Here is a 72,089-nt window from a genome sequence, read left to right as displayed (position 1 = left end):
GAAAGGGAAGTGCTGTGGCTTTGGAACAGTGAGATTAAAACAAAGCCCAAACCCAGCAGGGCTCTGTGCCCAGCCTCTGGGGCTTGTGATGTAATCCTCTGGGCTCCAAAGGTCTTGGACCCCTGCAGCTCTGTCACTTGTAGCACACAGACCTCCCTCAGGCTTTGGTGGCTCCTTTCTTCCTTGGTGGACATTTTTTGGTCTTGGCATCTCCAGAATCCTGGAGTCTCCACTGCCGCTGAGGCCTCACTGTCACAGGTGCATACAGTAGCCTCTCAGGGCACAGGGACTCCACCTCTGCCACACAGTGCCCAGTCCCAGCTGTCCTGCATCGCTCACCCCAGTCTTGTGTCTTTGCCTTCAAACCAGCACCCTGCAGACAGTCCTTAGCACACTGCCAAGTTCTGCTACCACGTGGTGCTGCAGCCTGGCCCCCTTGGACCACAACTTCTGTGTGCTGACCCCATGCAAACGCTTTCCCAGGCAGTTGCTTCTGAGGAACAAGGAACCCCTTCAGCCTAGGCTTTCCTTAAATGGATTCAGATCCCATCGAGGTAGAGCTTCTTATAGGTGGGATCTTACCCCCAGGACAGACTTACTGTTGCCCCAGGACAGTACAGGAGTTTTTTACTTCAGAGGTGCTGGTATCACAGTTACTTTCTCAGCCTGAATGCTCTCTCCTCCTGAAGTTTCCTCAAATAAACCAGTCCATTATCTTCAAACTTAATCCCACAGAAGGTCTCAGGACACAGGCAGAAGGAAGCCAGATTCTTTGGCCAAAATATCACACCAATGGACCTTATCTCAGTTCATGATAAAGTCAAAATATTTATCCTTTGTCCCTCTGAAACCTCATGATCCCAGCCCTTTTCTACTCTTAGGAAATTCAGAACTCAAATCTAGGGAATGCTGCCACCCATAGTGGTCTAAGTTGTGGTGGTATTGTGTTCCCCAAAATATTGTGTACCTTAATAAACTAACCTGGGGTCAGAGAACAGAAAAGCCACAAGATACTTAGGCTAGAAAATGTTAGCACACGCCTTTAATCCTAGCATTCCAGAGACAGAAATCCCTCTGGATCTCTGTGGGTTCAAGGCTGCATTGGAAACAGCCAGGCATGGTGACTCATGCCTTTAATCCCAGGGAGTGGTGGTAGAAAGCAGAAAGGTTTATAAGGCGTGAGGACCAGAAACTAGAAGCATTTGGCTGGTTAAGCGTTCAGGATTTCGAGCAGCAGTTCAGCTGAGAGCCATTGGGATGAGGACACAGAAGCTTCCAGTCTGAGGAAACAAGACCAGCTGAGAAGTTGGCCAGGTGAGGTTAGCTGTGGCTTGTTCTGTCTCTCTGATCTTCCAGTGTTTAACCCAATACCTGGCTCAGGTTTGATTTTATTAATAAGAACTGTTAAGATTCCTGCTACACTAAGTTGCTGCAAGCCACAAAAATATACAAAGTAGGATTTCAGGTGATTCTGACAAAGCTAATACCTAGAAGTAGCCAAGGGCCTTCCAGAGGTCAAGCTGAGGCTCAAGGAGCCTTGGTGATATTTGGCTTTTGATGATCAGCCATTTCCTGCTATGAGTTTCTTGTGTGCTATTGTAGCTTTTCCATCATTTATTGGGCACCATTTCCCCTCTACTAAAGGAATATTTAGATAACCTTGTGCGTTGACAGCTATGCACAGCCAGAACTCTAGTTCAAGCCTCCCTGTAATTATCATCATTAGCAGCATCCGGCCAGGTCCATCCCCAGGCGGAGGAAAGTACCTTATCAGAGATACCTCTGTACTCTCTAGAACAGACTTGAGTCCAGACTACCTGTTTGAGAAGGCCTGGCAGATGTGCCAATTAAGCCTTACTTCCTTCCTCCTTTCCCAAACTTTACCTCCAGTTCCAGATCTCCCTTTAACTATCACCAGAGGCATCTAGCTGTACACAGGTTGCCTAGCAACCGAGCACACTTTCCCCCACCCTGCAGAAAAAACGGCAGATAGTTTGGACAGATAGGAGCCACAGGAAAAAAGAAGGCAGTTTTATTTTCTCCCATTGACCTAGCAACTTATAGATCCTTAACATTTTCTACCAATCACGTTTGAGGTTATAGTTGAGCATATAAGAGCATATAAGCATATAAGATCCCTCTTCTTAGATATTACCAGAACTTAGCCTTTAGTTAATTCATTTCCCCATTGGTCACTTCCCTTTGGGATTGCAAATGATAACTAACAGTTATTGCCTCTATGTGATTCTTATCACCCCTCCATTTGACCCTGGAAGCCTGGCTTTGCACTGCCAAGGGAATACTGATTGTAAGTGTATATATACCGGGACTCCCAGGGCACAAGGGGACGGAGAAGAGAAAAGAGAATGGAAGAACTAGATGGGTAAGAACTTGAGAGGAACAAACTGAGATGGGGAAGAACTAGATTGAAGAGCTAGAAGAGAGGACTAGAGGAACAAGATGGAAGATGAGGAAGAACCAGATGGGGAAGTACTAGCTGGGTAAGAAGAAGGTGAAAAGGACCTAGATGAAGCAGAATTAAGACAAGGGAATTAAGATAGAACTTAGAGGGGACAGTAGATAAATATAGAGAGAAATCAGGCAAGAAAGGAGCTAGGCACAAGAACAGAACTAAAGCTGTGTATATAGGATGTTATGCCAGAGGAATTAAAGCAAGTGGACTATAGAGCTCGGTGTGCTGAGATTCTATTTCCTGAATATAGTCCTCTCCATTCGTAGTTCTCTTTCCTGAGCCCCTGGGATGTGCAATATTAAGGCGGGTCCCTCTAATAATACACAAGACTAAGTGTCCCCACATCTATTTCCTAAGACGGTCCTTCACAGATGTGCTGGCAGGCCCGCCTGATCTGAACAGTCCCTCACTCTCCTACCAGACAGCCAGTGAAGTTCTGCTTCCAGCATTCAGTGGCTTTCTAGCTTAGTGAACCAAATAACTCTACGGTCCTTTCACAAATTAATTCAAAAGTGTAAATGCTATGGTCAGGTTTATCACAGCAGTGGCCTCATTTCTTAGTTTTGTTTTTATTTTCGTTTTGTTTTTTCCCCCCATTTCTGAGATAATATACCTCGACAAATGCAACTCTAAAGGAAGACAGAGTTTGTTCAGCTCACGATCCCAGGTTCTAGTTCTTTATTGTAGGGACGTCAAGGCAGGAACCGAAGCCGCGGGGCACACCATATCAATATATTCTTTAGGGGCCATTCAATGGCAGTTTGAAAAAGAAAGAAAAAAATGATGGTGCCAAAGTGGAGATGAGAGTCAGAGGGATGGGATGAAGAAGGGCCCGGCTTCTGACAGGTGCGCACAAGACACTGCTTGATCTCCAGCAGGGAGAAAGGGTGGGGTGCAGGAGGAAGGGAAAGCAGGGAGGGAGAGAGGGGAGCGGGGAGGAGGAGGAGAGGGGATGTAGAGAGAAGGGGTGAGAGAGAGGAAAGCAGAGAGGGAGGGTGAGGAGTGGTGTGTGTGTGTGTGTGTGTGTGTGTGTGTGTGTGTGTGTGTGTGTATACATATATACATGTAGGAACACACACACACATATATATACATACGCACATGTAGGAGCACATATATGTGCATATACGTATATATAAACATGTAGGGACATATATATGTGGGTGCACACTCACACACACACATATTTACTCATACATACACATACATATATATGTTCTTTTAAAACATGTGTCCCTGTGTAGCATTGATGTATGAACTGCCTTCCTATATTTTAAACGTGCTATGCAAAAGGAGATTAGGCAACATCTCTTCAGAGAAGCAAGCCCTAAGGAGCTCAATGGGAAGCAAAGCACTCTGGGCCTTCTGCGCTTCCTCTTAGGAGCAGGCCTGGCGCTCACTCTGAACTCTGCCCTCTGGTGGTCGTTGCTGTGAGGGTCTCTAGATTCTGTTTCTCTCCTGTGGATCCTGTGATTTCTTTTCTTTTACTTTAAGAGATGGAGCCTAAGGGTCTGGAGAGGGTGTCGAGAGAGGGAGCAGGAGAGGAAGAAAGAAAAGAATACTGTGTTTTCTCTCATGTTCAGAATCTTAATTTAGATGTATGTTAAACAGATATGATAGGAAAGCGGCTGGGGAGTGTTTGGAGGGAGGAAGGGACCACTGAGGAGGGGAGAGACGAGAGACGGGAGGGAAGGGTGTAGGTGTGAATGTAAGCAAAGTACAGTGACACACACGTACAGAAATGGTGTAAAAAAACCCTGTGTTTTGTTTGGTAATTACATAAAGAAAACAAGATATAAATAATATAACTAAAGGGGTTCAGCCCAGCACCCATTGCAAGGCTTGGTGTTGGGAGCCTGGGTTCCCTTTTAGACTCTAGGAAATCCAGGGCTGGCCTGAAGACAGAGACACCTCCTGGGCCTCCAAGGATGTCTTCACAGCATGGTCTTTCCTCACCCCTCACCTCCATTTCCTCCCTGTGGGCTTCAGTCTTGAGCAGACTCATTTGATGTAACAGCTGGGTAGAATTGCTGAAACTAAACGTCCATGGCATTTCCCAACCTCAGTGGTGGAAATCTGGGGCTGAGTGCTTTTTGTTGGAAAGGGACACTGTGCACTGGTAGGATGTTCAGATACACTCGGGGCATCTACCTAGTCTGTGCCAGTAGTTACTCCGTGTGCCCAGCCATGTGTCTATGTGTATAACCCACTCTACATAAAAACATTTATTCTCTTCCCAAGCCTAGGGAGCTTTCTGGTAAGCAGAATGGGTCCTTCACAGTTGTGTCAGAAACTGAGACAAACGTTTGAGTAAGTGGGGGGTACTCCTTAGCAACAGGTAGGAGCCCCATGCCTCCAGCCTGGAGATGAAGTGTCATTTGAAAACGTGCTCCTTTGTGTTGTTTCTTTGGAGGTCAAAAACACTCTCTCCACCTGTCACCTGAAGAACAATCCCAGAGGAGTGGTCTGATCTTGGGACTTGGTGGCCATAGGATATGGACTCTGTGACTGTGGTGGCGGTTGGACCCCGTGAAGAGAGCCCAGTCCCAGGCCCTTTCTATTTTCGTACATGGGGAGTGTCACAGGTTCACACGGAGGCTTTTCTGTTGCCCCTTCCCACCAGCAAGCTGCCAGGGACTTTTGATTCCGGAAGCTTCCTATCACACTTAGAATAAACTCACTCTGCTGCAAAGGCTCTGCAGGATGTGGCCCCGTGGCGTCCTATCTCCACAGCCAGGCTCTCCCCGCATCCTTCTTTCCATTCCTCACTGCACTGCACCTTAAGTTCATCACCCAATCATCATTACGGCCTGGGTGTTCTTCCTATAGGTCAGAGTGGCTATGCACCTCCTTGAGTCCCCGTGAGGCCCTCCCTGACCTCATCTCATTAACTTTGTTAGTTGGAGGGTTGCACATGGCCAGTTCTCTACTTCATCATCTGTATTCATCCACACTCTTATGGTTATTGTGACCTACTGGGCAGGAGTCTCCTGGCATGCAGTAAATATCCTCTGAATCATGACTCTGTTCCTTGCATAGGCCATGGGAGGCCAGGCCTGGATGTAGACAGAGATGCTTCCTGGTCTCAAGCGTTGTCTTTATAATCTTTCCCCATCCCTCAGCTCCATTTCCTCTCTGTGAACTTCCATCTTGGGCGGGCTTATTTTGCAATGTCAAGATCATTACCCAAACTCTCACCTTAAGTGGACTTTCTCAACCTCAGCTTGATTGACATCCTGAGCTGAACAATCTTTCGTTGGAGTGCAGCAGGCCTGTTCTACCCATCTTTAGGATGTTTAGCTCCATCCTTAGTTCCCACCTGACCCCCTAGCAGTGGATACTCTTAGACATGTCTACAGACATTCCCAGAGATCTGCTAGGATCACTGGCTGACAGCATGGTGTCTCAGCTGTTCCAACAGAAATCTAGAAGAATTCTCTGCCCAGGGAATGTGATAGTTCCTCCCTTATACCTTGAGATTTTCTCTATCAGTCATAGAAAGTTCTAGATCCTCCTTGGAGCTGCATCATATTTCAATGTGAGAATTGTATCTATTTTACTTGATTTACCTCGGCATTGATAAACGTTTTGGTCATGTCCAATCTACTGATTATGCAAATGACACAGGAATGAGTAACCATGGTCACTGGAAGGAGAATTAATTAGTAGAAAATAGGAATAGTTGGAAGGTTTATATTTGAAAGGAACCATTAAAAATCTGGAACAATGATATTACGTCTATTGCTTAGAAAGTTACGTGGAGCTGCTGCAGCCCCAGTCCTGTCAGCTATATTCAGATTTTACTTGTCTAAGCAGGGCCCATGTGCCAGCCCTTTGTGAAGCTTTTCGTGTGCCCCTAATGGATGCCAAGGTCTGAAGCTTACAGTGTGAGGAGGGGCAGAGACCGTGTTAAATGAAAACCATGTTTTGGAGAAGTTTTGGCAAGAATGGAGAGCGCCAAGGTGAGGGGCTACTGTGTGCTTCAAGGGACTTTAGCAAGACGTGTGGGCAAGGACATCTCCTTCTTCGTGCCTTGGAGGTAGGATGGTGTGCAGTCTCCCTTCCTTCCTGGCTTCAAAGACCAATTAATAAAAGTTCACTCTCTCCCAAGGCTGACATAAAATAGGTAGTGCAAGGTGTGTGACGCATGAGCTGTCGAGAGTCTTCATTGTGCCGGTGTGGATGAGGCCTGAGACTCGGTGGCCTACCCAAGGCCCCTAGCTCTACAGCAGGAGACTCACACCCACGCCTGCCAGCAGGGCCTGACTTCCTCTCTAATAGCGGCCAGGGCTTGAAGACCCGTTGCTTACTACTTGTTTTTCCTTTCCTCTCTTCATCTTGTCTAAGTCCTTTTCCCTCTGGCTCTGGGACTGACTTCCCAGCCTCCCTCGGGTGAACCGCTCTCCATGGAATCTTAGGGAAGCACGGCACACAGGGGCTTCTACCTGCGAGAGGGGCAGTGAGCTGGGTCTCTAAACTGTCATCTTTGCTCCAGGCTGTTCCTGCCAGGATGGTCTTTGGGAGCCCTGCCCCCCATAGGAGAGCTGCTGGGTGTGTGACGGGCCAGGGCCTTCCTTCCACCCTGATAAGGCCAGGCAGCTAGGGCTGGAATGTAAACCACCCCTGCAGCGGAAGAAGCCTGGCCAGTCCATTGTTTCCTTTCTGGTATGCCAGTACAGTCTTACTGGGGCTCTAAGGAGAGGGGACCTTGAAAAGGCAGCTTTGGCCAAAAGGATGATGGGATAAAACATTCCATCCAAGTTTGGAAAGTAGCAGGATGCAGATAAGTGGGTACCAAGAGGACTGGTGGCCCTCAACCTGTAGGCACATACTTCCCTAGGTAGATGTCTCTGTTGAGGTTGTGTGCGTGTCTCTGTGTGTGTGTGTGTGTGTGTGTGTGTGTGTGTGTGTGTGTGTGTGTGCGTTCATGCATTTGAACAGTAAATCCTGCAATTCCTTTAAAACTTGGTTTCACTCACTGTCTTGGGGAGGAGTTATAGACCACACTCCTTCCTCTCTTCTTATGTTTATCTTGCTTTAGGCCCTTACAGAAGAACCAATGTTGGTGTGTTGCCCCCTTTCTCTTCCTTTTAAAATGAAATACAAATATAAAAGATGTCAGTTGCATTGTTCCATTGTTAAGTGCATCTTACTGGCATATTGCAAAGGTTTGTAAAGACGCACTTTGGATACCATATAGGAATCTGGCCTATGGAGGGGAAAAAACCCTGCACTCTGCAGGTGAGAAATCCTGGAATGGGATGATCCACTAGGTGGCACTAGAGCTTCATCTACCTGCCACTTTGCCACTTTAGCCTCTGGTGGCTTTAAGGCTTGGCAAATCACACTGGAGTAATTTAGAAGCTAGTTGTAGCAGCATCTCATGTGTGTTTACAAGAGGCCCAGCTATGGGGTCGGTGGGACACAGCTCATTGGCTCAGATGGAATTATCATGACCTTATCATTCATTATCATAAAAAACTATAACACAGTTTCTTAAAAATTACTTTATAGCATCATTTCCACTTCCCTCAAGTTGGGTATTGTACCATTGACGATGGGAAATGTTGGGCCACAGGCTTTTTATCTGTGAGAGCAGGGGTCCAGCTGGCCCTGGGGTTTAAGAACTGTGTGCCTCCAGAAACCTACTAAGCTTCAGGTTGTAGGAGCAAAGGGAGGCTGGGGGTGGGTTGGGGTGTGGTGTGTCAAGGCCACCTGCTGCAGGGCAAGGCCTACTTCAGACATTAGGCTCAGCAATCCAGGACGTTAGAATCCACATATACAGACCTCTGTTCTAGGAACTCTAGCTTCTCCATGACCAAGCATACCCCACCACCAGGAACACCTCACCCCAGGGCTCCTGTGCCCTGTCTGTTTTGATTCCCCTGCCCCAGCAACAGGGAAAGACAAAATTTAGTTGGCTCCAACATCTATGCCCACAGCCTCCAGGGCAAAGAAGTGTTCTGACTTAGGCCTCTTAGGTAAGTGTAGGTTAAGATACTGTCAATTGCTGTTGAAGATCTCTCAGAGTCCCTGCCCCTGTCATAGCCGGTCAAAGACCCTCCATGTGTGGACCACATTGCCCACTCAGATCTTCCTAGTCCATGTTCAGTCTCAGAGCCCAGTTCCCCTTTTCTTCCTCCCTTCTCCTCCCCCTCCCCCTTGCATTCTTGGTTTGTGGATTTGAAGAGTACCTGACAAGCACCCAAATGTACCTAAGAAGCCTTCCTAAGAAATCTCAAGAGGAGGCAGGGTGACAACCTGTGACCCTTTCTTTTTTCTTTCTTTTTCTTAAAATGCCCCTCCCCATTCCCAAGCTTCCTTGCTCTAAACGAAGTTAATTCAGGGACTGGAGATGTGACTCAGTTGGTAGAGTGTTTAATCTAGCATGTCCGAAGACAGGTTCTGTCCCTAGAACTGCATACACCTGTCATGATGGAGCATAACTGTAAGTCTAGCGCTCAGTGGGATCAGAAGTTAAGATCATCTTTAGCTACATAGAAAGTTTGAAGGCCAGCCTGGGCTACACGAGACCCTGTCTCAAAACACAGACAGGTAAAAAGCACACAGAAACACACCACCAAAGATAAAAACAAATGTTGCAAAATTATTCTGTGTGCACATTCTTTATTTCTCTACAGAGACCTTCTCCCTCATTCCCTCCCTCCCTGTCTCTCTCTCTCTCTCTTCTCATCTAAAATTGGCAGAAAAGAAAACTCATTTTATCACTTAGAAAGGTACTTGATATGGCTTGATCATCAGTTTTAATGCATCTCCTTCGTTCTGTACTTAATCAAAGCTGAAGCGTGCAGAGGAATTCTCTGCTCTGAATATAGTGAGTGTAATAGGCCTCCCTTCTGAACCTGGGCAGAGCCTGAAATGGAGCCTTGAGGCCGGGTGAGAACGAGGACACTGCTTTGTGTGTTGCTGTTGCTGTGTGTCCCCGGGCTCCTGCCAGTGAGAACCTGTTTCATGGGTTACTGTGTAAGTACTCTAACTCATACCCTGTGGGGAGGAGTGTGAACATAGTTTCTCTTTAGTTGGAGAAAGACCCTAAAGAAGAGGTACAGAGAAACCCCGCCTGGGTAGTCACTTCTGGTCACCCGGCTGTGTGGAGGACACTATAGTCATTGGAGCTTACACCTCCTGCAGATTGCACTGGCCTTGCCTTCCAGGACCCAGATGCTGACTCCATCAGATCATTAGGCTTTTCCTATGGATCTTCATACTCAATTGAATCACAGGGCAGACGGACAGTCGCTGAGGGAAAGAGAGCCAGCCCAGGTGACTGGCTGGGTGCTGCCCTCAGGCTTCCCAGTAACATCAGAGATCTATTCGTTGAGGTCCTCAGGAAGAGCATGCAGGTGCGACTTCTCTGTGGTCACATGCTTGTGGCTCTTCACAAAGGGTGGCATTGGGACTCCCAGCATCATTCAGTCTGTGAAGGTTCATTTTTGCCTTCTCTACCACCCCATCAGATGTCTGCAAATTTTAAAGGGCTGATTTCCATGTGTGTTTGAGACTGTGGGTACACAGAAGACCCTTGTCTATTAAAGAGCCATGATGTTCAGGGGTGACACTCACGCAGATCCTATTTCCCTGCGTTTGTATAGCGACTCATTTATTATTCCATCTCCTTTATAGATAGAGTTCATCAATCAGCTTAATTTAACTGGGGAAATGTTCACACACGAATATCTAATGGAGTAAACAGGAGTGGGGAATGATTCATCCAGTGCCCTGAAAGCTCTTGTTTTACCACAATATTTCTTCTGTTCACTCAATAGCCATTGATTAAAGGGGACGGCCAAGGAAACTGAGGTAAGGCCCAGTTTCGCCTGGTCAGGCAGGGCCCAGGTGAACGGGTCTGGTCCTCTCTCTAGTCCCACTCTAGGCCCCACCCGTGCTCCCAGGAGCCCCCAGCTGAGTTCAGTGGTCTGAAAATAGGGCTGACAGACCCCTGAGTCTAATCCTAGGTGGGGGACTGCTAACCATGCAGACTCTTGACATGGCCTACACCCCACTTTCACCAAGCATGCTGCAAAAACACTGTCCTGTGCTTGGCCTGGGCAAGCTTGTATAAAACCACACCCAGCTGTGCAAGTAGTGTGAGAGAGAAGACTGATCCAAAGGCTCAGAACCCCGAGACAGTGCATCTACCATTCCAGGTGGCTCCTGCAGTCAGCATTGTTACGGGTGAGGGAACTGAGGCATAGAGTGATTCTGTGACTCGTCTGAGGGCACCATGTCCAAAGAGAAGACAGAGTGGCAGTGGGCCCTCAGTTCAGAGGCTGGCACCTACCCGCTTTTCCACACAGCCTGTGTAGAGTGTGAGTGGGAAGGGCCTCCCTCTGGAAGGGGAAGCATCTCACGAAATCCCCTCTTTAGAGGCTGCACTTAGCTCCCCAGAAATTAGGACAGAAGCCTGGGGAGACTGGCCAAAGAAGCTAGGGAGGGGGGAGGGCTTGCATGGGAGACAGGGAGATGTGCAAAACCCTAGTAAAGAATGATTTCTAGAGGCTGGCCTGGGGCACATACGGAATTATGGCACTAGCCCAGTGTGCGTAAGGTATCTATCCCAAGAGATACAAGAATATAAAAGGAAAAAATATGGTGGCACATGCCTGTGATCCCAGCACTTGGGTGAGGGAAGCCGGGGATCAGGAGTTCAAGGTCACTGTCTGCTACATAGTGAATTCCTTGTCAGCCTGCCTGGAAAAACCGAGAGAGTAAGAGGAGAATGGCAGATGGGGGAGAAAAAGGAAGGGAAAGGAAATAAAAAAGAAAAGAAAACGGTTGGAGCCTTGGTGTTCCAAGGTGGGCAGGAGACCCACTATGTATGCCTGCTGGAGACCCGGTTGGTACTTCCACAGGGGATGTCAATACCGTGATCTTCCAGGAGGTGGCGCCAGGGTTCCCTAAACCCGAGGCAGCTCAGCTGCGCCCACAGCGCTCTCCACCCCTCTTTTGTGGGCCGCTTGGTTCTGGACGGAGAAAGCCTGCGCCTCACCTCCAAGCTGTGGGGGAAGCACACCCTCTGCTGGCGGAGCTGCGCAGTAGCCGTCCAGTACACAGCACACCCAAGCTGCGATCTAACAGGAGGATCTGGAGGAGGGGGGTTGAAGGGGGTCCAGTCCCGGGGAGCCAGCCCAGCCGCTCCCGGCCATGACTGTCTGAATAGACGGTTGTTATTTTAATCCCTACTGCACAGGCCCGAAATAAGCTCAGACAGGACGTAGCCAGCGATGGTGACAGGCGCATCCAGAGCTGGGGTGGCAGGTCCCGTGTTTCCAGCCCCGTGCCGACAGCCCCTTTTCCTCAGGTGGTGCAAAGCTCCTTGTGTGCCCAATAGTCTGTGTGTTCAGAATGTCCCAGACGGGGAAGAGGGGAAATCCCGGGTGCCAATCTGTCTTCCTGGTGTTTGCTTTTCTCCTAAAGGCGGAAACTGGTCCGATTAATTGAGGGTTTCAGTTAGCTGCACTCAGGCTATCTCCAGGGTTTAGTGTGCTCCCCTCCCCTCCCAATCCCCAGCGACGACGAAGCACCTGTAATCTTGGAGGACTGATATTCTTTGCAGGAACTGTGAAGAACTTGCGTTCTAGGACAAGAACAGCAGAGGAAGAGGAGGCTTCTCATTCCAAGGGTCTTAGCCACACCGTGTGGCGTTACCTGCCTGCGGAAGCTTCAGATTTCAAAGATCAGGAGACGAAGCTGAGTGTGGTATCTCTCTTTCTCTCTCTCTCCCTGTCTCCTCTTCTCTCTCTCTTTCCCTTCTTCTCTCTCCTTCGGTCTCCCACCCCCTCTCCCCACCTCCTGCTCTCTTCTCTTTTCTCCATCCTCCTGTCCACTTCTTCCGTCTCAGTCTCTTGCTCCCTCTTCCTTCCATTTCTCTTCTTTTTTCTTCCCCCTCCCTTTCTTCTTTCTTTCTTTCTTTCTTTCTTTCTCTCTCTCTCTCTCTCTCTCTCTCTCTCTCTCTCTCTCTCTCCCTCCCTCCCTCCCTCCCTCCCTCCCTCCCTCCCTCCCCTTCCCTCCCTCCCCTTCCCTTCCTTCCTTCCTTTCTTCCTTCCTTCCTTCCTTCCTGTCTGTCATCTTTTTCTCTTTCTCCCGGTACCTGTTGGCTTTGGCATAGTTACTACAAGCTGACACTCTGGAGACCAAAGATTCTTAGATTTTAATGTGCCCTAAAGGAAATGACTTGAAGATCTTATTAAAACACAGACTGGCCCCAGGGTGGGCCTCAGCTCCGTCTTGTCCGACAAGGTCTTGGATGCTGCTGCCCCAGCAGACTAGGCAGCAAGTCCTGTGTTTCTATCAAAGGATGAAATGTGGTGCGGATCCTGCCCAGGTCAACGGGCCTCAGGGGCTGCTGACTGGCTGTAATGGAGCCTAGGATAGTCCCCCAGGGTAGCGGGACTCCATGATAACTAGACCCTGGGCTGCCTTAGACCACTGCTCTAAATCCAGCAGCTTTGGGCTGTGGCTCTTGGGGGAGGGTGGAGTAGGGAAAGTGGGAAGAATGGGGTGAACACTTGGCACAATCTTGTGAATTCCTTCACCAGTATTGGATATGTCAGCTAATTTTCCATTACTGTAATAAAATACCTTAGACTGGTGACTTTATAAAGAAAACACATTTATTGGGAAGCTGTAGCCAGTCTTTCTTGGCCCGCCAACCCCCAAATAATGACATGGAGACTTATTATTAATTGTGAAAGCCGGGCCTTTACCTTGGGCGTGTTCCCAACTAGCTCTTATAACTTAATTAATCTGCTTCTATTAACCTACATTTTACCACGTGGCTTTTTACCTCTCTTCCATTTTGTCTGTCCAACTGGCTCTATGTCTTGCTGGCGTCTCCCACTCTTCTCTCCTGCCTTCCTATTGGCCATTCAGCTCTTTATTAAACCAATCACAGCAATACATCTTCACACAGTGTACAAATATCCCACAACAGGATGCTAGAAACCTAGCTAGCCTGGTCTCAGCTCTGATGAGTATTCACCCTCCTCAGCTGCATTCCAACATGGTGGGTAGGTTCTTCACAGGAGCATATGCAGGAGAGCATGCTGGGATGAAGAGGCCAGGGACACATCAGGGAAGGGAAAGGCTTGGTCTTTTATAATATCCTTCTCCTGGCTGCCAACTATGGTACCAGGAAAACCACACCAATCCCTTTCAACAGCAGAATCCCCGGTGATATATTTACCTTTGGTCACTGTCTCCTGATGCTGCTTATTGAGGTCAAGACACTGATAGTTGAACCCTTAGAGGACACACTCAAGCCACAGTATTGGGGAAAGGAAGGTGACTGTTCTGTGCCCGCTCTTCAGGCCTCCATGTCCCCCCAACCGAGTCAGTGGACACTGCAGGTGTGACAGGAGGATTTCTTTTACAGTGCTGGCAGGCTTAGAGGCAGCCCTGGACTCCTCTGATTTTGGGGGATGAGTTCTGGGCTGCCTGAGTGATTCATATTCATACTGATGTTTGAGAACCAACCTCCTCTAAAGTCAGGCTCTGAAGGCTTCTCCTTCAGTTGGGCTCTTCTGACTGTAGGTGCTGCTGTACAAAGCCCTGAGTTTACCCTGCCCTTCTCTCTCTTGAGAGGAGCTGGCCCGGCACTTTGTCCTGGTCCCACAGCTGCAGGTGTGGGTCAGCACTAAGACCCAGTATCAGATCTGGACCCTCCTTGTGGCCGCCTCCTTCTCTCCTATCACTGAGCACTGTCACTCAAACAGTAACTTCTTTTAAATTATTATTATTTTTTTATTTGCAGCCATATATTACAAGTGTCCCCCAGTCCACACATACCCTGTTTCCCCCATCCTCCCTGTAAGAACTTAGAGTCAGAATCCAGCCTCCCAGGCTTCCTCTCACAGATGTTGACAGTCACTCCACAGGGACTTGCTGGTGAGGCTGCAGTCACCAGGCTTCCTGGTGCCCCACCTCACCTGAGACTAGAGTCTACATCAAAGGGATGCTGCATCCTGTTCCCACCTCCTTCCCTGCCTCCAGCCTAGGAATCAGAGAGCCTTGGGATGGGCTGAAGCATGGTCCTAATTTGTCTTAACAATAAAAACGTGGAGTCTGATATTGAGGGTGAAGCTGAAAGATTAGAGAAGCAGAACAGCAGCCACTAGAAACTTCTTACCTCTACAAAATCTCAGACTGAATGCAGCAAGATCCTCTCTCTACGAATCCTCAGACTGAATGTGGGAGATCCTGTCTCCACCCCCCTTATATTCCTGTCTCCACCTCCCTAGTGCTGGGATTAAAAGCATGTGTACCACCACTGCCTGGCTCTGTTTCTCTTTTAGACTGGTTCATTCTCATGTAGCCTAGGGTGGCCTTGAACTCCTCATCTTCCCACTTTCTTCTCTCACGTGCTGGGTGGGATTAAAGGTGTGTGTCACCACTGCCTGGCCTCTGTGGTTAACTAGTGGCTAGCTCCGCCCTCTGATCTCCAGGCAAGCTTGATTTGTCAGAACACGAACACAATACAACACAGCAGTGGGCTCTTGGCTCTTGCTAAGAGCCTCCGCCATCTTTACAAGGTACAGCAAGACATTCTCTCTTGTCTCACATGGCCTTTGAGTGAGACCACCATGCCATCTCTGGTGCTAGGGCCTGAACTTTCCTCAGAGCGCCCATCATGCCGTTATCCCTCTGTCTACCCATGATGTTAAACACTTGCAGTAACTTTCTTATTCCCCTGTCCCCGTGTCCTCTGGAACCACCTGCCCCATCCAAAACCTAACACTCATATTTTCTTTCCACTTCCTCCTCCGGATGGTTTACTCCATTCTCCCACACCCTCTCACATCTACTTTAATGTATACACACACGCTTTTGTGTGGCTTCCTAAGATCTAAGGACCGCAAATGAGATAAAATAAATTAGTCTTCCTGAGAGTGATTTCATTCACTTAATGTGATGCTCTCTGGTTTCACCACTTTCCTGTAAACAGCGTAACTTTATTCTTCATTGTGTGAGTCACATTTCCCTTACCCAGCCCTCTGCTGGTGGACACCTAGGCTGACTCCATAACTCAGCTATTGTACTTTGGTGCACTCCTTAATTTGTCATGGATTTTGTCCCATCTGTCCATCATCCTTTTAATGCTCGGCAGATCATTGTTTTGAAGCAGACTGCTTCTGCTTTTTCTGACCCATTCCCACACTTTCTTTGGCTCTCAGAAAAATCTACCAAGAAGATCTAACCACTTATCATCAAAAGAGCCTGTGTGACCTGCCAGTGACTACCTTACTGCCACACTCACCCAGGAGCCCACCTGCCTCTCCCAGGAAGTGGCCCTGTGGCTACTCCTTACTCCAGCTCCCTCATCCTGGAATTCACCCATCTAGAGCACCTTCACACTCTTTTTCTTCTTGCTAGAGTCTGTCCTGTCCTCCAGGACCAACATGGGTACCCTCTCTGGCATGAGAGATAACAAGTCCCCATCTGACTTCCCACGGCATTAGGAATGTCCCTTGACAGCTTGGAGGCTCTGAACATTCATGGGTGGGGTCCCCTTATCCCAGGACCTTCAGGGTCCATCCTAGTGCCAAATACTTTGCAGGTGAGTGGCTGACTGGCTGGGAGAAGAATGAAGTCCCAGGTGAATGGCCGTGTGAGAATGGTCCACCTGACCTTGGCTGTATCTAGTCCCCAAGAACACCCTTTTTCAGATTGGCAAAGATGATAACGCAGACATTTTTTGTACTGTTTACCCCAAATACAAAATATGTAGTATGTCCTCAGTTTACCTTTTCCAAAACAAATAGAAGGTGACCCCAGAGATGTAAAGAGGTTCCAGGGTCAATCAACTAAGACAGTCTGTGCCTTGGAGTTGGGCCTGGGATTCTCAGGTTAGCTGATGGCCACTACCTACATTGCTAATGGACTGTAACTCTAAAGCCATGTTTGAGGTCACGACCAATACTTAGATGTTGGTCGGAGAGTACAAGATTGACCTTATGAAGATCATGCTGATCAGTCTGCTGAGGTTCACACAGGGGGAGACCTGGGATGGGTCCTTCTCTGGGCGTTGTGGGCAGCAGGTCAGGTGAAGTGGCTTCTCCTATTTTGTTTTGAAGTCTAGCCAGGTTCCAGAAATCACACCTTCCCACCTTCCCCACGACTAACCAGGCACATGCTCTGGCCAGGGAATTACTGGACAGTGTTGTTTCTTTGGCACCATCCTCTTCGAGCCATTCTGTCCATGTTCTCCAGGTGATTTACAAACCCCGCCCCGTTCTGCTTCCTGTAACCATAGCCAGCAACCCCTGGACCGGCAGGGAGAGTCATTATTTCCAAAGCTGTCCGAGAACAATTTTCCTCCTTAAACCACATCTTTCCAACAATCCCTCAAAAACAACCCAAATGGAGAATGTGTTTTCTTAAAAAAAAAAACAAACCTCAGTTGAGTATCTTGGCTGATTTACCATGTTCTTTCAGCAGATTCCAGGAAACAGAGGTGCCTTTGGAGGCCCCAACTGTGGGTTTCCAGACATGACCCTCCCGCTCTGACAAGAGGTAGCCGAGGGTCAGGTACATGGCATGGTTTGGTCCTCTTCCTCACTGCACACAATGTCAGGCTAGCTTTGCTTCTTCTGTTTACTGTCAAGAAAATGTTGTCGTTGTTTGCATTCCCCTCCCACACCCCCGTGTGTGTGTGTGTGTGTGTGTGTGTGTGTGTGTGTGTGTGTGTCTACATGTGCATGTGAGGGTTTGGATGTATGTGCAGGTGCGCAGCACATGGGTGCATGTGCATATGGAGGTCAGAGGTGATGTTCGAGTGCCACCCACCCTGTTTTGTGACACAGAGTCTCTCATTTTTACCTGGAGCTCACCGACACAGCTAAGCTGACTGGCCAGTGAGCCCCAGTGACCCTCTCATCTCCACCTCTGCGGTGCTGGGATTACAAGCCCACGACACCACACCTGACCTTTTACATGAGTTCTGGGGGTCGAATCCCAAACCCCATGACTTTTGTGGCAAGTACTTTAAAGACTGAGCCATCTCCCTTGATCTGTTTTTGATTCTCTACAAATCGGTCACATTTGAGTTCGGGTTTTCTTTCCTTTTAGGCACAGACGATAACAGGTCTGGAAAACTTAGGTACTTGCTTCTACCTGGTGGAACCTGGAGGCATCTTGGCAAACACACTGCCCATTCCTGAGATGGCAGAGGAGTGGGGAGACCAGCCTGTGAAGGAGTCCTTCTCAAGGAAGTCTTTTCCTGATCAGGCATGGCCATGCTCCCTAAGATCTCATAGAACAGGCCGTGTGTATCCGGGAATCCTCCTTCCCCGCCCTCAGGTGAGAAGACACATGCCCTGGGTAACTGTAACTTGGGTCTTCTGGTTTGTAGTTGTCTCCAAGGGCCCACGGCACTGGGGCCCATTGTGCTTAGAGACAGAATGGATCTCAGAAATCCTCAGCAAAGGAAATTCTTAACAGAGGCGCGATACCTTCAACCCTTTTCCAGAGAGAGTCTTCAGGGATGGTGCAGGTCTTGCCATTTCCCCCAGGGAACCAACTTTGAGGAAGAAGGAGGGACCTGTGCAAAGATCACAGCCTTCCATTTAGTGACTCTCTTCGGGTACATCTCCTCCTCCATCCTGTGAAGTCCTGTTCTCTCTTAGCACACTTCATAGGTGGGGCTTTATTTACCTGCAAGGAAGCTCATGGTGGTCAAGAGTAAAACAGTCTTGAGATGGTGAACAAAAACGATATTTTGTGCTCTCCTCGTGACTCTGGATCACTAGCCTTGCAAGAGAAGCCCCAGCATTAGCAGAGGAATGGTCTATGGGGACTGGCGTGATTCCTACAGTACCAGGGACCCGTGCAAGGACAAGAGCTGATACCATTGCCTGGTGATTGAACAGTGTGATGTCTCTTTTCAGATAGAAACAGTAAAATTTGAAAGTTGAACAAAGGCAGCATGGACCCGTACCCCACGACAATAGACTTTTGTCCCAAAGCAATGAATTCATCCCACGATAGTGAGCACATACCACAACACCACCCCACGCCCCACAACAATGGACTCAAGCCCTTCAGAAATGGACCCACCTCACATATAGAGCCCCCTCATAATAACAGACTCACCCCACAGCAATAGACCCTCCCCAAAGCCATGGGCCAATCCACAGCAGTGGACCCACCCCACAGCAGTGGACCCACCCCACAGCAGTGGACCCATGTTCCACTGCAGGTTTTGCCTCTGCTCTGCACTGTGTTGTCGTTTGTGGCTTTGTTGTATGCCTCCTTCCCTAGGTGGCTGCAGGCACAACAGACAGGAACCTACTCCTGAGCCTGAGAGGCAGAAAGGTTGGTGTTATCCTGGGGACCAATGTGCCAATGCATGGTAAAGCAAGAGAGAAACATGAGTCCTCACTCAGGTTGGCTCAGGTTGCTCTCGTTCTGGGAGAAGGCCATCAGACAGAACACCCTTCTGTGTGATGGTCTAATTGAACAAATATCTGGAGCCCTTTTATTGTCTGACTGGATTATTCATGTTGTAAAGCGTAAGATCATTTACTTTCCTCCTGGAGCCAGAGGGGCCAGAGTCCAGGCTTGCCACATTGCTCCAGCAAACCTCGAGGGCAGCAGAAAGCCCAAACAGCAGCAGAAGTGAGCCAGAGCTCGCTGGACTTCATTGATAGGTCACCACCATCACCACCATCATTAAGGTTGTTACTATTCACTTTATTGCATCTCTGGAAAAACAAGCTCCAGTTTCAGCAGAGGGAGTGGGAAGTTGGCTCTTATTTGAACCACCATACTCTCCGCTCTCTTGTGTTCCCGTCTGCAAAGCTATCTCTAAACCTCTGCCACGGGCTTCGGTTTTCAGGCCATCTGAAGATCCTTTCAACTGGGCCAGAGACTGGTTGGATGTCCACGAGTGAAAAAAGTCTCGCATCAGAGCGGCCACCTGGCAGCTACGTCAACTTGAGTTTGCTGTTTCTTTGTTCTTTCCTTTTTTAACCTGTTGCCAGGCTCTTCATCTCTCTTGGCATTCTGTCTCTTGCTAAGGGACCTGTACCAGTGGATACCACTCAACCAAAGCAACCCCAGGACAGGGGACAGACTCAGCATAAACATGGTCCCTCATGAGTCAAGCTCCTGGGGTAACTGAGCAAACACTGGACTGAAAGCCTGGGACTGAGTATTACTGAGTGTTAGCACCTGCCCCTGGTCTCCATGGTGCTTGGGGCTGGCCAGGTTGTGGCATGATGTCCGTGTTCAGAACTCCGCAATGGCCAACACTGTATCAACACTCAACATCCTAACAAACACTTGAATCACTTACTTGTTCCTGGCTTCTCTTTACTTGATAACAGAAGTGTTCTGTGGAGAAATAGCAGTTTATGTCTGGGCATTGGTGGGGCTCATGGCTCCCAAAGCTGACACTCTGCCAGGCGTTTCATTGAATTGAAGGACATTTGTCACATGAGGTTGAAGGAACCATGAGGTTATTAGAAAGTAGGGAAGAATGAACAGATCGGCTACTGAGACTATCCAGTGAGGGACTGCCGCAGAAGTCTCCCCACATTCTTTCTGTTTCTTGTTTGCAGTGATACTCTGGGAACTATTCATGAACCAGGAAGTCCTGTAGGGCCAGAACTTTTTAAAAATTAATTTATTTGTTATGTATACAGTGTTGTGCCTGCATGTATGCCTGCATGCCAGGAGAAGGCACCAGGTCTCATTATAAATGGTTGTGCACCACTGTGTGGTTGCTGGGAATTGAACTCAGGACCTCTGGAAGATCAGCCAGTGTTCTTAACCTCTGAGCCATCTCTCCAGACTCAGGCCAGAACTTCTTAGCTGCTGCCCCAAAGATGTCGGTGACAACAGACCCAGCAAGCATTATGGCAGGCAGCCCTGGTGATTTATAGAGATATTTTAATACAAAACCATGCTCTGTTTCATGCCAGTCTCTAACAAGTGGGGAAAACGTGAAAGATAAAGAGGTGATTGCAAAGAGGATGTGTTCTCCCTGGGATGGTAGGACCTGCCGGGTTCAATCTGCCCATGCATTTCTGATAACTGAACAAACACTGGACTGAAAACTTAGAACTGAGTATCTTGGAGGTAAATTGGGAATATACAAGTGGATCCAGCCCCTGTAATTAGAGAATTAAGAGAGAGAGAGGGTGGTTAATGAGTGACATCTTTAGAGATGCCATCTAGAAATAAGGTTTTCTTCTGGGGCAGAAGACTTTCCAACATCTGCCTTTGGAGTGACTCGGAGGCTGGCTCATCAGAAGGTTGGGAACAAGTCATGGAGAGCAATGCAGGATGAGGGTAACTCCTGTCTCTGGATGAGCTAGAAGAAGTAAGCACATCATGCCTTCCAGCAGGGGGCATTTTCATAGTCCCCTGGACTACTTGGCAATGCTTAGAATGGGGTCTTTGGTCAGAATCATGGATACATGTGATGAGATGAAGAACAGAGGAGGCGGAAGAGGACAAGAACCCTGTCTTAGTTGGGTGGTAGTGATGCTCTATAAGGGAATGCTGGCCAGCTCTGCATTAGGAATGATAGCCAATGAATTCGTGTATGTACTGGGCAAAATATAAAGCTCAATAAATGTTTTCTCAAGTCAACATGATCATGCACCCATCCGCATTGTGTAGCTCATATTAGGTGCCAGCCATGATCTGATACTAAAAATAAAATCACGGGCAAGAAAGAGGTATTATTACCTTTACCTAGCTCAAAGGTTGGTCTATGGATGGTAACTGACTACAGAGGTGACTGTTGCCATGGCGAACATGTTTTGGAGCCCTACCAAACTTCTCTTTTCATGGAGAACCTACGAGATCTGAGGATGGGACTGAGCTGCTTACACAATTGCAAGGGTTGAGAAACAAAGTGCAGAGACCCCAACATTGGACATGTCTTTTTAAGCCTTCTGACACTCCCGGCATAGAGACTCTTCACTCAGCTTTTCCAAGGACTTTAGATCTGTTGGTCACTCCTTGGTCACCTCAGTTCCCCTGGGGTAGGCTGGGATCAGCAGTGGCTGGTGCTGACTTTGTATCTCTGCCTGGAGCTTGTTGCCTTTGGCTTTGGCCTAGGCCCGTCCCATGTGTCTCTGGATGAATGTTGATGGTGTATAAGGCACTTTTCCTCAGAAGGCGAGCCAGGCTTGTTGGGCAGCTGGCAGAGTGGGCTGGAAGTTGTCTGTGACTCAAAGGCACCAAGATAAGGTAGAAAAACTTCCTGCTAGAGCAGCAGTTCTCAAACTGTGGGGTGCAAGCCCTTTGGCAAACTTCTAGATCCAAAAATATTTACATTACAATTCATAAAAGTAGCAAAATTACAGTTATGAATTAGCAAGAAAACAATTTTGTGGTTGGGGGTCACCATACCATGAGGAATTGCATTAAAGGGTTGCAGCATTAGGAAGGTTGAGAACCACTGTTCTGGAAGGAAACCTGGGAGAGACTGAAGGGTAAGGAACAGAGACTCTGGGTGGTAAGATCAGCAACTTTGTGCAAAACTAGACCCAGAAGCAAAGCCAAGCTGTGACCACCAGGAAGTGGATCTTCAGAGAACCAGAGACCAGTTAGGAACACCTGGTATGGAGGCCAAGAGTTCTTCATAAAGCCTGTGAGCCCACCAGCCCTACGTGGTCTCATTGGATGACAGCTCAGAAGGCTGGGATCTGGGCTCCACCTGGACTATCGAGAACATATCATTGTTATGTTGAATGGAGGGGTGCTGTTCTACCCCCTCTCTCCCATTTTCTGTCCTCTCTTCTCTTATTCATTAATTTCTTAAGGACATAGGCAGGAGGCAATTAGTGACTGCTAAGAGAGTGAGAGTCAGTCTCTTCCAGGGACGAGCCTCCTAGTTGGTTATCCAATACAAAGTGGTCAGATCTGAACTCATGGAGACAGATGCAACACCAGATAGACTCAACAAGTAGTATTCACATATTTACAAATATATATATATAATCAAAGAAAAAGAGGCCATAAATTGAGAGAGAGCTGAGGCAGGGTGAGGAAGGGAAGGGTTGGAAGGAGGAAAAGGAAGGGAGAAGTGGTTATATTTTAATTAAAATTTAAAAATCATAAATAAAAAGACATGGGTAGGTATGGTACATGGTCTTCGTGGAGGTATTTGTCCTAGAGTCCCCAGAGCCTGAGTCATTCAATAATTTCAATATTTCAACATTTCCAGGGTCCTCGCTGCAAGGAGCAAGACAACGTCAATACTGAGGCCAGTGTCATGTGCCGCCGAATATTTAGATCAAAGGCAGGCAGGTTCTTTCTGTAAAGAGCCAGATACTAAACATTTCAGACTTCGAAAGCCACATACATCCTTTCTACCTTTTTGGTTTTTACAACTCTTTAAAATTTTTATAAGTAAAAAGCACGTTTAGGCCACAGGCCATAAAGAAACAGATCATAGAGCAGGTTTGGCTCATAGGTCATAGCCCTCCCCACCCAACAATGGTCTAGACAGCCCAAATCCCTCAGGATAACAACCATGAGAGAGGGCGGGCAGTCTGCAAAGGCCATGGATTGACAGTCCATGAGTCCCACAGGAACAGAATCTGCAAATGATCTTCCTGACTTAGATGAGAAAGGACACATTCCCCAGTGAGAGGCGGAGTACTGTGTTGGTGCTAATGCCTTGGGCAAAGACGCCATCTACAGCTGGTGGCTACAGTATGTAAGGTGTCTCGTCTGTGTTTGAGAAAGCCTAGTGTCATCTCTCTGGCTCTCTAGCCCCTGTGGGGACCAGGCTGGTGGCCTCAATGTGGTCAGTTCAGTGACACTTATCCCCAATTTATTTGAATTTCTGCAGGTCACTGCCCTAACTTCTTCTCTGTTGCTATGATGAAATCTAGCAGCCCCACAGAAGAGCAAAGGGTTTCTTTAGCTTATATCACTAGGTCACAGACTATCATTGAGAAAGACAGGGCATGAACTCAAACAGAAACTGTGGAAGCTGCTGCTTGCTGGGCCACTGAAAGGCCCGTTCTTAGCTAACTTCTTTACCCAACTCCAGAACCACCTGCCTAGGGAATGGTGCCGCCCACTGTGGCTGGGACTTCCTACATCCATTAAGACAGTCAAGGGAACCCTCCCTGCCCCGACATGATCACTGGCTGATCTGATCTGGAAAATCCCTCCACTGAAACTAGCTTCTCAGGTGACAAGCTAATTGGACTGTGTCAAGACGGCAGTAAAAGCCTGCTTGCCTTTCTCCACTATGAAGGTTGGAGGGAAGATGCAGACACAGGCTCCTCACACCCTCCAAGGATTCCTACTCCTAGTCTACGATCAGTAAACACCTGACAGAAACAGCCCCAGGAAGGCAGAATTTATCTCAGATCACAGTGTTTGCAGGTTCAGTCCTCAAACTTGGTGCCATGTTTGGTTTTTTTCTTGGCCCCAGGTGCTTGGGCAGAACATCATGGTGATGGGACTGTATGTAGAGAAGTGCTGTTCGGCTCAGGGCAGACAAGGGAGTTAGGTAATGAGTTCCCCACAAGTGCCTGCCTTGAGATTTCTATCAGGGTCCAGAACAGATGCTACAATTGGCTAAGGATACTAATCTGAGGGATATTCAATGAATCTAAGCACACCGAGTTCGTTAGTCCATTCACTTTAGTCTTCTCAGTCAATTCTACCGACACAGTTTCCTTTCTGTTCTCTTACTTAGCTCCTCTCGGTCCCTCCTGTTCTCAGTCCCTTCTGCTCTTCTCTCATGTCTACCTAGTTCTTTCCATCTCCGTCCTCATCTTTGTTCTTCTCCTTCAATCCTCTTCTCTCAGTGCTCTCAGAGAACCAGTATGTACACCCACACAGTAATTCTTTGGCAAAGCAATGAGAGGCTTGAAGTTTTCAGGGTCACAGAGAGAGGTGATAAGGATCCACACATAAAGCAATAATTGTCAGCTTCCAATTACAACCCAAAAGGGGAGTGACTAAAGGGGAGTTCTCTGGTAGGGTCAACTAAAGGCTAAAACCAATTAGGGAATTTATGTGCTCAAACTATAATCCAGAATGGCTAGGTAAAATGTTAGGGGTCAGTAAGTCACAAGAAAGTAAACTGTCTTTGGCGCCACTTTTCCCGCTTGTCCCGGCTGCAGCTGCTTTCTGATAGGGAGGGGGACATATGCTAGGTGGCTAACCAACCTTTGCCAGAGCATGTAGTATTTGGTTAGTAAAAGCACTTTCACTCAGAGTAATTGCTGAGGAGAAAATCTAGGAATAGCACCTTGCTGAGGAGGAATAAAAACTTAATTTGCACAAGAAAGAAGCTTGGCACCTATCACCTGCCTGATCTGGAGGCAATCTCCTTGGGTCAGTGGGAAGTAACTGCCTTAACTCAGTATCTAGCAAATGGCTACCTCATCCCAGGAATGTGAGCAGTAAATCTCTTAAGTTAGGGTCTTGTGTAAATAACCAGGGTGAAGGTGAGGGGTTGAGGATTTAATTGTTAGTGGTTCTTTTCTCTATCTGTGGGTGAGATGAGCTAATGTTTATCTGTGTGCAGTTTTGTCCTTGGAAAAAGGTATCTTTGCTGAAATAACTTTTGTCTGGAGAGTGGCCCTGGCCATATATATGTTAATGAAAGATAAACACAGCTGGGGCAGTTGTCCAATTACCCCAAATGTATAGGAAAAGTTGTGCCCAAGATTGAGATGCAATCGTGAAATCACATGTACACGTAACATGGAGATGCGTGGTAAATGGGGAGAATCATGGCTGTTATTGCACAAGAAGTTTACAAGAGATAGCCAGTTCATTCAAAAGGCAGTAATTCCATAACACCTTGCGTGATGGTTTCCTCTAACAGAACCCTGAGTTCTGATAGGTCGACCTTCTGAACACTGGTTGTCACTGCTGTATACTCCCATGGACTTTTGCTACCAGCAGTTCTCAATAGTTAGGTAGGGAAACCAGAAACACAACACTCTCCAGGTGTTGTACTTCCCAGTGACCTACTTCCCCCAGCTAGGTCCTACCTCCTAATGTTTCCAGAACCTACCAAATCAGAGCCAACAGCTGAGGACTAAGTTTTTGATTCAGTATGGGGTAGTTCATATTTTAACCACAAGACTCACCCAGTGAGATGAAGACTGGGTGAACAGACTGAGGTCCTCTGAAGGGGAAGACGTTCTGTCTCCAGAAGGCCTTGAGACTCAAGATTGCAACATCAACTGCTAAGACTTCTTGGCCTCAACTGTGGATTGCAGACTCCACAGTCTCTGTACACATCCTGTTTGTTGTGTCTGGGGATCCCTGACTGAAACACCACAAAGTTTTGGACAAAAACAGATTTATCTTGGGTGAGAATGACTAGTGGGATGTAGTGGGCAGAGAGGTCAGAGCATGGAGTGGAGAATGCACTTGGGCTTTGACCAAACAACTTGCCATCTTGGTCAGGGCAGACCACATCCCTTCCTCCAGGAGCGTCTCCTATTACACTTCCAGTAGAGGTAGAACCGAGTAATGACTTGTCTGATGACTGAGTGAGCACTCTGGGCCATGTTCAACACACACTTGGCAAAGCTGAGGCCACAGTGGGAGGGATCAGTCACGTGAGCATTTACTGTTTTCAGAACTAACTGCTGTAAGCTGCCGAGTTTGCAAAGTGGATAAAGTAGTTACCACACCAACGTGAAGACTGGAGCTTGATCCCTAGAATCTACCAAGAAGCCCGGCATTTACGGAAGCTGCCTGTAGTCCCAGCACACAGTAGTCAGAGGCAGGGATCCTTGGGGCAAACTGGCTAGCTAAAGCAGCTGGAATTAATGAGCTCCAGGTTCAAGATGAGAGGCCCTATATTGACAAAGTGGAGAACCATTGAAGAAGACACCCAAAGTCAACTCTGGGCTTCCATATGTGCATGCACACAAATTCATGCTCACACCCTCATACAAATAAGTCAACACACATGAAAACACAAGTACACACACACACACACACACACACACACACACTCATTAACATGCAAAAAAAAAGTTTTAACTGTTCTTCTGCCAAGATCCAAGATCCCTGTTTGAGGAAAGAGTGTTTTTAGGGGCTAGAAGATGTAAGTTGTACTGAGGTGTGTATTAAAGAGAACTGCTGTGGGATGGTCTGTATGTCAAATTGCTCTGATTGGTCAATAAATAAAACACTGATTGGCCAGTGGCCAGGCAGGAAGTATAGGCGGGACTAACAGAGAGGAGAATTCAGGGAACAGGAAGGCGGAGGGAGTCACTGCCAGCTGCAGCCATGACAAGCAGCATGTGAAGATGCCGGTTAACCACAAGCCATGTGGCAAGGTATAGATTTATGGAAATGGATTAATTTAAGCTATAAGAACAGTTAGAAAGAAGCCTGCCACGGCCATACAGTTTGTAACCAATATAAGTCTCTGTGTTTACTTGGTTGGGTCTGAATGGCTGTGGGACTGGCGGGTGACAGAGATTTGTCCTGACTGTGGGCCAGGCAGGAAAACTCCAGCTACAGAGAAATGTGCTTTTTATTCACTGAAATTTGTTTCAAGGGTCTGTTCTACCACTGCTTTTGTTTTTTTCTGAACATTCTTCTCTGTTATTGGCCAGACCATGTCTTCTTCTCTCCCGGGATTCCTATGTTGAAGTTCTAGCTCACAGGACCTTACCTTGTATTTGGAGACAGGGTGAGTCAGTTAACATGAAGCTATGAGAGGGAACCCTAGTCCAATATGATTGCTTTATTTAGGAGAAAACAGATTTAGGAGACAGAGGCACACAGAGAGAGGGCTGTGGAGATAAAGGGGAAGACGTCATCTGCAAGCCAAGATGAGAAGCCTTGGAGACACAGCCTGTCAACCTCTTGGTCTCAGCCTTCTGCCTTCCATGCTGCTGGGAAACACATTTCTAATGCTAAGGCCCCCAGGCTCTGGTATTGGTTATGGTAGTTCTAGCAATGCAACCCCCCTCTTGGATCTGTGTTTCATGGCCTCCTGTGGGGTGCAGAACTGCCAAGTGGAAGGTATGTCTCTCACTCTCCAGTCCTCATCGGTGTCGACGTGTAATAGCCCAATGGTTGACCCTGAAGCACAGGAGAGGTGCTCAACAGTTCCAGACCCCAGGTCTCCTTCTGTACTATCTAAGGGACACTGTATGTTCTGTGAAGAAGGAAGGCAGGGACAAGGCTGCTGGGGGGGGGGGACATAAGGGAGGGGGGGCAGACAGGGAGAGGGGCAGACAGGGGGTGGGAATGAAAGCTGCAGCTTAATAGCGGACCTTAAATCCTCTGGGTCCACAGAAACTTCAGACCAAAGCTGCCAGAACTTTCTAATGTGTCACTGATGAGGACTCTCACATTTTTTTTAAATGATGAGTGAATGTATATGTGTGTGTGTGTGTGTGTATATGTGTGTGTGTATATATGTGTGTGTCTGTGTGTATATCTATATCTATATCTATATATCTATATATCTATATATCTATATATCTATATATCTATATCTATCTATCTATATATAGATATATAGATAGATATATAAATTTGGTTTTGAGACAGAGTCTCACTGTGTACCCCTGACTGTCCTGGAACTGGAACTCACTCTGTAGAGCAAGGCTGGCCTGGAGAGATCCAGCTGCCTCTGCCTCCCAAGTACTGGGATTAAAGGTGTAAAGCACCACAGCCCGGTGAAAATATTTTTTTTTAAAACAACGCATACTGCTACAGTGGTCCTTAGGACAAATACCAGTGGGAAACCCTGTGTTAATAGCATCCCATGGCTGGTTTCAGACTTCCAGAACCTCCAAAGGACACTGTGAGTTAAACTACATGGTGCTTCTTCCTTGAGGATGATCTCTGTAAGCTACACCTGTGGACAAAGCCCCCAAATGCCAGACGCCACTCTGCCCTCTCCCACCTCCTCTCCTGTCTCCCCTCTCTCTGCCTTTTCTGTAGAAGGCTCCTGAAGCTTCTATGCCAGCACCTCTTGGAAATTCTGCCCTCAGTGTAGGTTTTACCTTATGGTCTTGTTACGTGAGTTCAGACACACAGTCTTCCTAACTGTGGGCTAGAGAAAGTTCCAGGACAGTCAGTGAAGTCAGGCTCTTACATCTGTCTCTCACCTGGATCGATCATCTTGACTTCCAGCATACTCAGTTCTTCGCCTGAGGGCACCCGGCCACAGGAGGACTGTGGACACACCCTCCTGGTGTGTTCCTGAGGATTCAGGCAATCATTAATTTTATATTTAATATCAAATAAACAGACTATAGAGTGGAATGTAGGGTTCTTATGAATTATTCAGATCAGTACAAAACTTCAAAGACACTTCATGTCCATCACAGGCTTGCTTCAGGCTATTGTTCCTGACTCCTGACCCTCTGGCTTCCTCTGCAGTTAGGAAGAACTCAGTAGAACATTCTAAGAAGTTCTCTCTTACAGAGAATCATGGACTTTGAGATCTGTTGCCGGAACTCATTAGCCCAGGGCTCATGGGTTTTTTGGCCAAAGAGGCTGGATTTCAGGTGGACAGGCCTTGGAGCTGAGTGGAAACTTCACCTTCAAGTGCATCACGGGAGTTGACAGACCCTATGGCTTACGGTGTCACCTGGGGGTTCTCTAGCAGTTTCTGCTGGGTGGCAGTCCAGGCCAGCTAGCTATGCACTGTGGACTAGACTTGTCCCAAGCCTCACCTGCACCTGGGCTTGCCACTCTGTCTCTCTGCCATCCGCCCACCATGCCTGCAAGGGTGGGAGCCTGAGTTGGGCCCTCAGCGTTCATAGTTGCCAGTGTCCCTGTGTTATTACCTCTGCTGAAATGACAGCTGTAGAAGAGATGCACATATTTGCATAAGCAGGTGTCTCTTACTACCAGAAGGTCTGCAGCTGGGTTGGTTGCAGACAACTGTGTGGCTGGTCCCCCACACAGTTTAGATCCCAGGACTGTGGAAACTGGGTGATTCAAGCAAGGCTGCGAGGGAGAGCCAGACCCAAGACTTCGTGACCTGGTCTGTTTTAAGCGGGCCCCCACCATAACCAGGCTTGTCTGCCAGTAGAAGGAAAAATCAGCCAAGGCTCAGATTTTGGCTGACGTGAGCAGGGAAGTGAGGAGAGGCCGTGTCTGGTCCACTTCCCTCCTAGCTGTGCAGCCTTGAGTCATATCCCCACTGCCTGTACCGAGTCTGCATGCCTGACTATAAAGTAGAACTCATCCTTCACAAGCAAGAGTGAAAGCCGTGAGCATGAATTAACTGAGTATGGGTGAACACAGCTCCTTTAATGCACCTCTTATCAAGGTGGCTAGAGCATTGGAAGTGATCTAAATGAAAGGTTAGGTTTTGCAATTGAAAACGTAACAGCTCTAGCCAGGACGGAGGAACAAAGAAGGAATCCAGGCTACATGGATGAACACCTTTAGCCCCTAGGGCTGCACAGGTGCCTGGCAAGAATGCTGTGCCCAGGGATGTTTGAAGGAAGGGCTGGAAGAGGAGAATTTCAGGATAAGAGTTCAAGGAGCACAGCGATTCCGGGGAAGGCCTGTTTCTAAGGAGCTGCAATGGCATCTGGCACATTCCATGCCTTTCTGTCCCTGAGAGGCAGTTTCTCCAGGTCTCCCTCAGGCAGAGTCCCATCTGTCACAGTCTGGAGTGTGTCAGAAGATCACTAAGCAGAAGCAGGAACATCCCCCTTATTTCACCTTCACTGATGGGGTGTGCCTTGGAGTCTGGAGGAAGGGGCAAAGCAGATGGAAGAATTCCTGCTCTGGCTTCTATCCTGGTCCCCTGCAAAACTCCCGTGGAGACTGAACTATGCTGGGGTATTTAAGAACATTTTTTTTTTTTTGTATATGGGAGTTTGTCTGCTTTTATATCTGTGTATGTAGTACTTTACAGAGGCCAGGAAAAGGCATTGGATCCCCCAGGAACTTTATTTATAGATGGTTGTGAGCCACCATTTGGGTGCTGGGAACCAAACCTGGTCCTCTGCAAGAGCAGCAAGTGCTCTTAACCACTGAGCCACCTCTCTAGACACGTGAATTGCCTGTGTAACAACTTTATTTATTAAGAAGCGAAACTTAATGGAGATGAATATGTCATGGGGACTCTGTTCTCATGAAAGGATTTAGACTTTTATCATGGGAGTGACTTAGTTACTGAGAAAGAGAGAGAGAGAGAGAGAGAGAGAGAGAGAGAGAGAATGTGGCATAGCTTAGAGATACAACCCAGATGGGGTCCCTTGACTTTGGGATTCACAGCCTTCTGAACTGTAAAACAATAAATCTCCATTCTTTAGAAACCTCTCAGTCTCGGGTACCACAGCCATAGGAAGTAGCCCAAGACGTGACACCAGTAGGTCCTGCCCTCATCAGCCTTGGCTGTGGGTGCTCCTTGATTAGTATCTGTAACTGTGAAATGAGGGACTTAAACTGGAAGGGAGCCACGCACCGTTTCGGTGCAGACAGATTTCTTCTTGAAGGTCGGGTTCCCTTGGCATGGCTTACATGCCAAAGGATGGCTAACCTGTGTGCTCCCTGACCTGGAGCTTTGAAGCACCTGGTTGCATTTGATCTGAGTAGGTGGGCTGCGTAGCTGGTGGAAACCCCAAAGTGGCTGGGCTTTTGGTGTTTCAGGGCCTGGACTGAGTGAAGGATGAGACTGGAGTCCTGAGGCAGGGCTCCTGCTGCCTGCGCACAGTGGGGCTGCATTTTCCTAACCCACGCCTAGAAGGTGGCCTGGACGCAGAAAGCCAAAGGGTGGCCACAGCCAAGGACTGTGGAAGTAAAACTCTGGCTTTGGAGGTAGGGCACAGTCCCTGTTACTTTTTGCTAAATCTCTCTCAACTGGATGGCTTAAGGAAGTGTTTCTCAACCTGTGGATCATGACCCCTTGGAGAGGCCACATATCAGATATCCTGCATATTAGATACATACATTACAATTCATAACAGTAGCAAAATTACAGTTATGATAATAACTATATAGTGATAATAATTTTATGGTTGGGGGTCACCAAAATATGAGGAACCGTGTTAAGGGATCACAGCGCTAGGAAGGTTGAGGACCAGACACTGAGAGTCACACACCTGGGTTAGATTACCATCTCAGCCTCTTGTTGGGTAGATAGTGACAGCTCGGCCTTGGTGACACCAACCCCACTGTGGCTAAAAGGCTGTGATGATGGTTCATAGAAGGTTCTTAGGATGAGAGGTAGAAGGCCTGCTGTTAAGGCTTGGTAACCTACCTTGCCTTTCACTCTGAAGAAAGTGGCTTGTCCCCAAGTCCTTACCATTCTGCTCCCAAAGATCATGACCCCTGCCAAACAAAAACCTCCTCTAACAAATGGAACAGATGATAGTTGTGCTGATTTCTGTGGAGTGGGATTCAGTCTCTTGCAAGCCAGTCACAGCTAGTGTGAGAACCAGGGTCTACAGTGGCCTCTTCTTACTGCAGGCAGGCATGGCTAGAACCAGACAGCTGTAGATATTGCCATTTTGTAATTGTGTTGTGTGTATTCATGTGTATTCATTACTAAAGTATGTGTGCCTGCTTCAAAGCTATAAAAAAAAAAAACAACAAGCTGCTGGGAAGTGGAGAGGAGTCCAAGGAATGCTGGAAAACGTCACGGTTGATGCTTTTGGTGTTACACGGTCCTGTTTTATTATCTTTTTATTGAAAAAAATGTTGATGCTGTTTTCTTCTCCCGCAGTTCCTCTCACTTAACTTTACGTTCTTTCTCTCTCTCTTTAAAACAAAAACCAAGAACCCTCCCCACCCCCCCAAACCCCCCACAAAAATGGAAATCAAAATAAATAAGCAAAAGGCCAATAAGACAAAAAAAAATAACCAAACAAAGCAAAGAGAGACTCAAGTCTACAAAAATACCATTGCGTTCTGGCTTGCCTCAAAGTGTGGTTAATGTACCCGGTGAAACTCCATTAGAGAAAACTGATGTTCCCTTTGCCAGTAGGCGTCGATGGCAGATAGCGTCTTGGTTTGGGGTGGGAGCCCATGTCCACTTTCCCACTCAGCGCTGGGACCCTGTCTGGCTTGAACATGTCCAGGCCTTGTGCGTGCTGTCACAGTCTGTGAGTTTATGTGTGTGTCAGTCCTGCTGTGTCTGGAAGACACTGTTTCCGTGGAGTCATCTATCACCTCTGGCTCTTACATTCTTCCTGCCCACCTTGTGCATAGATCCCTGAGGCTTGAGGGGAGGGCTTTGATGAAGACCCCAATTAGGACTGAGTGCTCCAAACTCTCTCCCTCTCTGCACATGGTCCAGTTGTGGGTCTCTGTGTTAGTTCCCATCTACAGCAAGGAGAAGCTTCTCTGATGAGGGCTGATCTATGGGCATAGCAGTATATTATTACAAGTTATTTTATTACTATGTGTCTTTAACAGAATAATAGTATTAGGTTTTACACTAGGCCCGCCTATGTTGTAGAATATTGCTTTAAGTTGTGTTACTTTTGTTTATGTTGCATTTGTTTAACTCTGTGAAGCTGTGTTTACTGTGCCTGTCTGAAACACATGATGGTCTAATAAAGAGCTGAATGGCCAATAGCAAGGCAGGAGAAAAGATAGGTGGGGCTGGCAGGCAGAGAGAATACATAGAAGGAAAAATTTTTTGATGAAAAAAAGAAGGAATGAGACGGAAGGAGGAGGAATCCAGGAGCTAGCCACCCAGCCACCCAGCCACTCAGCCACTCAGTCACTCAGCAACTCAGTCACACAGCCACCCAGCCACCCAGCCACCCAGCCACCCAGCCACTCAGTCACTCAGCCACTCAGCAACTCAGTCACACAGCCACCCAGCCACCCAGCCACTCAGTCACTCAGCCATTCAGCAACTCAGTCACACAGCCACCCAGCCACCCAGCCACCCAGCCACCCAACCACCCAGCCACCCAGCTACACAGTCAGAGAAGGAGTAAGAAGGAAAGAAAAGGTATACAGGAATAGAGAAATACGAAAGCCCTGAGGCCAAAGATAGGTGGGATAATTTAAAATTAAGAAAAGCTGGTTAGCAACAAGCCAAGCTAAGGCCAGACATTTATAATTAAGTATAAGCCTCTATGTATGATTTATTTGGGGGGTAGGTGGTAGACCTCCCCCAAAGAGTAGAAACACCAACAACAATACACCTATCTAGTCTCAAGTTCTTGTCCACGTTAGCCATGTGAGGCATGGGCTCCATCTCATGGAATGAGCCTTTAGTGCATTCAGAAAATGGTTGGTTATTCCTACAATATTTGTGTCTCTACTGTACCAGTATATCTGGAAGGCAGATCCTGTTTTTTTTTTAATTTCGAATCTAGAATACCTATGCATTTGAAGACATCTGTAAACAGTGTTTGTTCTTCCCACATCAATCTGTAGATAAAAATACTTCTATTTTATATTAATTTTTAACTATTAATTAATTATATTAATTTTTATATCAATACTTCCAATCTTAATCTCTGGATTGTATCATAGTTATTCCCTATAGAAAATCACCATTCCCCATTTTCCACAGGATGCCTCCTGGGCACTTGAGGCAAACTTGAACTGATACCACAGACAGGTGGTATTTCAGTCTTCTCCTGCTGGCCAGTCTCTACCACTCTACTATCAGCCAAGGCTGAGATGGATGGACGAGTGTGGAGTGCTCAGTAACCATGCAGTGAGGCTGTGTTCTGAGTGGCGGATGGTTGCTTCTCTCTCCTTCCATCTTGGTCTGCTGACATCTCATCCAGAGCTTTACCTGAGGATAGCCCTTCAGGACAGTCCTGGTTAGTTTTCTGTCAACTTGACACAAGCTAGCGTTATCTGGGAAGAGGAACCTTGACTGAGAAAATGCCTCCTTTAAGGGAGTCTGTGGGGGCTTTTTATTGATTAATGATTGATATAGGGTGGCCCAGCTCTCTGTGGGTTGGTGAGCAGCAAATTGAGCAAGCCAGTAAGCAGCATTCCTCCATGGCCTCTGCATCAGGACCTGCTCCAGGTTCCTGCCCTGACTTTCCTTCATGATAGACTGACATGGAAGTGTAATCCAAACGAACTCTTTTTCTGCCTTTGGTCATGGTGTTTATCACAGCAATAGAGACCTAAGACAAGGGCTTACAAACAAGTCTCAGGCCACTCTCTGGAGCAACACCCCCTCCCCCGCCCCGATGTAGACTTGTGCTGACTTCCCTCTGTCTTTTGACTTGCTCCTGACCTTTCTCTGGGCAACTTCCCCCTCCATGTTCTAGAGAGATAAGCGGTGTCGACCATGGTAGAGTGACGGGTTGGTGGTGATGGGAGAAGGCTGTAGCTCGGTTCCACTCTATCAGTCAGCACCAGGGACCTGTTACCTGGTGACCAGAGATGAGAAAACACGGAGCAAAGTAGCTCCACTTCCTGCCTCTGCCTGAGTCGGCTGTCTTTAGTGAACTCTCTCATCTTCCCCTTGCTTCCCAAGATATTTCTTTTCGAGACTGTGTCTCTTATAACCCAGGCTGACCTTAAACTGATTTTCCAGCCCCTGCATCCTGATCAAACCCAGGGCTTTGAGCATTGTAGAGAGGCAAACGGTCTACTGACTGAGCTACATCCCAAACCCTTCAAGAGATTTTTTTTTTCCCCCGACACAGGGTTTCTCTGTGTAGCTTTGCGCCTCTCCTGGAACTCACTTGGTAGTCCAGGCTGGCCTCGAACTCACAAAGATCCGCCTGGCTCTGCCTCCCTAGTGCTGGGATTAAAAGTGTGCGCCACCACCGCCCAGCCGAGATTTTTGAGTATGTTCCCTGAGCACATTGTGACAGGTATGTGTGCAATTCTGGGGGCACAGAACCCTCTAAAAGTGTGAACTTCCACCCAAACTCACCTTTTCTGGGATAACAATTTTCCAAACTTCCCCGGACTCTTTCCTTTCCTAAATAAAACCATTTTTTAAAAAGATAAAATGTTTCTCATATTTCTTGGAAATTTCATTATGTATTTCGATAAATGAAGTGTAGAGAAGTCGAACAATGTAGATCAAATTCCTCTTAAAATACATGATTTTTCTTCCAAATGAGAGGAATTGTGCTTTGCAAAAACTGTGGGTTTGGTTTTCCTGAACCAAAATCACTTGGAAAAAAAAAAAAAAGTTTGAGACATTCAGCAATTCCAAACTGTGGCAGGGTTCGCCCATCCTTAATTTCAAGGGAAATTAAATCCAGCTGTTTCTTATTCATGGCCATTCAGCTCACCACATGCTGTTTGGTCAGGGGCACTGGGACATCCGGGAAGCTGCTGCAAGGCTGTTTTTAAGCCGCACTGCTTCAGCCGGGAAGTGGGCTTGGCCATTGCCTCTCTTGGCCCAGTCTCTCTGTCTTCCACGCGGAACCCACAAAGTCCTAAAGAATTAAAAACTCGCTGAGGCAGTCCCAAAGCTATGTGAGGGCTCTGGTGGGTCAACCCGTCCAGTCTCCTGCTTCAGTGCAGATTCTAAGGTTCATCCTCAGAGTCCTTTCTCTCCAGTTCTGTCCCAGCTTCACGGTTAATGGTTTCTGCCGTCGGTGTCCTTCCCCTCAGGAACTTCCTTCCGTGCGGTGCTAGCCTACTGTAGTGAACATCATTGATGCGTCACTGGGCTCCCCTGAGACCATTTTCCCAGCTGTCCGTCCCCACCGCCCCCCCCCCCCCCCATTCCTTATTGGCTGGAATCAGGCGTCCTTAGGAAGGGTGATGATGGCCTGCTTTTTCTCTCAAGTGGATGGAAATGCTTGGCTGGCTTGGCAGAGGTGAGTTGTAATACTGCCTTCAATCTCATTTGCAGTCCCCACACTTTGGTCTAAACAAACTTCTTCAATTCCAGGGGTATCGAATAGCCTCCCATTTCCCTGATAAAGACTGGAATGGTTCCTCGAATCCCCAGAAGTTCGTAGCATACTTTTCTCATTGTGTGAACTTTCTTAAATGAGACCATAGGGAAAAGCACAAGACTGCCTTTGCAGAAAGATGACCCACTGGTGGGGAACAGAGGATAATGTCGAGAACAGGAACAGTCCATATTCTTGGTAAACATAAACCCAGTAGACTTTGACAGTGCTAGATAACTTAGTAAAGGGTGACATATTCTCAGGAGCAGACAAGGAACAATGCTCCATCGGTGTTTGACGGTGGACGCTTAGGGCCCTCCACAAAGTGTGGCAGAATACTCTTGTATGAGGGTAGTGGTTAGTGCTAATTGTCAACTTGATAGGAACCGGCTAGGAGACAACCATCCATGCACACCTGTGGGGAATTATTTAACCTCTGTGCTGGCCTGTGAGGGATTATGTTGATGGAGCATGAGTAGGTGGCACCATTCCCTGGGCCTGAGTCCAGGACCGCATCAAAAGGAGAACTCAGAACTAGGCTCAGGCATTCATTGCTCTCCGCCTCGCCTCCTGGTTGTGAACCGATGCTTCAAGACCCTGCTGCTTTGACTTTTCTGCCATAAAGGCTTGCGCCCTGGAACTGGGAGTCAGGCCGCTCTCCCTTAAGTTGCTTTTGTCAGAGTGTTTTATCACAGCAATAGGGAAAGAAACTTAGGTGAGGATTGCGGGCGAATGGGTGTGAGTTACAGCAATCTGCCACATTGGGGATAGTGCTCACCATGGCAGTGGGGAGCATGGGGCTCACGGTGGTGGCAGGGGGGTAGGGTGGGCACAGAGCTCACCGTGGCAGCAGGGGAGGGGGCACAGGGCTCACCGTGGCAGCACAGGACGGGGCACAGGGCTTACCGTGGCAGCGGGGGAGGGGGCACAGGGCTTACCATGGCGGTGGGGAGGGGGATACAGGGCTCACCGTGGCAACACGGGACGGGGCACAGGGCTTACCGTGGCAGCGGGGGAGGGGGCACAGGGCTTACCATGGCAGTGGGGAGGGGGCACAGGGCTTACCATGGCGGTGGGGAGGGGGATACAGGGCTCACCGTGGTGGGGTGGGGGGCACAGGGCTCACCGTGGCGGCGAGGGGCACAGCGCAGAGAGGTTTGTTGTGGCACACTTGGACTTGAAGCTTCGTCTTCTGACACACATTATGATTTGAATATGGAATGTTCCCCCAAATGTCTCACCTGACAAAGGCCTGGCCCCTAGCTGGTAGCATTATAAAGGGGGGACTGAATGAGGAAGGTGCCAACTTCATCAACGAAATAAGCAGCTGAGGAGTTAATAACTGAGTGGGCTTGGGAGGTGCGGCTCGGGTGGGGGAGGGAGATTGATGCAGGTATGTCTCTGAGGGATGTTTTCCCAGGGGTTCCCTCTTCCCTCTGCTTCCAGCATGCACAACTTGAGGGTCGCTGCTCTGCCACACTTCCTCCTGCCGTGGTGTTCTTCCTACCACAGGCCTATGGCCACAGAGCTGGCAGAGCCCATGGAAACTTCTGAATCTGTGGCCTCAGACAAGTATTTTCTCCCTTGATTTCTCAGGTATTTTGTCACAACTACCACACTGTGGTGTTGGGGAAAAGGCCTTTCAATTTTCTAAGGCGTTTCAATAGTTGTTATTATGGAATAACCTGCTTTTGGATGGAGAAGTAGCTGGGTTTCGGTACAGCTGAAAGGATGTGCAGCTGTTAATGTGGGAGGCATAACAGCCTTTGTTACTGTTTCCAGCAAACTCACGGTCTGTGGCACTCAGTACAGGGACTGAGGCACACGATACAGCTGTACGTTGTTGAAGTAACACAGGAGAAAAGGATTCATCAAATACTCTCCAGGTGGACCTTATGTAGGTGGGGTAATCTTTTGTTTTGAGACAGGGTCTCACTGTGAATGCCAGGCTGGCCTCAAATTGAAGTGCCCCCTGCTTTTACCTCTAGAGTTACAGCTGTGTACCACCTGGCACTGGAAGGCTCTGAGGGTCAGGAAGTCAGCAACTCCACCCAGTAGTTGAGATACTGCTTGGGAGAGCCTTGCAAATGTAGAAACTCAAAACTGACCCAGGCTAGAAGAAAGAGGAACTCCACTTTAACCAGCCCATCACTTACCAGCATGAATAAAATCCAAAGTGTAGTGATAAATGTACATACACCTGTTTAATTGTCCAGGTTGATGTCCCAAGGGAAATAGGGACTTACAAACTGTGGTGATATACTGTGTACCCTAATAAACTTGCCTAAGGATCAGAGGACAGAGCCAGCCACTAGATTAGACTTAGAGGTCAGGCAGTGGTGGCACACACCTTTAATCCCAGCCCTTAAGATTCCATGCCTTTGCGTGGGAAGCACAGACACCTTTAATCCCAGGAAGTAATATGGCAGGGTGGAGAAAGGTATATAAGGCATGAAGAAACAGGAACTCACTCTCTTTAGGCTGAGGGTTTCATAGAGGTAAGAACTAGTGGCTGGCTATTCTGCTTCTCTGATCTTTCAGCTTTCACCATGATATCTGGCTCTGGGTTTTTTATTAAAAGACCATCTATCTAAGTTTCGAACCATCATTTTGTTATGAGGTCCTGGGTGAGGGGAGGTCATCTAGCAGTACTGCGGAGTCTGTTCATCCTGGGAAGATGACCATGCAGAGGAGCGGAGTGACTGGAAAGTGAGGTGGCTGATGTGAAAGAGGGAGGCGCAGTGGAGAGAGTGACATTTGGAGATCCTGGGATTGGGGGTGGAGGGGTCGGGAGAAGTGACAGGAGAGTGTCATAGACAAAAGAGCTGTGCAGAGAGAAAGTAACAGTTGTAGATCATCTAAGGGGCTGGAGAAAAACCAGCCACATAGAGAAAACAACAAAATGACCAACTTTATTAGAACAAAGAGCTCCCTCCAACGGATGGGAGGAGCCTCAGAGGTGGGTATCTAAAGGAGAAGGGGGGGGGCACTCCCAGAGCCAGGAGCAGTCCCTCTTAAAGGGATCAGTCTTTGTTTTCCAGATTGATCCAAGTTCCCCTGACCCTCCTTCAACGTCAGTTAAAGAAAAAAATACAATTTCCTTTGCCCCAAGAACCTACAACCACGCTCCTCTGAATGCCATCTCTCCCACTTCCGACCCCAGCAACTCTGTTGCTATGGGAGTGTTTTGAAGGGTTTAGGATTTGTTGTGTGGGATCTTACGGCATGTATTTGTGTCTGGCTCAGGATGAAGACTTTGAAATTCATCTATACTGCTATCATCATCAGAGATCTTACATTTTGATGGTATCCCCTTGGGTGGACCCATTTGGCTTATCTTCTCATCTCCTGGTAAACATTTAGACTGTTTATAGATTCAGGAATGCTTCTGAGTACAGCATCCATGGACAGTGGTGCAGGTGTCCACGGAGATGGCTGGTTTCGCGCCAGTGTGGAATGCGGGAAGAACAACTCAGCTAGATTCTTCTGGTAGATGCAGGATTACTTTTTAAAGAAAACAGAGTGGCTGTTCTGCCTCATATGAGCATCAGCAGAATATGATGGTTTCATTTTCTCTAAAGAGTCTTGCACATTTGGTTTGGCAGTGGTTTTTAAAATATTGCACTTTTTTGTTTTTAATCATGTGCACGTGTGTGTTTGTGCACATAAGTGTTGGAGGCCAGAAGAGGGTATCAGATACCCAAGGGATGGAGTGACAGGTGGTTTTTTTTAGATTTTATTCCCTAAATCTGTGCTACCAGTGATTCTTAAAAATATAAATTGAACTTTTGTAAAAATATAATTGACGTTTTATTGTGTAATTGAGCTTTTATACCATGTGCCCTTATAAAACTGAGTTAGCAGTTCAAATAATTTTCTCTAAGGATTTAATACTAATACTTTAACTTTTCAAACTTATTAGAATTAATATTATACCCAATTTAAGCATACAAGTCCTGAGATTGTTATGTGCTCTGGCTACCCTCATCTTCTGTGTGGTTATTTATGTGTTTCTGTGTGTAGTGCACACACTTATACATTCCATAAGGAGTTGTTTATGTCTTTCTGTGTGTAGTGCACACACTTGTACATTCCATAAGAAGCTTGTAGGATTATATGTTCTGAGGAAGTTAGGAGCAAGCCATTGTTTCCATGTATTTATTGTTTCTCCTGGAAATCATTTCTTCCTGAGGATTGGCATTTCCATCTGGCGTTACTTCCTGTAAGCCTAAAGATATCCCTTTAACACACACACACACACACACACACACACACACACACACACACACACACACACACACCCCCTCTATCTCTCTGTGGTTCTGGTAGAAGAGTAATTTCTCATATTTGAGAAGTACATTTTGTCATCATTCTTGAAAAAAGTCCTTTTTGGTGGAACTAGAATTCTGGACTAACAGTCTCTCATTTTGGTGCTTCCTGACACTCCCCCTGTCCGCTCACTCTGGGGGCTTCTCCTCTGAAGCCTGTGGGCATTGGAATCTTGGCTTTTCTGTAAACATTGGGTCAGTTTTCTCATTCCTTTCAAAGTTGCCATTTTTGTTGAAGGAATTTTGACAGGCATTTCTGAGTACACACCCCTGCATTTATGTCCTGTATAGGGACCTCTGGGCTTCTGGAACCTATCAATCTGAATTTAGTCTTTCACTAAATGATTTCTGTCACCGTATTTTCAATTTTTTTCCTGCATCATTTTTTCCCCATTTTTGAGGACTCTGTTTCCTTGCACACTAGACATTTGATGTCTCACAGGTTCTTGGAATATGATAAAGGTTTTCAAATATTTTTCTTCCTTTGGTTTGAATAATTCTATTGATTTATATTCAGGTTAATTATCATTCTTCTCTTGCCATTATTTTTTTAATTCTCTCACATAAATTATGCTAGATGATTTATTTTTAGTTCTAAATTTTCAGTTTGGACATCTTCATCCTCTGGTGAGAATTATATTTTTACTCATTGTTATTGTGTGTTTCTTTACCTTTTGAACGTAAGGGTTTTGCTTTGATTTATTTTGCTTTTGCTGAATCTAGTGCCTAACACATGCTCCTCAAACCCTCGATCCCTGGGCTGAGCCCCAGCCTCCTCCATCATCGCTTCAGTTAACTGCTTTAAGACCTTTGTGAAGCTTTCTCTTGTCCCTTTCAGTGAGGATTATCTGTAGTAACATCTCCATTAAGACCCAACGATAGATTAAAAATGACTTCTCTTTATTTTCTTCTTAAAAAATTATTAGTAGTATTTAAGCTGGCTTACCAAGCAGCTGGTTTCCTTTCTGCATTTTCATCCTTCATTTTGGTAGATCACCTCCTCCTGTCCTGTCCTCGTCCCCTCTTCCATCCCCACTCTTTTCCTGCTCATGCCCTTTGCCCCAGTACCCCTCTGCTGTCACATCTTGTGCTCTGTCACCCCATCTACACACTTTCCGAAAGCCTCTTTTTTAGATTTTTTTCCTCTCTCGTGGCCTCTGTCACTTTCTCATGTCCCCCACCTTGATACAAAGATTACACACGTGGACCCTCTGCACACAAGAGGAACCGTTCTGGGTTTGTCCTTCTGAGCCTGGGTGACCTCGCTTTAATATAATTCTCCCAGTTCTGTTCATTTTCTTGCAAATTTGATTATTTTCTCCTTCATTGTGAATGCATACAATCCCATTGTGGATGCATACAATCCCATTGTGCACACACACCACATTTTCTTCATCAATTCATCTACCAATGGGCATCTAGGCTCCTGTTCTAAAGAAATTTGATGATAGCTGAGCTCCAGAGCTGGTCTCCGTGGTGTTGATGTGGTTGCGATGCTCTGAGTTTTGAGTATTGATTGGTCTGTATCCTTGGATGCCTCTCATCCTTCACTATCCTGAGTACCTCCCTGTTTTTAAGAGTCAGAAAAATAAGAACACCTGAGTGGTGTTTTCCTCAGGATGGAGCCAAGGAACATGGGAATTTCCGTGTACTAGCTGTTTTCAGGAACAATCTGCTCCCTCCAAAGTTTGCTTGCTTTTCTTCTTTCTCTCAAGTCCTTGGATAGCTGGTTTTAAGTACTTTTCTAATGCTTTTGTTCTTCTGGAGAATGTAGGTTTCTTAGAAGAAAAGCTCTTGATGGTTTAGTTCCTGTTTCATCGATTCTCTTCATCCTATTTTGGGTTTAATGTATTCTTTTTCTAACTTCTCAACGCTGTAGCTTAGGTTAAAAAACTTTAGACGTTTCCTCCCTTCTAAAATAAACACCCCCAAACTCATACTGACCCCATTTTTATCTAAAATTTTAGGATTGTGTCTGTCATGGATGTTACATTCATTTTATATAAAAAGATATTATCTTAACATAATATTATATAATGTAAGCCCCATTGTTCCAATTTGCTTTCTGTTGCTGTGATAAACATGATGATCCAAGAGAACTTAGGGGATGAAAATGTTTACTTCATCTTACATTTCCAGGTAGCAGTCCTTCAGTGAAAGACTCAGGGCAGGAACCTGTCAGCAGCAACTGAGGCAGAGGAACTTTCAACACGTGGGTCTTTGAATATTCACGACTTAAACTGTAGCAGTTCAGGTGACCAGAAACTGTCTTAGGTGTGTCTCAGAGTGTCCGTTAGCATAACTCACATCAAAGCATGATGGCCCTGCTAGAAGTCACCTCTGTCTGTTCTGAAGGATGAGGGAACCCAGGGCAATTGTGCTCCTCGGAGGGAAGCCCTCAGTCACGTGCTGCAATGTGGAACTGTACGGTGACATAAACTCTATTATTACCCGATCCACAAGTTGCTTTTAGTCCTCGTCTTTACCACAGCAATAGAAACCTAACCAGGACAGAAATTGACACCAGGAGTGGCGTATTGATGTGACAGACCCAACCATGTATTTTGAGGAAGACTATAGTGGCATTTGAGCTGAAGGCCTGAAAAGTCATTGAGTTATCAGAGTTCAGTGGGCTGTTCTGTGGGCACTTGGAAGATGAGACTATTGAGGACAATGCAGACAATGGAGGCCTGGCTTGTAAAGTTCCAGAGGGAAGCAAATACTCTACTGGGGCTGTTTGTGTGTCCGTGTGTCCGTGTGTCCGTGTGTCCGTGTGGTATTTTGATTAAGAACATGTGGTGTCTGGTCAGCTGGGGCTGAAGAATAAGAATCTGATCTGAACTTGTTCCTTTCTCAGAATAGGGAGGAGGAATTGTTTGGCTTATTTCCAGGTTGCAGTCCATTTTTGAAGGGAATTCAAGGCTTGAACGTGAAGTAGCTGGTTACATCATATTCACAGTCAAGAACAGGGAGAAGTGAGCACACCCATGATGCCTACTTCAGCTTCTTACCCAGCCTTTTCCTGTCCTACATAGTTTAAGACCCCTGACTTAGGGAATGGAGACACTCACAATGGGCCGCATCTTCCTACATCCACCAGTAATTGAGACAATCTCTCACAGCTGTGCCCATAGGCCGAGCTGGTCTCGACAGTCCATCATTTTAGACAAGTTGACATTTGAAACTAACTATATAGCCTACGGTGTGGTTACTCCTTCTGTCCTCCAACTTCCACTGTGAAATGGGCTCTGTATCCATCTCCAGTTACACTGAGGTACCTAAAGGTGCCATGGGCCAAGCCTACCCTCCTCAGGTCCAGCTCTCCACAAACCCTCTTTCCCATTAGCACATCCGGGAGCCTTACCTGATCCAGCTTTTCCCCAGCTGCTTTCCACTCCTGTCTTAGCCAGCCTCTTGCTACTAGAGGTTCAGCCTTCATTTTGTTTTGACCAGCAATAGAATTTCTGACTTGCTTCCATTCTTTGTTGACTCTCTCTTGATTTGGAAGTGCTGTGTCTAAACCTGTGCTCTGGAGCTTCATTCTCTTGATCTTCAGTAGTTATTGTGGACTTGTACTATGTTACTCTCTTGCTCACCCCGCCCTTCATCAAGTCACTATAGTTTGACTCTTGACTATCCCCCAAAGGCCCATGTATTAAAGGATTTATTCTCTGTTTAGTGCTATTGGGAGGAAGTCAAGTCTCAACAAGGTAGGACTTGTTGAGAAGCCTTTAGGTCATTTGGATATGCCTTTGAATGGGACAGAAGGAATGATGGTTCCTTTCTCTTTCACTTCTTGTCCAAAAGGGGAGGGTTTTGCTTTGCCTCACACCCCTGTCCTGTCTTGTTGCCTAACTACAGGCTCCAGAAAACATAGCCAATATCTATGGACTAGAGCCTCCTTGACCTTGACCCAATATGACGCTCTTCTTCTAAGGTCATAGCCTCAGGTATTTTGTTATGGTGGTAGAAACTCACTAAACATAGCTCTTCTTAGACGGGTCTTCCCTGATGCCGTGACCTGTCTGTCAGAACATTTCAGTCAGCTTCTGAAGATGCCCTTGTTCTCTTACGTGTGTATTTAGCTCTTTTTGGTGTCTGGAGCTGGATCATTCCAGCTCCTGCTTGGTTATTATAGCAGCACTGTTCTGGGACTGCTTACTTGCCCTCATTAGGTTCAGAGGCTGGGTATCTGGTTCTAGTTGGCTCTGCTAACTCTGTCGGGTTTGTTTATCACTACACAGAATAATCATCCAAGACCTTAAGTGGTGACATAGCAATTCCACCATAGTTTTGTTTTTGTTTGATAAAGTGCTGGAGAACCTAGGACATTTCACCTCACTCTAAGGGCAATCAACTGCTAAATCCCCCTGGCTGCTTCCAGTGCATCCTGACATGGTCTTTCTGTAGCAGGATAGAACACAGGATAGAAGGCAGACTTTGTGTAAGCCAGCCCTGCTCACTAGATGGGTAAACTTGGAGACGAGATGCTGCTTATCTTCTTTGAGATCCAGTCTCATAATCTGAAAAGTGAAGCCCTAACAGCACTCATCTGTTTTGATGACACAATTTAATCATAATGGATATCTGAACCAAGCTAGATACATACTCTTGGTCATCATTATTATGGAATAGTCTTCACACTGTGAAGATGTGCTGCTCTAATTGGTTTAATAAAGAGCTAATGGCCAATAGATAGGCAGGAAGAGGTTAGGCGGGATTTGCAGAAGGGAAAAAAGAGAACATGATGATGAAGGAGGGTGGAGTCACCAAAAGACAGAGGAAGCAGGAGATGAACTTGCTCTGCTGAAAAAAGACACTGAGTCATGTGGTAGTACATAGATAAAAAATATGAGTTAGTTTACGTTATAAGAGCTAGTTAGTAACAAGCCTAAGTTATTAGCTGATCATTTATAATTAATTGTAAGTCCTTGTGTGGTTATTTGGGAACCTGCAGTCCTGACAAAAAACTCTGCCTACACACCATGACCGTTCCTCTGGTGTTCACTTAACTCTGGTTTCCCCAAGACTTGTCTTTGGGCAAGCATTTGTCCAGCCTAAGGTGAGCACCAGAGTTGGGTATTCTCTTTTGATCTTGGTGACTGGGATTCATACTCCTATGCACTTATTTTTTTGTTTTGCTTGTGTGCTGTATATTTGTGAATGTGTGTGTGTGTGTGTGTGTGTGTGTGTGTGTGTGTATGTCTATGGGGGCCAGCAGTTGACCTATGTATATTACTCAGTTGTTCTGCTTAGTTTTTTGAGAACAGTTTCTCTCAGTGAACCTGGAATTATTGACTAGCTAGACGTGCCAGACCTCCAGAGGTCCATCTGCCTCTACTTGCCTAACATTGGCCATGCCCAGCTTTTTATGTGGATTTTACAGTTCTGAACTCAGGACCTCATGTTTTCCTAGCAAGGAACATACCCACTGAGCTAGCTACCCAGACCTTCCTGTATGCTTTTTAATGGATCACTCTGTGTCATCCCTAATCTGGATCCTTAACCCACATCCTCAGTTCCTGAATAACACATCCCTTGAAGAATAGAAGGCCTCCAAGGACTCCATCTGGCTTCCAGTCTCATGCAGTCCTTGGGCAATCCATTCTGCTATCACATTTGTCCAGGGTTTAACCCATCATGTGGAAATTTTCCCCATGAGTAGAAGTACATGATAAACTTTTGCATTAGGATGACAGATGAGGAGGGCAAGACTCAAATGGCTGCTGTTGGTTTTCTGGATTACTCTGGGCAAGTGACCCTCCAGGGTCTTTTACAATGTGTAGCTGGACATGTCCTACCTCCTTCACAGGCTATGGGATGTCTTCAGTTCCCTGAAACATTTGGAGCTATAGAAGTTTATTATTTGGGAGCTGGATAGGTGGCTCAGTGGTTAAGAGCACTTGTTGCTCTTGCAGAGGAATCCAGTCTGGTTCTCAGCCCTCAAATCAAGTGGCTCATGACTATCTGTATCTCCAGCTCCATGGAATCCAATACCTCTGTCCTCTGAGAGGACTTGCATACCCACCCACCCAGAAGCACACACTTATTCATAGTTAGAAAGACATATAAATTTTTAGAAGAATGTAAAAATAATAGCACAGTACTAAACTCAAGTAAAGGAGCAGTCAAGCTTCAGAAAGAATAGATTTCACAGGCCAAGTGTTTCTGGGAAAATATGGACTTTTTCATTAAAAATTTGACAACTCAACCTGTTTGTGATTTTTATTTTGCTAATTATTGTTATTGAGAGAGAGAGAGAGAGAGTGTGTGTGTGTGACATGCCATGTGTGGAGCCACTCCTGGAGGCCAAAGGGCAACTTTATGGTCTCCTTCCTTATTCCTTTATGTGGGTTTTGGGGATGGTGCTGGGATTACCATGGTGGTGTGGCCAACACTTCATCCTGGGTCATCTTTCCAACCTTTGTGTCAGATGTTTCAAGGCTGAAGTCGGGTGAAATCAGGGCTTTCTGACAGGAGAATATGGAGCTTCCACATGGCTACCCTAGAGTTACAACTTCACATACAAAGTCCACATCCCCCATCTCCCAGGAAGGGGTGTAAAAAGGCAAGAACGCTGTGCATTGTGGGCAGGGACAGCTCATTTCTCAGCCGAGGTCTCTCAGTGGAATAGTGGAGTAGAAAACAGAGTGAGAAATTTGGTGAAAATTGAAGTCCACAGACTAGCCTCATGGCCCTGCCTTGTTTTGTAAAATAGGCTTTGTCCCACTCCGAATGCAGTCATCAAATTTAACCTACCATCTGCACAGGCTTATTTATTTCCAAATATTCACACCAAGAACAAGACCTCATCAGCAGGAGTCACATTAGACAAGTGAAGCCTCCTGGAGAGAAGGCTCCTGAGAGGGACTCCAGGTTGGTCTCTTTGTTGTATGTGTGCTTAGTTTCCATGGGAGACCGCTCAGCAGACATCTAGCAGCTGTCTGATGGACACATACCTCTGCCATGTGGATTTTAAAGAGGTGTGTTGATTTACAGCCACACCCGTATCCAAGACTCTAAGACATCTGTCAAGAAGCCTCTTTCTTTGACTCTATCAAAGAGCTGTGGAATGTTAAAGATTTGAGTAAAGGACTCATGGATGAAAGGATACCCTGACAAAGTAATTGGGTGGATCTCTGATCGTAGAAAAAAAATGAAAGGAATTAGAAGAAAGAGATGAGGCAGGGATTTCACTTTCTGTTCTAGGATTAGAAAGGCAGCAAACACATTCCTTTAGGCTCAGATATCAAATAGCACCTTGCACATGTGGTGGGTTACTCCTGGAATCCCAACTACCAGGGAGACTGCGCAGGAAGATTGGCAAGTTTGTGTGCACTCGGGGCAACTCAGCAAGACCTTGTCTCAAAATAAAACAAACAAGGAAAAACAACAGGGCTTGTGATAGAGCTCGATGGCAGAAAATCAAAACAAAACCAAAAAAAACCCACTTAGCATGCTCAAGACCCTGGTTCTGAGCATTGGGCGTATGCACACACACACACGCACGCACACACGCACACACACACACACTCACAGCCGCCCTGCTTTAAATAGACTTTAGTACCTAGTCACTTCCTCATTTCTGTAACTATTATTACTGAGACAGGTTATTTCAAGTAAGTTTATTCCTGATATTTCTGAGGACAAAATAGAACTCTCTCCATCTGAGCCAGCATCAGCACGACACCTTTAAAGTCCAGTGAATGCAGACAAAACACCCTATAGCATCAGGCTTTCCAGGGTAACAGTGGTTCACATAGTAACGGGACAGAACAAGGCTGCTTGTGGATAGACCTACAGCACTGAGTTACTGGGACAAACAGAAATGGGCTCATAGAGTATTGGAGGATATATTTACATTTGTCCGTCCATTAAGTAGTTAGACTCAGGAATAACATGCGTTCACACGGAAGTCAGTGTGGTCTTTCTGTCATGCCCCAAACAATGGTCCAACTTTGAGAAATAGGCATTGCTACCCTGCTATAGTAAATGACAGCGTCAGAGTAGATACAAATCGGGGGGGAAAGTAGGGCCATTCATCTTGGGTGGGGCACAGTGCAGAGGTCACGTGTCTTTCTACAGACAACAAGAAACTGGGGCATGATGATTTGAGAGACGGTACACTGCCAGTTGTCCTAAGTAGTGTGCTGTTGGCTCCCAAATCAGCATTCTTTGGGATGGGGTCCCCACACCTGCCTGTGAATTTTGTTAAGCAGTTTCCTGGAATGCATCCTTTTGGATTACAGAGTCTGTGTACCAAGTCTCTTTGTGCTTTAGGCTTCCTTAACAGCCTACAGAAATAATCCCTCAAAAATAGACCTGGCTGGCTATCATCCTGCCTTCCACTCCTGACTGCTCTTTAATACTCCGTCTGCACACAAACAGAGCTTCCTTTTGTCATCTGGAGGCTTGTTTTGTGAAAAACTCCCACACAGTCACACTTCCTGTAACAGTTTGGTCCAATTCAACATCCTTGCTCCTCAACGGTGACAGGAGATAGAAGAACGGATAAACTCGGATGGAAACACGATAGCCCCTGGGCTTCCCTCCAGCCTTCATGGCGGCTCTTTACTTTTCCACAGTACTAGACAGATACATAACTACTTTTCATAGTATTGATAAGCCAGGAGATGATGTACATTCTTCGTTTGCAGACAGTAATTTCTGAGTTTTAGCTTGTTAGGGACAACATGTACCATCATTAATAGTTGTTCCCTTAGAGACTGACTGTTTTCTAACTTTTATTTACTTGTACATTTGGGGGGAACCAAATTAGATGTCACTAGGCATGGGGAGATAAGGTTATTAAATAAAATTTGACCCATGATCAAAATGCATTGATAGCTAAGGGTTATATCATCTAGAGTAAGTAGCTAACCATAGGAAATTTGATTACGGGATTTTAAGATAACCCCACTTTTTCAAGGTTTCAATGAATTTTTTGGTTACCATACAAATAAAAGTGCTTTACTGTGACATTCTAATGTCTTGCATGGATGAAGGCTGACTCTGTAGATCCGCCCCTCAAGAGATGATGAGGAGACTGGAAGCACAGGCCTACTCACAGCCCCGGACACGGCATTCTCCACATCCAGGAGAGGGGAACTTGGCACTCATGACTTAGAGCTGTGACCTGAAAAGGCTTCCCGGCTAAGCAGGCTCTGCACTGGCTAGGAGGGTCATAAATGGCTCCACACTCCACTGAAATCTACTTTTGCTGACTGAGTGGGCCAGAGAAATGTGTTCTTGGATTACCCGCTTCTGTGGTAGTAGCAATGTGAATAATCTAACTTCCAGGAAAGTGACATTCATTTATACCCTTTCTAGAAATGAGCCCAGCTCATTATGTGAGTGCTCTCCATGGACTTGACAGGTTGGGTAGAGACTTCCAGTTATATCTGAAGATTTTTTAAATTTATATTACTTTAAAATCATGTGTCTATGTGTATGTGTGCAGATGTAGGGGGTTATGTGCACTTTAATGCAAGTGTCCATAGAGCCCAGAAGAGGGTGTCTCATCTCAGGGAGTTGGACTTAACAGTGGTTGTGAGTTGCCAAGTGAGAGCTGGGAACCAAGCTTGGGTCCTCTGGAGGAGCAGCAAGGGCTCTGGACTGCTAGGCCATCTCTCCGGCCACTAAATTTGAAGATTTTTAAAAGGTTGACTAGGCAGTTTGGTTATGTATGAAAACCACTGACTACAGGACTTGAAGGGCATCCTCACAGGACACAGGACAAAAATGACCAGATATAGGAAAAGATGTCCAGTCTACCTAGCATCCCCTACTCTATAAGTTAAGGATGATACTGCATTCACCTTCCTGTGGCAGCCTCATCATTTGTTAATTCTGTGTTACAGCACGGGGGATCAAACCCAGGACTTGTGTAAGCTAAGTGCATGCGTGCTCTGCCACTGAGCCACACCCTCAGCTTCATTGGAGGCTTTTATATTCATGTACCTATTACGTCCTCTGTCTGACTTTCCAAACTTGTAATGTTATTAGTGATCAGCGATTGATTATGGACCCCAGTTCTATTTTTAAACATCCTATAGTATAAGAACTGGAAAAGAGAAGTTCCCATGGGCAGGTTTTAGATACAGAAGTGTTTCTAGTTTGGTTTGATTTTTTTTAAAACCCAGAAAATGAGTTGTCTAAGTTGGATGGACAGTGCATCTGTTGCCAAGGACACAGAATGTGACTGTAAGTAGTAGCTGGGGTGAGGTGGCATGGCTGGAGCTTGGCTTTTACCTCCTCCTCCTCCTCTTTTTCTTCCATTCTTCTCTCACACATTACATCCCAACCAAAGTTTCCCCCACTCCACTCCTCCCAGCTACTCACCTCCCCTCTCCCCTAGATCCACTCCTCTTCCATTTCCCTTCAAAAAAGAGCCTCGCAGGGATATCAACCAGACATAGCATATCACGTTACAATAAGACTAGGCACATAAGGTTGGACTATGTAGTAGTACTTACTTTTCCAACCCAGTAGGAGGAAAAGGGTCCCAAGAGCAGGCAAAGAATCAGAGATGCCCTTCATTCCCACTGTTAGGAGTCCTACAAGAACACCAAGCTACACAACCATAACATATATGCAGAGGACTTAGCTCAGACCTATGCAGGCTCCATGATTGCTGCTTCAGTATCTGTGAGCCCCTAAGAGCCCTGCTTGGTTGATTCTGTGGGCCGTGTTCTTATGGTGCCCTTGACCCTTCTGGCTCCTACAATCCTTCTTCTCCCTCTTCCTCGGGGTTCCCCTGAGCTCTGCCTAATGTTTGGCTGTGGGTCTCTGCATCTGCTCCCATAAGTTGCTGGGTGAAGCCTCTCTGCTGCTGCTTCTGTGACATAGTTAGTGGCAAAGCTTTGGAAAGAACCGGACTCCATCCATTGGTGTTTCTCAGAAAATCCTGCGATTCAGGCACAGAATCAACACCTATGATGAGTCTGTGGTGAGTGTCCCACAGAAGCCCAGGTTCTGTGCACACACACACACACACACACACACACACACACACACACACACACATTTTCCCTCACCTTTCTCTCCCCATTTTCTTTCATCCCAGTCTGCCATGTTCTCTTTCCATGTGTTACAATGATCTAAGTGAGAGAGAATTGCATCAGAATAGAAACGCCACCCAAATACACACACACACATATATATATATCTTTCCTAATTTTACATTTCAGTGATATCAAAACCACAGCCAATTCAAAGTAGAAATTTAATTCAAATAAAGATCAAACAAAATGGGTGTTTACATTTATCTAAATATTTGGTCCACTAATGAATATTATTATTTTTCTTACCATTATGCATTTATTTTAGATATTCAAAAACTGTGCTATTAATTTCCCCATGAATAAAAAGAAAAAAGAGAAACAATGTTTAGCTCCCAACTCCAACCCAAGGCGGCTCATTGTGTGGGTCAAAGGGTGCATCTCTCCTCCGGTGTCTGGGGTCACAGACAGCAAGCAGAATCAGTGGCTTGTGGTATACACTGATCTGCTGCTCTTGGCCCTGTGGCCTCCAAAATGAAGCACATTTGAACAGCCACTGAGAAGGTTGATGCATTGGGTTTCTGAAAATCACAAAGCTTTCTTTAGGTTAAGCACTCCATTGTTTTGATGACTCTTATGAGTCTGTTTCCATCAGAAGCCTGCCTAGATAACATCCACCACTTAACTCTTTTGTTAGCATATTAACATGAGAACATGTGATTCAAAGTAATACTAGCTAAGAGATTCTGGAAAATGTTAAGTTTCAAATCAGTCAACTATAGAACTACTTACTAAATATTATGTTACAATATGATTTATTGTACTTTTGTTTTTTATATAGAGGAACTCATGTAGTGGAGGCATTATGTCATCAAGGCTGGCCTTGAATTCTTGATCCTTGTACCTCCACTTCCCAAGTGCTGGGATTACAAGCATGTGCCAGCACACCTGTCCCATACATTGGTTTTGAAGGCATTACATATATTTGTGTGTATTGAAAATAAATCAAATATTCAGATATTCCAAATCTGGCTGAAAATAATATCCCCAGTGATTATACAAAGATGATGGAGTCTGACATGTCACCATTGTACCGTATACAGCAGAAGCGAGCTGAGTTACTGGTATCAATCAGATTCAGATGGGCACCAAGGTAGATTTTGTATGAAGGATTTCATAATGCAATAGAAAAGTCACCACAAACAACTCTGTGACGTGATTTTTCCCATTGATTCTGCTATAATATACAACCCAAATACACAGGATTAGTAGCTAGAGGCACTAGTATCTAAACAGGCAAGCACCCAACAGTTTTTGAAGAGAGGCAACCTAAAATAGCCTGCCATGAAATCAAGAACAGAAAAAATACTTTTGAATGATTGAAGATAACACACGCACACTGTGTGTGTGTGTGTGTGTGTGTGTGTGTGTGTGTGTGTGTGTGTGTGTGTTGCCTGCACATTCATGGTCACATGGCACTTGAGTGAATTTACAGTTTGTCCTGATTTGAATAAAAGGAGCACACACAACTTTTACGTATTTAGCTGTTTCTGGCCATTTATTCTCTTTCCCCCAAAATGCAGACCTTAAACTCTAGTTTTTTTAGAGGGAAATGTTCCCCCTGTAACACTGAGCTGTATGAGGTGTGTCTGGACACCAAGCATGTGCTTGGGCTCTTGCACAAGGGGTCCTCTTGCTTACAGACGCCCCTCCCTCCGCTGCTCTTCCTGCTGTCACCCAGCCTCACGGGCTGCAGCATCTGTGCTGACGTCCTACACGGTGACACAGCTTCAATTTTCTTTTGTGGTGACTATAATCATCAAGTCACGTACTTATCGTGGCTGTGACAATCACAGCTCTCAGGGAGCTGCTCCGTTCTTAAGACATCAGTAATTTTGTGCAATTTCTCTGTGGCCAAGGTATGTTCACAGGGGAAACTGAAATGTCTGAGAGACACATGGATTAACAGCACTGACTGACGGGCAGATCTGGAGGCCGTAAGGGCATGGAACCCACGCGGCCATTTTTCTGTGTGGTTCTAGAACAACGACATTGACACTATTACTCAGAGCAGAGCTTACAATACTGATGTTCCGTAAGCCTGGCCAGACCTGATTGCGTGTATTGCCAGCATGTCGCTAAATGGTGCTGTCTGGCTTGTCTGTGAGGGGCATTTGGAAGGAAAAAGAGGCTAGTGCATGCTTCCCCCGAAAATGACAGGGACAACAGAATCCAGATGTGGACATATGCTCAGAACTCTTAAATCCTGATTTGACTACTTCCACTCCACACAATCAATCCACTGAAAAAAAATGTAAAAACCAAATGACTGTATTTTTCGAAGTCCCTGCTCCCCAGCAGTGTCCGGTCCTTCCCAGACGGCCGTCACTGCAGGTGTAACTTACACACTTGAGCACGAGAAGGAGCAGGCTCTTCAGCAGTGATACAAGCCGATAACGAATCATGCCTCAGAATCAGCCGCTGATGATGCCCTTGACAGGTGGGTTAAATAAATACTTTGAATTATAGGCTGATGTTCTTCTACAGACATACATTCCATTCGCTATCAACATTGCTGCATGTCTGTCGCCGGGACAGGTATTCTCCCCATCTTCTACACTCACTCCTTCCATATATAATTCCATTTTGGGGGGGGGGAATCTGAATTTGAGTGTTCACCTCTGACCAGGGCCTCTGAAGAAATCCTTTTATATTGAGAGATGCTTGTTCAGCCACCAGAACAAAGAGAAAGATGGGTCATGAACATCTGTGTGGTTTGGTCTCGGGTCCACCCTCCCATGTGCACAGCGGCCATAGCTTTTGCGGGGAGCCCTGGTCAGGAGCGGCTCTGGGGCTTCCCAGAGGCCGGCCGGGGTCAGACATTGCTCTGCTGTAACAGGAGGCTCCTGAGCTCACGCTCCCTCTGGTCCTCCTGCCTGTATTGCTCTTCCAGCTTCTGCTTTTCAGAATCCGCACAGTAGAAGGTGCAATCCGGGCTCTTCCGGATCTGCTCAAACTGACTGAAGTCAGCCACGTACTTCCCATTTTTGGAGAGAGAAACCACAGGCACAAACTCAAAGCCCCAGTAGATCTCCTCGGGGATGTAGGACGTTCGGCTTTGGCAGACGGCACTGGTGGACTCCACAGTGGCATTGAGGAGCACCACCAGCTCGAACTCCTTTTCCTTTAGGTTCTGGGGTGTGAGGTCCCGCAGGGGGCTCGTCTCGTCCAGCACGTGGTAGAAGGTCATGGGCAGAATGAGAAAAGGGCTCTCGGAAGAGGAGTCCACGTGGAACTTGACGGTGGCCTGGTTGAGGAGGATGCGCTCTCCCTCTTTGGTAACGTGTGTCTGCAATAGTTTTCCCGAGAGCTGGCACTGGATCAAGAGACTTTTCCTCATGTTGGCCACCTGGATGACCAAGCACAACTTCCCGTTCTGCTTGCTGATGACGGCACAGTGGCTGAACTTGATGGTCTCGGCTCGCTTTTTGGGTCTTGCGATTTTGGCCAAGAAGGTCCCCGTGATGAAGATCTCGATCAAGGTGGTGATGACCAGTTGGGCAACCAAGAGGAAAATGGCATGAGGACACTCCTCTGTGATGGAACGGACCCCATAGCCAATGGTTGTCTGGGATTCCAGGGAAAAGAGGAATGCTCCTGTGAGAGAATCCACTTTCATGATGCAGGGTGTGTGATTAGAATTGGACTCCCCAAGTTCTAAGTCACCGTGAATAAAAGCTATGGCATAGTAGACCACTCCAAACAGAAACCAGGTCATCACGAAGGTGGCAGCGAACAGGGTGAGTTTGTATCGCCACTTCATGTCAATGACTGTTGTCCACAGGTCCTGAAGATAGAGCAGATAGATGCCGTCTACTTTGTCGATTCTCACATTGCTGTGTCCACTCTTAGACATGACGCGAGGTCTGTGGGCCTTGAGTCCAACTCCATTGGTGTGTTTCACCAGTGGGGAACTGGACATGCCGATGTGAATGGCGTCCATTTCCAGGCTCCTTGGACCACCTAAAGAAATGACAAAGATGTGTCTTACAACTGTTTTGGTGGGACTTCCAGAAAGTAGAAAAGACAATAGCAGAATCCTTTGGTTACATTTTGGCTGCGACCTTCTTTCTGCCACATGCAGTAATTATACTCTATTGCCATGTGTCATAAGATTGAATGCTCAGTTGTCCCTTGGTATCTGTGTCAATTTTAACTGTCAGTTCAACACAATCTAAAGTCCCATGGGAAGAGAGTTTCAGTGAGGGGTTGTCTGATCAAATTGGCCTGAGGGTGTGTCTGTGGGCATGATTTTTATGATTTTCCTAATTGAGGTGGGAAGACCCACCCACTGTAAGTGGCACCATTCCTTGGGCAGGGGATCCTGAACTGTAGAAGAGTATAGAAAGTGAGCTAAGCAGCCATGCTCTCCTTGCTCCCTTCCTCCAGTGTGGACTCCATGGGACCAACTGTATCAAGCTCCCATCCCTGTGACTTCCCCTCAACTATGAACTGTAATCTGGAATTTTGAGTGAAAATAAACCCTTTCTCCACTTGCTTATATATGTGTGTTGAGGGGTTGTGCCAACTGAGGCCAGAAGAAGGAATCAGATCCCCCAGAGCTGCAAGAGTTACATGTGATTATAAGTGCCTGGGTTGCTGGACGTGGGTGCTGGGAACTGAATTCCGGTCTTCTGCAAGAGCAGTAAGCTGTCTTTATTGCTGAACCATCTCTCCAGAGTCCCCCCTAAGTTGCTTTTGTCAGGGTATTTTCTTATAGCATCAGGAAGCAAGACTAAGACAGTTTCTAGGACCCCCCTGTGGATAAAAAACTCTGCTGTGGATCATGATTCCTTTATGTAGATGACAAAGTATCTGCATGTCATCTGTGCATCTCATTCCCAGTACATTAAACCTTCTCTAGATGATTTATAAAACTTAATATGATGTGCATAATGCATAGAGAAGCAGCTACTGTGCTGTCTGCTTGAACATTGTCTGCATGTGCCCAGTCCAGGTGCAACTGTACCCAGTATCTTCAACCCTCAGTAGTTCAGACCTACAGGTAGATAACTCAGGAGGTAGAAGGAAAGGCGAGTGTGGATAGAAGTAAGAAAGTGGAACTGTGAAGGCAAGACTACCTGACTTGTGCCAACGTGGTGAGGGCAGCTGAGTAAGGGACTGAGGCTCTGTAGGAAAGCTAGCATGAGGGAAACACTGATTCTGCAGCTGATGAGCTGTGTGAGTCAGCACAAACCTCTAACCTCTCTAGACCTCGACTCTTTAATTTTTAAGTGGGAGCAAGTCCTTAATGCTTGTGTGTGAGCGTTTTTAGCCCACTCTCAGAACCAGCTTTGGTCCTTGTTTACTTTTTGTTGCTTAGCGATAAAACACTGATGGGAAGCAACTTTTGGAGGAAAGTGTTTAGTTCATCTTACAGGTTACAAGTCACCATGAGGGGAGTCGGGGCAGAAACTCAAGAAAGAACTAAATCAGAGACCATGGAGGAACTCTGTTTGCTGCTTCCTCTGTCTTGCTTGGCTGTCTTTCTTACACAGCCCAGACCCACCTGCCTAGGGGATGGCACTGCCTACAGTGGGCTTGAACCCCCAACATCAATCATCAATCAATAAAATGCCCCATAGATGTACCTACAGGTTAGTCTGGTGGAGGCAGTTTCTTAGTTGAGATTGCTCTCCTCCAGGTGATTGTATTTGTGTGAAGTGGACAAGAACTATGGCAGTCCTACTTTACATCACAAGGTTTTGCAGTGGTTAGGTCAGCATTGAAACAAAGCTGTATTCTAAAAACAAAATAAGATAAGTTACTTCTCTCTTGACAGTACAAAAGGCTATGCAAATGTCTTACAAAATGTTACCAGCTTTTATTTATAGTCAACTTTAATGATTTACCATGATAATACTTAAAACTTACGTGACCAGATCCAGAACTGGTCAAATGTTACATATGTTAGATCAGCCACTATAAAATAGTTTTGGTATAGCAATAGAGAATATTATTGCAAACCTTCAGAGCTAAAGTAGTATTAATACGTTTTTAGACCTTCTTTTTAACTCACATACTTTAGAGCAATTCATTTGCCTCCCCCATCCAATGAATAATGTAGTGTCTATGGTTTCTCTTGGATCTAATGACATTTGGGAAAAGTCAAATTACCAAGCAACTAAAGTCCCACTAACAGCAAGTGATTAAACTTTCTTAATGTCTCAGTTGCCATGCAGGTTATTCTTAGACGAGCACCACCAATGTCATCTGAGGTGTGATATTTAGGTATACACAAAATTCTGCCCTGTTCTTTAGATGAAAATAGAACCAGCCAGAGGAGTCTATTTTAAGAACAAACGAAAGGGTATGTAGTATATTTAAAAACTAAAGGGTATGTAGGGTATCTAATGTAGTAGGAGAAAAAAAACTAAATAAATAAAAAATTAAAAAACCTACCCAGAAGCAGCACTGGGCTCCCAGCTCAGCCCCAGGGAGGCTTCGCCCTGTCTCAACACCCAAGAGCCGGAGAAGAGCTGGCTGAGAGACCACAGAGCATCTTATAGCACCTGCCCGCTGACTGAGATGAATGACCCTACATTCCCTGAAAAACATTATGTTGGCAATTACAGAGTAACTCTACCTGGCTGGCTTTTTTTTTTTTAACCCTACCTCATTGGTATTTTAAGAATTGGGGGAAAATCCCCCATTTGAAAAACAATAGATGGATACACAGCGGCTTATGATTCAGACACTAATCTTTCTGGTAGGGGGCATTATGCCAATAAAAGTTTTGGAATGATTGCAGGCAAATCCTTTCATGGAAACAGTCATGGTCCCCATTGGAGGCCAGCACCTGCTCAGGATACAAAATGGAGCCACTGGGCCATTTAATCTTCCTGCTTCAGAATGAAAGGCATGTCTCTTACTGAATGACCCTTACTGAAATGACTTTTTTTTTTTCTTGGAAAGTCACTGTTTTGATTTCGTGGTAAAGGAAGGCCATGTGTTACTCAGAGCTTTAGTTTCTTGGGGCCTGCTGCACCCTTTCTGGGGTCATCTCAGGGAAAACGGGCCTCCCTTCTTGTACCCTGAACGACACTTCTTAGTCCATAATGAGGAAAAAAACCAACCCCACTGAGGCTTGGAAAGGGCACGCTGGCATGCCTGAGTGTGGAGACAAGCTGGTGACAGAGCCCTGCTGAAGATAAACACAGCTTACGTGCAAGTGACGGGATGTACTTAAGGAGGAAGACAGAGGAAAGAAAACGGCGGTGAACATGCGTGCCACTCAGTCCTCTGAAACCAAAACAAGGGTTCAAGTTTTCTAGGACTGTGAAACATGAGTGTCCTGCATACAGAAGAGATGCCCGCCCTCCAGCAGTCTCCAGACTCTGGGGACTGTGAAACATGAGTGTCCTGCATACAGAAGAGATGCCCGCCCTCCAGCAGTCTCCAGACTCTGGGGACTGTGGCCTCGTCCCCTGGAAAGTAGCACTGTGGGGCTTCTGTTTCTCCCTTGTCCTTGCTGAGGACTTGACCTGGCTCGAGATGAACTGTGTGCTTTCCTGTTTCTGCTAAGTGCTTGCTGGCTCCAAGCCTGAGCACCTGGTTCTGGGGTCAGTGGCATGAGCAGTGCTTCCTAGCAGTCAGGGTTTGGGACCCAGGGCCTCTGCAAGTGCATAGTTCAGAAGTGCGTGGTTCCCTGTCTGAGGGAAAGACAACAGCTAAGGGACATGGGTCTCAGGAAAGCCCATCTCCTCTGCCCTGCAAGCCCTGCCCCCAGTCTGGAACCCTCTGCCCTCCAAGCCCTGCCCCCAGTCTGGAACCCTCTGCCCTCCCAGCCCTTTTCTACCTGGTCAGTCACTCTGTAGGTCAGGAATCTTCTGCAGGGCAAGTGGCACGTCCTCGCTCCCCTTCACCCACCTGGCTACCATGGGCCTCTGCTATGGCCTGAAAGAAAGAGGGACAGACACATGCTGTTTACAGGTAGATCCAGAACACCCACCAAAAATGGCCCCTGAAGATTCCCTCAAGGCAATGGGTGTGGCATTTACCTTTGAATCCCTGGCCATCTGGCCAAGTGCCCAGTACAGGCTAAATGGCCCAAATTTTTCAAGAATGAAACCGTTGTTACCACCACAGCCCTTGCTGGGAATCCAGCCCCTGGAGGGAGCTCATTGGCAAAAGGCGCTGGAGAGAAAGGGTCAACCCACCCCCACCCGGGCCACAGTGATCTGAGCAGGAGGCAGGAAGGGGAAGCGTGGAGGAAGTAAACAGCACACACTGGAGGGGAAGAGTCCAGAATAGTCCCACCGCCGCCGAATACACTGCTCCTGTTGACTCAGAGAGAGTTAGGTAAAAAGGACTGTGACACCATCTCAGGGAATGACAGAGTGAGCTGCGCTAGAGAGGAAGCAGGCGCCAAGCCTGTGGAAGACACACCAGTGTTCTTCCCAATGCACCAAATCCCCCTTTCTCCTCTGTTCTATGTGATCCGGTCTAAACCCAACTCGAAGTGCTTCTGCATTATTCTTTTCTGAAATACTGTGTGTGTGTGTGTGTGTGATTTGCCAATCATTTATCCACTGGTTATCAATCACCTATCATTTTGCTATCTTTTATCCACTACCTATCATCAATCTATAACTTATGCAACAGCATCTATCAAATAACCTATTAATCTACTGTCTGTCTACATTTCACCTACCACCTGGCTACTGCCTACGTCCTCCATTTACCCACCTTGCCTATTATGCTTTTTTTTCTATCAGTCTTTACACCCCACTCAGGTACACATGTACACATGTTCAGTCGTTATTTACATAGTTACTGGTTTATAGTTAATATGTTCTCTCCTGTCAGCTCCCTCAGCCTCACACAGACCGGATCTCAGTGTGTCCACTGCTTGGTTGCAGGACAGCCCCTTGCTCCTTGCTCTGCTAAGACTGGTAATCTGCTTGGTGCTCATCGGTTTAGCTGTCTGCTTCACTGGCGTTTACATTTCACAACATGCACTTGATTTCCTTTATCTGCGGTTCTGCAGCCTCCTTTGAAGAAGTGTGCTTCTTGGGGCTAGAGAGATGGTTCAGTGGTTTGGAGCACTTGCTACTATTTCAGAAGACCCAGGTTTGATTCTCTGCACCCACAGGGCAGCTCACAGTCATCTGTAACTCCAGTTTCAGGGGGTTGGATCCCCTCTTCTGGCCTCCATGGGCACTGCATGCACAGTGGTGCACACAAACTCACACATACACATTAAATACACAATTAACATTTAAAAAAGAAATCGCTTCTTGTACTCTCATTTTATACATTTTAATGCCGTAGCCTTTGATCTTTTTCTTAGTGGTTCTGCAGTCCACAGGGCTTATCTCCTGTTAAGACATCAATAGTTTTCCACAAGTTAGATATGGAAATATCTCTCTTAATTCTCTCTTAATCCTCCAGACAAGCAATACCCTACTTAAACTATATGCACAGTGTTAGTCTCTAGAAATAACATTTAGTTTCCCAGGTTTTTTTTTTTCATGCTGTCAAAGCTCACAGGTTGGGATTATAATTCTCAGAACTGTGATTCTTCACTGGAGTCCTTCAAGATATTGAATAGAGAAGTCAGGATTGCCCTTTCCTACTTCTAGCCAGGAAAGACACAGGGAGTGAATTTGTTAGTTCATTCTGCAGTATGCCATTTCTTTTCTGAAGATAAAGGAAAGAGAATTCCAGGTTGGGACTGAACTAAACAGTAGGTACGGTACAGAAGGCACTTGGTTGCATGAAGCACGGAGGACAGCTGGTCTGGTGGCTCTGGGGATGAGACAAGGACGGCAGGGAACTGGGGAAGAGTCATCAGGAAGAAACATCTCCTGACAGAGGGGCTCTTGTGAGAATGGGGGATCTGGGGAACCAAGCAGAGTGCACTGGGGCTTATTCCCTGCTGCAAGTAAACAACCTGTGCAGGGCCAGGAAGCTGTGGGCCATTTAGAAGAAACATGTAAGGAAATAAGAGGCAGGAACAGGGCTAGAAGCGTCCCAAGTGGAGAAGACGCAGATTAGATTAAAATAATGTAGTGATAGGCATCAAGTCAGAAAGATTTGGATAACCATAGTGCAGTGGTTCAGGGGAGTACTGATAGAACACCCTGAAATGGCAGTCATGCCTCAGCATGTGCTTTCTACATGGAGCCCTTAGTACGCATCACTGTAGTCCTCCAAGGTGAGCACTACCATTTGTCCTTCCAGACACCTAGATACACAGAGTGGCCATGGAGAAGTCACTCATTCACGCTTCCAACACTGACTCATGGCAGTACTGTACTCCTGGAACCACATCTTTTACCAGCCTGACAGAGTGCTCTGGGTTCAGACCTCCAACCACCTGGAGGATGGGAAGCCTAACATTGTGTATGTTTAATGGAACCCCACATGGTGCAGCTGCTGCTCTGGGAGCGTGCACCATTTCCACCATTGTGTCACACTGCTTTCCTCGATTAGGATGAGTCTTTCTCTGCTTCCTCTCAGCACGCTGACTAATACTATATCACCCGGGTGTTGAATACACCTGCATGCCCAACTCCACCATCCCTGAAGATGAAATGCCACCTCCCAGGTGTCCAGAACCAGGGACAAAACTTTTAACATCAGAAATACATAGAGATCCTAGTCAAAACTCTGACATAGTATTTATATTTATTTTATAAGTATTTATAAGACATATAGATTATAAAGTATATGTATAATGTATTATGAATGTATACCAAATATGTATGTTATGCAATTTGTATTAAATATGTATCATAATGTATTAGTTGTTTGTGCAGTACCAATAATTCTAGCTAAAATTAATCTACACTAATTATGTAAATACATTATTTATATTTTGGGCTAAATATATGTTATGATATAATATAAATAATTCTGGCCAAAATTAAATACAGAGATACTTTTAACTCAAACAACAATTTTCACCCGTCATTTTCACTAGCCCACTCCTGTTTACACAGTACACTTTTTTCTAATTCTCAAAAATATGATCTTCCACCTGCCACAGATACTTTCTTAAGAAAAATAAACTCATTTAAGAATCACTTCCCCCTCCTAGTTAGCATAGCTTTGGGACTTCCTAAAGGTTTGAAATTATTTTAATTGAATTTTGTAAGGTTTCTATGTTTTTATCCCGGGAAAACATCCTGTTGTATTCCATGGCGGACAAACAAGGTGGGTGTACCAGCAGAAAAAAGAAAAACACAGCTTTCCCTTTACGGGGAGGCAGTGGCCTGCTGTTCAGTCAGGTCTCCAGTGTCCCTGTTCCATATGCTCACAGAAGGGTGGGTGGGAAGTGCCAGGGACCAAAGCCTGACTCAATTCATACCTTGCTTTTCTGGACTAACAAAATGCAAAGGGTCTGACTTAAACTGTGACCACATGTAACCTCTTGTGGATATGAAAACTTGCTTGAAAAGCTTTCTCGGACATTAGCTGTTTCTGACACACTGGGTTTTTGTTTTTTGTATTTTGATGACCTACAAGTCCAAAGATAACCCAGTTTAAATTTCATGTTAAGTATACGCAGGCTTAAATATTAAGTAGGACAAAGTGCTTAACAAGAATCTGTTCAGGGTTCACTGAGCTCAAAGGGTTTAAAAGTAATTGAAAATAAAACCAACCAGGCTTGCTGTTCTTTGGACCCTATGGCAGGTCACACAAATACACACCAGGAGATCTTTGCTACAGCCCTGTACCAAATTCTTCTCTCCTCTTCAAAACCATCTACCATTCACTTCTATGGCTGGCTGAGTTCTGAACCCAGTTCTTAACTTCACCAACATGGGGTAGGGCACCAGTTGCTTTGGACACGCACACCAGCATATTCACGAGCTGGTTCCCCAGGTAGTGGTCTATACAGGTGGAAATGAAGCATGTTCTGATTGTGTGTGTGATTGGATGTTGATTCCAGTTATTCTCAGCATTTCTCTGTTGGATCCCGCAAAGGATCCTTACCTAGGCCTGCCCTGTTGGGCTGAATGTACTTCTACTTCCTGCGTGGGAAGGTTATGTGACTTTTCTGCACATGGGTCTTGTGATGCTGCTGGGCTGCTCTTCAGTTGCATGACTCCTTATTCTGGGGAAGGGGGAGGAGGAAGAAGATGCCCAGAGCTGGACCATAGCAGTCCCGGGAATAGGACAGGATGTTTTCCCGGGATAGCAGCCGCTGCTAACTTGTCACAGGTGGGAAGGGATGCTTGTGTGAATCATGGAGGTTTTGGAGTTCTGGGTTCCAGAGACAAAGCCTGGTGAAAACTGGCACCAGAGAAGCCCTCACTTCAAGATTTGGTATCGGATTCTATGCTAGCCTATAAGATATGGAATTTAAGGGAAAGATATAAAAATCTGAACTCGTCCTAATGGGAACTACAAATACTGGTCTAGGATGAAAACTTGGAGCAGAGAAACAATGGAAGTCTAACCAGACACGTCAGTAGGAAGATGGGTGTGTCTGATCTAAGCACAGCCTAGGGGAGGAGGTCATTTCAAAGTCAGCACTTAGGGACAAGACACAGGGTGTCTCTTCAGAACATAGCGCATGGGAGAACCTTCTTCCTTCCCAACCTTCCTTTGGTCTGTGGATCTGATGGCGTGGTGACCTGTAATCTTACAGACACACTAAGTGTCCCAGGCCTTTACCTCTGTGCTACTGACAGCTTTGATTTCAGGAGGGGGACTTTCCAAAGCAACATCATTTTTTATTTTATCGTTCTCTTTACCTGCTGAAGAAAAAAAATGTATTTTCTAAGTGAGGAGCTTAATAGTGGAGAGGTTAAGTAATTTATGCCTTTATACATAAAGCCAATAAACAGAAGACCTTGTCCAGAGAACCAGGTCTGTCTGCCCTTGGCACTGGCCTCCTAGCTACACCATCATAGTGACATGGTGATACCTGTCTTCTCTCAGTGTTTTGTGATGAAACTCCTACATACCGCATGATTGCACCCACCATAGAGTAAGCAGCCATCATTGATTAGTCACTTATGCCCTGCCAGGCCGCGTATAGGCACCGTATCTAACCCTTGTGTACCGTCTAACATGGTCACTGCTGTCACTCCCACATTCCAGATAAAGACCCTAGGTGTGTGTCTGTGAGACCTCTAACCCCTGGAGGGGGTCAGAAGGAGGAGAATGACTTGTGTGGAGCCAGAAAGTCCAAAGGTCAAAGTTTCTAGGTGGTGCCAGTGCTGCAAATCTTGAGGTACACTTGGAGAACAGAGTCTACACACAAGTTACACAGGCGAACCCATGGTGGGGAACTAGCAGGGAGCTGATGGGGTTCAGCATACCACGTGGGACTGCCAGGAAGGGGCAGTTGTCCCAGAAATGTTCCTAGAAGAACAGAAGCTCAAGTGGACTGTCTTAAAAAGAAAATAAACAACAGAAACAAAGAGCTTGAAGAGCTTTGGGGAGCACTCCATTGAAAATTACTCCAAGTGCCTTCCTTGCAAGGCTACCATTCTTCAGTGGCCCTCAGTGCCACACTGGGTAACAACTCTGGAGGCATGACATGCAGAGATTGCAGGACTCCAGAGATGGGTACCCAAGCATCATCTGACTCAAGCATGGCACAGGCAAAGTAGCATTAAAGGCATTTATAGAAGACCGGCTTGGATGTTTTGTTAGTTAAGACAGGCTGCTACAAGTCCTTAGTCAAGAATGCTCACAATCACATAGAGATGTGCTTACCTCCGCATCCTTCCGCTGCTCTGCCATTGTGGGGCCAAGGGTTACCTCCTGTACCACAAGGGGTGTGTGTGGCAGTTACTCATACCACACCTGAGCACAAGAGTCCAGTCTTGATCTGACATTTGGGAGCACGTGAAGGAATGCTGATCTTGTCCAAACTGCCCAGATCTAAAAGAGGATCCAAGAGTGTGAATGATTTGTTGAAGGTTCTTCAGCCAGCAACTAACTGGCTTAGGGTTGGAGCACACTGTGCTTCTCAAGTCTTCCCATGAGCAGATGTCACTCCTGGTTAACATGACATGCCTCGAGATGAGCTGCCCACTTCACTGGAGAACACAGGAGGCCTTGAAGGGTATGCACCCCTCAACTGTAGCATCAGCTTCCCTCAGGGAGCTCACCTTCCTCCTGTGGGTCCCACCCCTGAGCTAATAAGCCCAAACTTCTGGAAATGCTTCCCATGAACTTGAGCCTTAAAGGGAACTCAGTTTCCCAAAAGATTGCAGGCGTGGCTTGGTGACTTGGAGAAATTTATCCTTTACCCAGTGACACACAGGGAGAGTGACAAATGTTGCTTCAATGACTGACACCCAATATTGCATCCCATGTAACCATGTCAAGAACCCATTTGCCTCTGTGGTCGAATATTTAGCTTTCTCCTTATGTCTTTGTTCCATAATTATTCTTTCAAATTCCATAAGTACTAAAAAAAAAGATCATTTTCCATCCTTAAATGTGGTTTGCATAGTTATACTCTTACTCCTCAATGCAGATTCCTTTTAATTTTTTTTTCATTCCATAGAACATCAACCTCTTCTCTCCCCAGCAGGGACAAGTCTGAACGGATACCACGTTCAGCAGAGGCTCATTTTCCATTTTTCCATGGCAAAGAATCTGAGCACTAGAGTAAGTCAGAGCTATCATTTGCTGTGTATTTTTGTAAAGACGGTTTAATTTTAGGCTCTTTATTTGCAGGAGAGCTAGCTAACCCAAATAAAACATTATACATCTGTCTGTTGTTACGAGTGACCAACTTCAGCTGAACATTCTTTCTTAATAACAGCAGGCTTTCTTATAGACTCGGAACGTGCAGCAACTAAGGGCAAGTGGAAATTTCCTTTGGTTTACCACCCTCCATCTCACTTGCTCCAACATGTGAAGAACGTGGGTAATAAGCATACTCTCCCCTTTAATCACAGCATGGCTTGGACATGCATTGTTGTGAGGTGATTGGCGAAACAGGAAAATTTATGTCTGGGGAGAAAAAAAAAACCCAAGGCAAACAGTGTTGTTTTAACTTCCCAAAATGTTCTCTTCAGGGAACGTGTTTCTCCAAGAGGCTCACACGGTCGGTCTCGTTGGCTACTCTGTCTGGATCAATTCAAACACGGGGAAGAAGATGGATTCATGTAGAGCTGTGCGGTGAAGGAAGGAGAAAAGGCAGAACCTTGGGGACTGTTGGACTTGAGTGTGCCAGAGTACGGTGGAGGGAAGGCATTTGTTTTTGCAGACAGCCCTGTAGGGGAAACGAGTGTTTTATATCGTGTATTTTAATGAAACAGCAAACCGGGCACAGTCTGGAGCTTGCAAGGAGGAAGCCAACAAGTGTGAGGCAGACAAGGGACGGCTCTCCTCAGTTCTCAGCTCTTCTGATGACTCCAGAAGGCGTTTGAGCGGGCCACGCTGCCTCTCACCATGCATCCTTATGTAATTTACAACACTTCAGACTGATTCCCCTTAAGCAATCCCCCTTGAGAAGTTGCTGGGTGGAGAGAACCTCTTACCACCCACATGCATCTATTTTCCTTTTAAGGTGACAAAGGCATAGAAACATAGGAAGCATCTTGTAAATGTGGTGTCCTTTTCTTCTGGCTTCAGCATACTTTTTCTTAAAAAAAAATTGGAATTGTGATCTGAGTGATGACATGGTGATGAGTGGATTTCAGTGTGATTCACTTGCCATCGCGCCTGAAGTCCCCCCCCCCCCCCTTGGTGATTTTCCTGCTTGTTATTATCCTAGTGGGAATCGTATCCCAGACAAAGGAAATGACTGACTCTTGCTTGGTTGGGAACCAAGTTATTTAGAAGCGGGACCCGTGTCAAAAACGTTTCACAACCCAGTCTCGTTCTTGGTCCATGCTTTGACCACATGTCTGTGACACAGGAACTGGAACTCTCAGGTCTCGGGGGGAGCACAGTTCATACCAACAGTCTAACATGGAGGAAGATGATAGGAACAGGGGTATGTCTGAACTGTTTGCTTCTTGTACACATAGTCATGTGTGAACTCTGAGTGACAGGGTCGTTTTCCAATTTCAAAATGCCTTCATGTTCAATCAAAATCTTAGCCCTTTGGCAGTTAACTAACCTGCATCAGTAAACAGGGAAACACAATACACTGAAGCCATCTGTACTTAATTAGCTGGAGGGCGGTTGGCTCGATTTTGGTCATGTTAGGATTGCCAGATATGATACAAGATGCTCAGTTAAATTTGAATTTCAGATGGATAGCAAGTACTTTTTGTTATAACTATGGTAATATTTAATATTTAATAATAATATGCATATATTAAAATTACTCTTAGTTGATCTGAAATGCATGGATATGTACTCTCTCTATATGTGCTGTGTATAGACATATAGATAGCACACAGGTCCTTATTTTTATTTGCTAAATCTCATATCCCTAGGGAAGAACAAATCTACTCTCCAGAGTAGATCAGAAGGCCTAAACATGTAAAAACAAGGTTTTATACATAGACTCTCTTCTTGGAAAAACAGTGTCCTGGTACTGGAAACTCTGAAAACAAATGCGGGCATTGTGGCACTGTGGGATCAGGATGCAGCCTTTTTCTGCACGGTTCTCAGAAACAGCCTGTACGCTGGTAATCGAGTCTCTTTTGTTTGTTTTAGGGGTTGCAGGCATGTGCCACCATGCCAGGTTTGTGAGGTGCTAGGGATTGAACCCGGGACTATGTGCATGCTGTGTAAGCATCCAACCAACTGAATCGTGTTCCCCAGCTCTGTTCTCAGTTTTGACAATTTGGTTCAGGGGTTCTGAATCACGTTTTTTGTTTTTTTTTTTTTTTTGTTTGTTTGTTTTTTTTTTTTTTTTTTGGTTTTTCGAAACAGGGTTTCTCTGTATAAGAGCCCTAGCTGTCCTGGAACTCACTCTGTAGACCAGGCTGGCCTCAAACTCACAGAGATCTGCCTTCCTTTGCCTCCTGAGTGCTGGGATTAAGGTGTGCGCCATGGCGCCTGGTTCTGAACCACTTTTTGTATTACGGTCTTTTTTGATGAGCTAGGTAGACACATGATTGCCTTCTTGGAATATAACATTTAAGTAGATAAAGGCACTCCATGAAGATTACTAACAACAGCATCACTGTTAAAATACATGCCTTACAATTCTGAGGTAACTCACTGTGTAAAAGTCATCTTCACAGTCATTAAGTAAAAACTATTGTTCTGGCCGGGCGGTGGTGGTGCACGCCTTTAATCCCAGCACTCGGGAGGCAGAGCCAGGCGGATCTCTGTGAGTTCGAGGCCAGCCTGGACTACCAAGTGAGTTCCAGGAAAGGCGCAAAGCTACACAGAGAAACCCTGTCTCGAAAAACCAAAAAAAAAAAAAAAAAAAAACTATTGTTCTGAAGTGCAGTAAGCAGAAATGGTCGTTCAGAATCACTAGGAAGCCCGCGGAGTGGTGGTGTGCGGCTGTTACTACGACAGGGCATTGCTGGAGCCAATGCAGCCATAGCTTGATGCACACATTGAGAGTGAAGAAGACAGAAATTCATGTGAAGTCACTGAAAATGAACAGTTCTCCTTTCTTCCCTCATCTGAGACCCTCTCTAGTTCACCAGGCATGATGGATCTGGATTTAAATTAAGATATACATTCTAAATGCAACAATTCTGATAATGTCAATCAGTCAACCTATTCCAGCCTTCATGATTTACTTTCCCCAAAGACACAGACAGATATCTAATATAGTATTTATTTTATATAAATATGGCATGAATCTTTGCTGCCAGGTGTGATGATATGGCTTCAACCTGTGGGACCTACGTTGTAGAAGGAGAGAACCAGCTCCTCCAAGTTGTCCTCTGACCTCCACACATGTGCTATGGCACTTACACACACATACACACACACACACACACACACACACACACACACACACACACACCCATGAAATGTAACAAAAACTTTTAAAATAAATAACCAAAATTAATCCCACTTCCAACATGGTGGCACACACAATGTTAGGCCTGGACATTACATCAATTATGTTGGGCTCACACCCAAGAGAAGTGGTCCAACACCGACTGCTCCAGAAGTCATGGTACTCTTTCTTCTGACATGGAAACAAAGGAGGAAATGACAGAAAACAGCTGAGATACATACGTCATCATTGGTCTTCATACTGTTACGTGGTATTTCTAAGAACCAGGGAGCCATAGTTTTAAAGTACCACAGAGTCCTACCTAGATGACTATGGTTGCAGCAAAGCTCTTTCCAGGAAGGAGAAAGCATATTCTTCCTACAGAGCGCCGGTGCACACGGGGCTGCTCTTCACAAATCTTCCAGTGGCTCTCACTGGCAGCCGGGCACTGTGCCTGCCGCTCAGCCCTCACTGATGCTCACTCTTCAGCTTTGTTCTCTCTAGAATGAGCCTGGCTTCCAGCTTTGTGCTTGCCTCTTCCAGAATAGCTCGGTGCCCTCAGGGCTCCGTGTCTGGGAACACTTGATTCTTTCCCGAAGGTTCTCCTTTCTTCCGCTGTTGGCTCATCCCACTTCTCCTTCAGAAGTCAAGCTGAGCATAAATCCTCCATACTTAGAGATGCATTGAGCATTGTAGTGTAAAGAAGGGCAGAGTGCTCTATTCCTGTTGATACTAGCTGTGTGACTTTGGACAGATTCTTAACCCTTTAAGGCATGGTGTCCTCAAGTACAGAATGGAGAGCATGATAATTCCTGTGAGAGGTTAAAATCTATCTGCTACACCAATTATCACAAGAGAATTGACTGTCACTTTTACAGACTCACAGTAAAAAAAACATACAGAAGACCGCTGGCCAAAAGGAAATCACATTCACCACAGAGGAAGTGTAGAGAATCCTATGTCTCCGAAGTTCTCAGAGGTCCACAAGAACCCATCATCTATAGCATCTAAAAACACACAGATCAAAACACATGACAGACTGAAAAGGCATTTCAATTCTTCATTATTTGTTCATTGCAGCAAGAACTTACTGTGTACCCACTATGAGCTGAATGCTTCGTGGGACCCAGCAGTGAATACAAGTCACTGTCTTCATTCTCTAGTTTAGAAGGGAGGGAAGTGAGGCCTTGCACAAGCCCTTAGACCTCCATTCAAAGATGTGCATGGCTGTGCTGGGGAGGGAGTCGAAGCTGGAAGACAGGAAAGAGCATGCGCATACGGTGTGTTCTAGTTTGGGGTTCCTGGAAAGTTTCCAAAGGAGGAGTGAAGAAATGGAAGAACTTCCAGACAAGTGAGAACTGGGTGTCCATGGCAAAGCCCCTGGTAGATGAAGCTTGGCACCTTCCAGAAAGAAGGTGAGTCTCAGGGAGGGGAGAGGGTCCAAGTGAGAAGTCAGGGCCTTGGGAGCTCGTGGAGGACTGTCATGTCTTCATCTTGGGAGAATGAGGAACTTCTCAAGTTTTAGTCAAAGAAAAGACAAGACTAAACGTGCTCACCAGGTGATTGCTTTTGAAACCATGGAGAATGGTCTGGCAAACCTAGATACTGACATCCTAATTAATTATCACTCCCACTAATTCAAGCTGAAATGACTGATGTATAGACCAAGCTGATGCTAGCTGCTTGGGAGAAGTGAGAACCTGTGAGCTGTGGGTTCCCATAGAGTCAGGGGGTGACTGGGGCACAGCTGGGGGCACAGAATGAGGAAGACGAGGTCTCAGAGATGATGAGGTAGCTGGCATCAAACTGACAAGGTGGACCAGGCGAGCCTTAACTTGTAGTGATCACCCTGCCTCTACATCCCCAGTGCTGGGATGACAGGCATGCACCACTGCGTCTGGTTCCAATATGTCTTATAAAAAGCCATCAGGAGGGCTGAATACACAGTGTGCTCGCACTCCCTCTGCCTCTCCAGGTAAGATTAAAGTGAGATGGATTTACGACGCCAACAGCACTCATCTCTTCAAAGGAAACACAATTAGAAAGGATTTCCAACCAGACTTTCCATTTTATGCCGTTAATCTGAAAATTCAATTTCCCCGGCACGGCTCATTCTCAGTCTGTCCAGATATTACTGTAAACGAGATGTACTTACAGTGTCCAGCTGAGAAACTTTCCACACCCTGCTATAGCCAAAACTGTGGATTCATTTACTCTCAGACATGTTCCAGTTGCTCAAGTCCAAGAGCTTGGTTTGCAGTGAGCAGTGAGGACTGTTATTTTATGTTAGCTTAGGGCATCCTCTAATTGGCTGAGGAGTCTGCACTTGGCCCAGAGGCGTTGCTGATAAAGCAGATTCCTGCTCCAGGCCTTTGCTCAGGCAGGTCAGTTACTCCAGAGATCTTTCTGCTTCTTGCAAACTCCTATTCATTCCTCACAGCCCCCCAGAAACAACCCCCCTGATTCTAGGCAGACTTTCTCTTGTTCCTGTTCTTTGCCTTTGCCTGTTGTCAGTACCTCGTGAGGGCTTCACCCTGCTGCTGTAGAACTCTGCTCTGGAATGTGTCTTTAACACTAAAAGATGGGTTCTGG

The 72,089-nt window shown here is 46.2% G+C and overlaps 1 protein-coding gene across 2 annotated transcripts; it reads right to left on the bottom strand.

The window, feature by feature from the left end:
- Positions 1-51,805: 51,805 nt before the first annotated feature.
- Positions 51,806-61,055, bottom strand: Kcnj15 (potassium inwardly rectifying channel subfamily J member 15). 2 transcript variants are annotated; one of them, XM_052741284.1, is made up of 3 exons: positions 59,659-61,055; positions 59,457-59,554; positions 51,806-55,621 (listed from the first exon to the last, which is right to left on the bottom strand). In XM_052741284.1, the coding sequence occupies exon 3, from the start codon at positions 55,599-55,601 to the stop codon at positions 54,474-54,476; it is 1,128 nt and encodes a 375-aa protein (XP_052597244.1). In that variant the 5' UTR covers positions 55,602-55,621; positions 59,457-59,554; positions 59,659-61,055; the 3' UTR covers positions 51,806-54,473. The 2 variants fall into 2 exon arrangements, with proteins under 2 accessions (XP_052597244.1, XP_052597245.1); XM_052741285.1 differs by lacking the exon at positions 59,659-61,055 and having other exon boundaries at positions 59,457-59,644.
- Positions 61,056-72,089: the final 11,034 nt, after the last annotated feature.

This window comes from Peromyscus californicus, unplaced genomic scaffold (genome assembly GCF_007827085.1).
Source record: "Peromyscus californicus insignis strain IS unplaced genomic scaffold, ASM782708v3 Scaffold_16__1_contigs__length_79575227, whole genome shotgun sequence".
NCBI lineage: Eukaryota > Metazoa > Chordata > Mammalia > Rodentia > Cricetidae > Peromyscus > Peromyscus californicus.
The sequence above is the reverse complement of the archived record's forward strand: the minus strand, read 5'-3'. Positions and strand labels throughout refer to the sequence as shown.

What these genes read in the sequence shown, in the direction of transcription:
- Kcnj15 (XM_052741284.1), bottom strand. Translation starts at nt 55,601, where the DNA reads ATGGACGCCATTCACATCGGCATGTCCAGTTCCCCACTGGTGAAACAC.